General features: G+C 36.3%; 2 protein-coding genes and 1 long non-coding RNA gene across 6 annotated transcripts; 2 read left to right on the top strand and 1 right to left on the bottom strand.

The window, feature by feature from the left end:
- Positions 1–19767: 19767 nt before the first annotated feature.
- LOC149002666 (vascular-related unknown protein 4-like) lies at positions 19768–20559 on the top strand. The gene is made up of 3 exons (XM_089136260.1): positions 19768–20130; positions 20237–20302; positions 20434–20559. Exons 1-3 carry the CDS (start codon positions 19768–19770, stop codon positions 20557–20559), a joined length of 555 nt encoding a protein of 184 aa, XP_088992386.1.
- Positions 20560–33670: 13111 nt separating this feature from the next.
- Positions 33671–36108, top strand: LOC149002667 (uncharacterized). Of its 4 annotated transcripts, XR_016170299.1 has the most exons (6): positions 33671–33956; positions 34239–34333; positions 34470–34535; positions 35389–35587; positions 35818–35890; positions 35991–36108. It is a non-coding gene; the product is annotated as an uncharacterized LOC149002667 (long non-coding RNA). The 4 variants fall into 4 exon arrangements; XR_016170298.1 differs by having other exon boundaries at positions 35389–35890; XR_016170297.1 differs by lacking the exon at positions 35991–36108 and having other exon boundaries at positions 34648–35912.
- Positions 36109–50889: 14781 nt separating this feature from the next.
- On the bottom strand, positions 50890–52088 carry LOC149002668 (early nodulin-like protein 9). Its single transcript, XM_089137773.1, has 2 exons — positions 51780–52088; positions 50890–51579 (listed from the first exon to the last, which is right to left on the bottom strand). Exons 1-2 carry the CDS (start codon positions 51988–51990, stop codon positions 51116–51118), a joined length of 675 nt encoding a protein of 224 aa, XP_088993899.1. The 5' UTR covers positions 51991–52088; the 3' UTR covers positions 50890–51115.
- Between the last annotated feature and the right edge of the window lie 20001 nt (positions 52089–72089).

Consider the following 72089-nt stretch of genomic DNA (forward strand, 5'->3'; position numbering starts at 1 on the left):
GATTGGAATACATACAGAATCTTCCAGGTATGCTACACATAACAACAGCTCCATTACATCCACAACAACTTATTATTATTATTATTATTTTTAGACAGGAAAGGAAGAAAAACATTTCAATAAATTGATTCAATCACTACATCCTGTCAACCAGTTGTTTTGAGGACTTAAACCAAAGTGATAAGAATTTTTTTGGCAGAATACGCATCTAGGATCAAACACTGTTGTTGCTACACGATCTGTGGAGGGTGTTTGGAGAGAGGAGTTACTGGGTACTTAGAAAGTGAAACTACAAACCAAATTCGATGTGAGAGTAAATTGATTGGTTTCAAAATTTGTTTACTAATTAGCCGATGAAAAGAGATAACAAAGATAATTAGAACAAAAAATCTAAAATCCAAGAGAAAATCTGGTTTTAAAATCCAAAAATTCCATGAAGATTCTTCAAAAATTCCAAATATTCGAACAGAAAATCTACTCCTAAACCTGAAGTTCCAAGAGAACTCAACCACATTGTCGTCTTAGATAGATTTTGCGTGATGAACGAGCTTCTTCAAGTTCACGACTCCAGGTCAAACTTCTTCAAGTTCACAACTCAATATCGAGCTCCTTCAAGTTCACGATTCCAAATCTAGCTTCTTCTTCTTCAAGTTCATGACTCCAGATTAAGCTTCTAGATCGCGACAGATTTCTAATTAGAGATAGAACTCTCCTCTCTTTCTTCCAGATGTAACTTCTTCTTCTTCATTCTCTCTGCTCTTCTTCTTCATTGGTTCTCACTATGTTTAATAAAGATTTTTGCAGGGCACTAAGGGGACTAAGTGAGAGATTGAGAGTTGGGACGTGGGAGAGCAAAGTGAAGAAAAGCAACAACTTATACTACGGAAATAATTAATTGTCGTATAAGAAAAGTGGGAGGGACAAGTGACTTGGCTATGTTTTTTCGTGATAGCAACTAATACCACGGAAGCTATCTAACAGTAGTATAAGAACTATCAGGGTGGGAAGATGACTATTTGTGACGGTAGTAAGATATTGTGGCATCTAGTCTTAGAAATAAAATTAGCATCAATGGGCCTATTTGCTACGCACCATGGCTTCCGTAGCATATAGCCTGCCTAAACTATTCGGGGAAGACCAAGACTATTTGCAATGGAATCTAGTTTCCATAGCATATATGATACCTAATTTTACATGGTATTAAGAGGCCTATTTGCCACGGAGACTTGTGACTGTGGGATTTATGTCATTTTTTGCGATGAGAATTTTGTTCTCATTGCATATAACCTAGTTAAAACAACCAACACCTATTCCATCTCAAATACCCATTTTTGTTGTAGTGAATTGTAATTTATGGACTAATTATATCGGCTTAGTGGGCCTTTGGGCCTCCATATGGACCTTTTGCATACTTCCTTTCCTTTTCATTTCTATGTGAAGCATAGCAATATGTATAACTGGGAGGCAAGGTCTTTGAATTGGATTTTCTTGGTAAGAATGTGGATTTGCAACCAACGGGGGTTGGTCCAAGTGGTAAGCAGCTTGGTCCACTTAAGTAAGGTTCCGGTATTGAAATCTTGTGGATGCAAAAAATCCCCGCTGGGAGACTCACCCACCACAGCCAGGTGTACGACCCGGGTCGAACACCGGATTAGTCAGGGCAAAGCCTTAGAAACCGGGGTTGGCAACCAAGAAAAAAAAGAAAAAAAAAAAAAAAAAAGAATGCTGATTTGCTAACTATATCTGGCAAATGATCAGAAATAGTGTTTAGTCTAAGCAATCTAATCCAAAGCCGGCAAGTTTGGTACGACAGATTTCCTTCTGGGTGTAGCAGATTGACAACTTTAACTCTTTAAAGGGTTTGGTAATAATTCCATTGATATAATTAGTGGGGATCAGTTCTATTCCACACTGCTAGATTGGAAAGAGCCAACCCAAACCTCTTTAATTGTGTTATATATGAAGGACTTTCCAAGAGCACCCGTAAGACTGCAATTACAAATGTATCAGAAATGTATCAGAATTGAAATGTACCATTGCTTTTTTCTTTTTAGTATTTAAATGCCTCAAATTGTGCAACATGAATTAATAGCATGTTTTCACTCCCAAAGATGAGCAAGTCCCTAACCATAAAGTTTGTACCCTAAAATGATTCCACAAGTGCCTTCAGGATGTAATATTGCACATAAAGGCTATTGTGTATGTATGCATATGGGATCTTTAGGGCTTGTTCAGAAGCAGGATCTTTTTATTTTGGAGCTTTATATTATGGAACACGAGAGATGTTGGGTCAAGGGTTGCAAGTTTCCTTGTTGATCTCAAACTTGCTAGCTTTGGAGAAATCGCTGCTGGATCTGGTTCACGCGTGGCAATACTATGTGGTTCTGTATCTTTTGTAGTCTCAAGTTCTTTAGGGGAAATGTTCAGCGCCACCCGATGAGGTACCCTAAATATAATGTTAGCCCTCGATCGAGTTACCCAATTTATTAGTTAGATTCCCTATTACTAACATGATTTGTCTTAGATTAATTTATCTATTTTCAATATTACTACCCCACATTATAAGGGAAGAATATGGAAAAGGAGAGGAAAACGAAAAAAAATATTTATATGAAAGCAAAAATCATGAGGATGAAAGAATAGTGGTTATAGACAGCAGAGGAAGACAAAGACAAGTTGAGCATACAGTCTTTTGTTCAAGGGTATTTTTGTCTTTTTGAAAAGCTTAACTTGCTTACATAAACACTTAAATATTAATTTCTACTATATTTTTCTCTTACAGGGGTGTCTAATTGATAAATTGGGTTAGTTAGGTAGTAGCATTAATTTTAGGGGATTACTCATCAGGGAGTAACACTTAAAATTTCTCATTATTTGAATTATGATGTGGCTTGTGTTTGATATTGTTCCTAAGTTTGGGATACTAAGTTAATCTTGGCAATCTAGCACTTCGTTCTTCTACACACAAGTAGCTCTTATGTAGTTTTTTGCACTTTAATTTTTTAATCTTTTGGCATAAAAGGAAAAAAAAAATAATGGTGTTATATTTTGTTAGCTTTTCTTTGTTTCTTGGAGAAAAACTTTACCGATAAATATATTTTTTAATTTATAATATTACTAAAATGTAATTAATTTATTAGAATTAAAAGTACCAAAAAAATAAAACTGAAAAACTTGTGGTCTTAATTTTCACACATGCATTTACAAAAGGCCATCCATCTTAAACTACACTCGTTTTAGCTAAAATTTTGAAATTGAAAACTAAATATTTATCCTATATAAAAATAAATAAATAATGAAGTTGACCAATAAAACAGGAGCTAGGTAGCATAATATCCTGTTATCACTTGCTCACATTTAAATATTACAAATCCATAATTCACCAACTACCTTGAAGGCTTGAACACGAGCATAAATACCTAACTGTCATGGTTCATTCACCTGTTATTAGATTCTACTACAATATTATTGAGGAAACTTCCATATAATCCCAGTTATAATCCTGATTAGATTGTGAGACCCCACCACAAAACAAACCTAATGAGGAAACGTGTTAGATTGGATCCCACAAACAATTACACAATGAGAAGCTCCTATAGTGGCCTCAACTCATACCCATTCTTATGTAATTGACAATTAAATTCTTAATTAGGAGAAGATAGTGATATTTTTCCTTAAAGTAATCATGATGACGTTGTTAATGACGAAAATTTCATGTAAAACATGATTAGGTTTAAAGAAAAGGAATACTTGATGACACGAAAGACTTTGTTTAATGATGATATCACAGAAGGTAGAAGAAAAGAGTTGTAAAGTCAATTCATATTAGAATAGTTATTAGTGAAAGATTAGCTAGATGGATTTCTCAAATACTTAATTTAATCTTAAAATGGAGACTCATAGATTACAAATGGAGAATGACAGTTTGGATTTAGTAGTTGCTAGGTACATGAAGGAACAACATAGATAGTGGAGATGAACGTCTTGTTAAGGTTGTTATCTCTCTCTATGCCTGCAAGAATGGAGAGTGGAGACAAAGAAGAGAAGATTCAATTGTTAATGAAAGTAATGTGAAACGCAAAAATAATTAAATCCATGGCCGGCATATCTCTGTGAGGTTACCAACTTACAAATACATGAAGTGTTGTTCTTTGAGTAAGTTCCCACGTTCTTAATAGGTTGAAATTTTTCGATGGTTGACATAAATAAAATGAATGGAGTCCACCATGAAGTAGTGAGCAAGTTTAGATTGTTGGAGAATGATACTGGAATTCGATTCAGAATCTTCTATTTTTCAGGGTGGAGGATAATATTATCTTCACGTTCTTGCATCACACATTAAGAGGAGGGCCTACCTATAAAATAAACCGCAACCTAATATATGGTGGCAGGTGGTTAAACTAGGGTTAATTTGGACCCTTAGAATTTAGATATTGGAGAGTTGAAAATCAATAAAGAGAATTGTGAATGTCCTTTTGATACAGTTGTGACAACCTTCATGAATAAGACCAATGAGGATCTTGAGTTCAGACCTCTGTCCTTCTACATTTTCTCTTCTCCCCCTTTCTGGCGCGGTTTCCATTCCCTTAGCTTGTGAGCCTCAGTCCTTTTGATTGGTTTGATGATGAAAAAAAAATACACTAACTTTTAAACCCTTTGGGGACCTTTCTCTTTTTTTCTTTTTTTTTTTTGAGGGGAGGGGAAAGTGAGAAAAATGGAAGACTTATCGAACGATGGGCCAATTTCATATCACATGGTAGAAATTATGGTTTATTGTTCCCTTTGATACCAACAATCAATATTTGTTTTACTATCTATCTATCTATCTATCTATCTATCTATCTATATATATATATATATATATATATAAATTTGGAAGAAAAAAATGGCTAGAATCAATTGATATGGAAATTTTATTGTCAGTTTTTATTTTTATATTTAGTGGCAGAATTTGAAAAGGTTTCCCTCTTTTGATTTTTCGAAGGTAAGAGAAAACTGACCATGACAACCAAATTAAACTAAGGACTAATTGAATGAAACATAGTAAGCCAAAACACCAAATTGAAATAATCAACTAGGTGAAAGTTCACATTGTGGTGGACCAGAAAAACATATGCGATATCATCATAAATAAAAAATTCAAAATCAGAGTTCATGGTCTTCCCTGAGCTTTCCCAGTTCCCATCTCATATCTCCTAAGGAAACAAAAATACAAAAGTCTATAATTAATCCTAATTTCTTTTTGAGATTTTTTTTTTTTTTTTTTGGTCCACTTAAGTTGGGCCCAAACTCTTATTTGACCTTAAGGGTCAATACTTCAATTTTTCTAATTCGGTGAACTTAGAAATATTAGAAAAATTCAAGGCTAGATTTTTTCTCTTAATTTTGACTTTGAAATTACCATTTGGCCTATGGATAAGGGGGTAAAAGAAAATATAATTTTTTTTATTTTACAAAACTTCATTTAAAATTTTCAAATTTACAAAAGTATTCCATGTCCGCTTGATTCACCTGACTAATTTCATGTTGCTTGGGTTAAGAGATTTCGATTACTAATGAAGGTAAATTATACCGAACTAGGTCCACCTTCGGTTAGGTTACGAACTCCGGTTCAGAATAGCTCAACCACAATTAGGTCAAGAAACCCAGTCAGGGTCGAGAGTTCAAATCAATAACTAATACAAGGATGAAGGGACTTTGCAGTTATGATGATAAATATGATCTCAAAGATTGCGGGATATGTAATCGAGTTATAAGCGGTAATTACCATTATACGAAGTGGATGACCATGTTAAGAAAGGTAACTGCCACCAACTCTGAAAAAATGATAAAAACCCTAAGATCGAACAGCCACCAAGAGAAGATGTCAAACGAATCCAACAGTCAGGAATGAAAGATAAATCCTATATAAACTATGGGTTTACGCACAGTTGAGGTATTTGAATCATTTTCCCTCCATTATTATTCGATTTAAGATCTGCAACTAGCCAGAGTTCTGTGGTTTTCCACTTTCTTACTTAGCCTTCCTAGGTGGCCTCCCGACCACACGATCGGGCCACGTCTTACAATTTTTTGCAGGCCAATTTCAAGGAATTTGAAGGCTTCAAAAAGATCTACTACGCTGAGGAAACGCTTGGCAGCATCTGTGGGAAATGCTTCAAAAAGCTATGGTAGGTACAAGATCTACTGCGCTGAGGAATCATCATATTCCTCCCCCTCTGGGAGGAAATCACCCTGATGGAAATCGTGTTCCTAACAGAGAAATTCACGAAGACCAAGGACTGCCCAGAGGTGAACGCCTGAACAACCCGAATAAACTCTAGGAACATATGAACTAAATGCAAATCCAATTTTTGAAGACGTAGCAAATGCTTCGGACGATGGCCAGGTGCTTAGGAGCTCCTAGACATCCTAATCTCCATGATTAGGAGGAAGCTCAATTGTGAGCACAAAGGGCTGGGATACGACTCTCCCCAGTTTGAGGGCATTCCCCTTAGAGAAATAGACAACAAACCGAAGGCCAGAACTTTAGGCTGGAAAGGAATTAGGATCCACAAGGAGTTCAAGAAGGTCGACTGGGATAAAAAAGAACTGAGGAATTGCCTAGAAGGGATGAGCATAACATTCAAGATCAAGCGCAAGGGATTCAAATTGGGACTCTCACTAGCTTTTCCTTATTGGTTTGATCTAATGCTACTATTCGGCGAAGAACTAAGTCTCCAGGAAGATATTGCCTCACTCTTACCCTAGCATTGTAGTAAGTCGCAATTTGCCTTTGATATTCTAATAGGTGATATTGTGCTTTGTCTGTTACTTCATCAATAAGGTCCAAATTGCTCTTCATGCCTTCAATGTTTGCTTCTTTGTCAAACTCTTCTTCTTTGAGAGATCTGACTTGGACCTCAATTGGTATTCGTGCTTCAACCCCATAGGCAAGTTTGAATGATGACTCTCCAGTGACCGTCCTTGGGGTTGTTCTGTACGACCACAAGACACTTGGGAGTTCATCGACCAACCTTCCTTTGAGTTGGTCGAGTCTCTTTTTTAATCCATCAAGCATAGTCCAATTATTGAATTCGACTTGGCCTTTGCTCTGAGGGTATACTACCGGATAAATGATGCTCAATCCCTTGGTCTTTGGAGAATCTTTTGAACTCTAGGTTCTCAAACTACTTCTCGTGGTTGGACACGATTATCTTTGGGACTCCATAGTTGTATATGATGCTGTGAGTGATAAACCTTTTCATCTAGTTGGTATTGATTGAATCAAGAGGTTCTGCATCTACCCATTTTGTAAAGTAGTTGACTGCAACCACCAGATACTCTCTACCTTCTGAAGCTTTTGGAAACTTTCCTACCAAGTCTATCCCCTATCTTGCAAAAAGAATGGGTGATAGGACTAATGTTAGTGGCACAACAGGTGAGGTACATTGGTATGGACCTAACATTTGTCGCATCTCTAAACATAACTTCTTATGTCTTCTTGTATAGTGGGCCAATAATACCCTTGCCTTAATACTTTATCCGCAAGCGCTCGAGCACCTATGTGTGCTCCACAAATCCGCTCATGTATCTCCCTCAGGACTTTGATAGCTTTTGGAGATCCTAGGCATCAAAGCAGTGGTCAAGTTATTGATTTCTTGTATAGTCGGCCTTCTCTAATAGTGTACCGAGCAGCTCTTTGTTGAATTGCTTGGGCGTCTTTTTGATCTTTTGGAAGTTGATTATGCTCTAAATAGGTATTGATCGGATCCATCTAGCTTTGCTCGATCTGTATCTGCATGTGGTCAACCATGCAGATGCTTAGACTCACCAGTTCTTCTATATAAATCATTGGCTTTGTGACATCTAGATCTTTTTTGGCTAAGCGAGAGAGTGCATCTACCTAGTCGGTCTCTACTCTGGGTACTTGCTTGACTAGTAAGTCTGTGAAATGTTGTCTACATTGGTCGACCAAGCTTAGATACTTGCCCATCCTCTTTTCTTTTGCTTCATACACCCTGTTTACTTGGTTCACAATTAACTATGAATCACTTTTAATCTCCAAGTTTTGTATCCCTAGAGCTATTGCTAATCTGAGACCGGCCAGTAACTCCTCGTACTTTGCTTCATTATTAGATGTTCTGAATTTGAAACGGTGTGCATACTTTATTTCAAACCCACCTGGACTTTGAAGAAGCAATCTTGCTCTGCTTCCTTGTGCATTACTAGACCCATCAACAGATAGAACCCATTTCCTTACTTGTTCGACGAGTAATTCGTGCTCTACTTGCTCATCCATGGAATGTTGGGTATCGACAATAAAGTCCGCTAGGGCCTCACCTTTAATGGTTGGCTGGGGACGAAACTCAATTTGATGCTAGCTAAGTTTGGTAGCCCAAGTAACAATTCGTCCTACCAAGTCTAATCAATGCAGTATCTTCTTCAAAGGAAAGTTACTTAGCACAAGAATAGGGTGCGACTGAAAGTATTGGGTCGGAGTTCTGTGCAGTAGTCACCAAAGCCAACGCTTGTTTGTCCACTTAAGGATACCTAGTTTTAGCATCAATCAACACATGACTTATGTAACAAATTGGATTCTGAATGTTACCTTCCTCCTGAATGTGTACGTCACTGACTGCAATTGATGATGTAGCCAAACATAGAAGTAATTCCTTCTTAGGGGTGGGAGCTATAAGAGGTGGATGTGACAATTTCTCTTTCAGTTCATTGAAAGCGTTTTCGAGTTCTACATTCCAAAATTTTGTCTTTTGGTTAGACACATTCTTTGGAGCCATGAAAAATGGTAAACACCTTTCTCCTGACTAAGCAATGAACCTATTCAATGCTGCTACCCGACCTGTGAAACACTGCACTTCTCTAGTATTTCCTGGTGGCTTTATATCCAAAATTGCTTTAATCTTCTCTGGATTGGCTTCAATTCCCCTTTGGGACACCATAAAGCCCAAGAACTTTTTTGGATAACACTCCAAAGGCAAACTTTTTAGGATTGAGTTTCATTCTATATGTGCGGAGTACGTCGAACACTTCTACCAGGTCGGTGAGGTGGTTGGCCTTCGTGGTGCTTTTCACAAGCATATCGTCGACATATACCTCCATGTTTCTTCCTACTAATTGGCAAAAATCTTGTTTATTGCTTTCTAGTATGTTGCTCTTACATTTTTCAGTTCAAATGGCACACTTTATAGTAGTAATTGTCTCTGTCAATCATGAAGGCTATATGTTTTTCATCATCTTGGTGCATCAGAATCTAATTATACCTAGAGTAGGCATCTATGAAACTAAGAATTTCTGTCCAACAGTTGCATCTATAAGGAGGTCAATCCTAGGAAGCGGGTAACAATCTTTGGGACATGCTTTGTGAGGTCGGTGTAGTCCATGCACATTCACCATTTTCTATTTGCTTTCTTGACCATTACCACATTAGCCAACCAAGTTGGGTGGTCAATACGTCTTATGAAACCTGACTGCTTCAATATTTGAACTTTTGTTCGGATTGCCTTATGTTTCTCAACAAAGAATTTTCTTCTTTTTTGGACAACCAGAATCATTTGAGGATAAATACATAATCTGTGTTTGGCTACTCATCTGTCTATGCAGAGAATATCATCTGCCGACAAGGTGAGGATATTCGAGTTTTCTTCTAGAAACTAAATCAATCTGGCTTTGAAATCTGTTTCTTGTTCAGCACCAATCATTGTTCCCTGATCTGGCTCTTTGGGATTGAGATAAATTCTTTATAGTTTCTCCTAGCTCAACTCTTTGCATTGCTTCTTCGTCTCAATCATCTATAATTTCAATAGCCATGGTCACACTAGTTTTTCTCTTTTCTTCATGTAGTTTACATAACTCTGTTGACTACACTTCTTGTTGGCACTGCATTCTCTAATACCATCCATTCTTGATCAGAAATTTCATTTTCATGTGCAGTGTGAATACTATTGCTTCTGGAATACAAAGGATTGGTCGTCCTAATATGATATTGTAGACCAATAGGTCACGAACAACCATAAAATTTGATTGAACAATCTTGTTGCAAGAATGGTCGCCAACTCGAAGGTCGAACTTGATTGTCCCCTCTGCTCGAGTAGAGGATCTCGTGAATTCATATAGCTAAGCTTCACATGGGATAAGCATCTTTTCACTTAATTTCAGTTTTCGAAAGCATCTAAGGATAAGATGTCCCCCGACAAACCAAGTGTCAACTAGTACCTTGCAGACTTTAGTTTAGGCCAAAACAACTTTAATCACCAAGGCATCATGATGGGGGAGTCTTTCTGTTATGCATATCTTTATAAGAAAAAGTGATCGGCTTTGATGCTACCCTCTCATCTGAGTTCTCAAGTTTGGAATTACCTATGTAATGAGCTATTCTTTTTGCCTACTAGATCGACTTCTCTATTGGACCACCAAGCACTATATCTATTGGGGATTGTTTTCTTCGATTGTCGTCCCAATTCCTTGGTCGACCTCTGCTAGGGCTTCTATGCCTTTCTCTACTAGTCGACCTAGCTCTTTTCCTGTCTCCATTGGTAAATGGTTGAAGAGTTCTTTGCTTTGTTTGACATACTTTTTCAATTGCCTTGAGAGATTAATTTCTCAATCTCTACCTTTAACTGCCTGCAATTGTCAGTCCAATGACCATCATCTTTGTGGAACTCACAGTAATTGCTTCTATCACGGTCTTCTAGTCGACATTGAAGCTTGTTCGGCCATTTAAGTAGGCCTTGGCCTTTGACTTGATCAAGATCTTTGTTCTACTAGTATTCAGAGGAGTGTACATTCCCTCAGACTGTTTTGTTGGCTCTGATCAATCACCTTTGCTTGGATTTATGGTTGAATTCCTATTTTGCTGGATTTTATCCTTATTTGCTTTAATTTCTTTGGTCGGAACTTTCTTCCGGAACTCAATGATTTTTGATATCTCGGCCTGCTTATGGCATCGTTCGAAAAAAAATCTACATATGTCTCGGGCATGTCTAACAAGAGATGTTTGAGTAGTCCTTCATGACTGAGCCCTTGATAAAGTGAGTGAAAGGCCATCTCCTCATCTAAATTCTCAATCTGAATGGTTTGGTTGTTATACCTTTGAAGATAGCTTCTGACTGACTCTGTACGATCTTATTTGATTGAGAACAAAGTGTCCTTTATTTTCTTTGTTCTTACTCGCTCTGAAAACGTGACAAAAAAACCCATCTAAGATGGTCGAAATTCTTGGTTGACCCATTCTTGAATCCTAGAAACCATTCGGATGTGGCTCCAATCAATGAAGCGAGAAAGATTCTGCACATGGCTACTTCACTATGTTTGTATGAGAGCATAAAAGATTTATAATGTGGTGTCTTGGGCATGTTGTCCCGTCGAACATAGTGAAGGTCGAACACTTGAAATTCTTTGGCATCTCAGCTTCTGAAATTGCTCGGACAAAAGGATCTTCTTACATAACAGAATATAGAACATCCTTGCCCAAATCCTTTAGCTTTTTCAACTTCTCATGAAGTTCCTTGAACCACTTATTTACATAATCAGAGTCTATAGCTGGATCTTCATTATTGTCCCCTACTTGTAGGTTGTCGGTTGGATGAGAACTACTTCCTCGATCTTCATAATTGTCACCTAGAGGAGGGTCCTTAGATGATGCCTCATGTGATGGTCAAGATTTCCCACCGACCTTTTCTTTTCCTTTCTCTCTATTTCTATGATATAGTCGTGATGAGTGGTCAGGTAGAGGTGCTCGTACCTCCTTTTTCTTTGATGTTTGACCATCTCTGGTTTCGTTAAGGTTAATAGGATTAACTTGTTGGCTGGTTCTTGGTGTAGTTACTATTTTATGGATGCTTGCCCTAACTAGTTTGTTCAAGTCTAAGATTTGCTTCTGCAATTCATGGAATTGACTGATTGTCACAAACTGGTTGGAAAGATCTACTAGAGCTTCATTTCGAGTTCCTTTTTCTCTTCCAGGTGCATCCTCTTTATTAATCACTTGTCCACTTTCACTAGAATCATCTCCAACTAAACTCCTGATCTAGTATGCATGATGGCTCTTTGATCAGTTTACCATAGACAGCTCCAATCGTTGCTACAAAATCCTGCTCGACCGCATGAACAAGTGTACCTACAAGAACATGCTTGATCGGGTTGGTCGAGTAACTCCTCCGACGATCAAGTTAGCAAAAAGCAAAGTTTTGGGATTAGAAAGCTCAGTGTAGTCCTTGATGCTAGAGAGGATGACTCAAGAATACTTACCCGTTAATGAGGAAGGTGTGGGTATTTATAGATCTTAGGAGAGGTTACCTTAACTATGCGCAGTAATGGAGTTCGAATGGAACTCTATAATTGTTGCAAACTTCCAGGGGAGAGGAATCTTATCCGCCAAGAGAGTATTACTTGCATTGTAGTTGTGGAGTTCGATCTAGACTCTAAGAGCAATTCGAACTATCCAACTTGATCGGAACCCTTATCCCTATCTTTAAGAAGGTTGGTTATGATTCATTTTGTATACATCGCTTAGCGCGTACGTTTCATATGTTATTTTGTTTACGAACCACTCAATGTATGGTTGGTTCACATGTCTTTAGGTCAGTCATGGTCAGACCATCCAACCAACAGTGGTTGAACCATCAAATATAGGTAGGTCAGAAAACCATTCACATCACAAGGTATCTTCTCGAAGACACATACACAAACTACACCTATCATGATCTAGCAAATGCATCTTCATCTTCCTTGTGTTGGTGAGAAGCTAGTCATGCCTCGCCAACCAAAGACATGTATTGATTCTTGGAGACACCTTAATTGGCCAAATGGCTCTCCATTAAAGCTCACTGTGTACTTGTGTAATGCTCTCATACACAAGAGCAATTGAGAATTGGCCATCTAAACTATCCTTCCAAACATATTCTTCCCTACTAGCATCGATGGAGGGCGGGGGGAAGCTCTCAAACCCAACAAAAATCTGATAAGCCAACGAGTCCCCAAGCCCATGAATTTTGCATCTACAATCCATTCAGATAAATTCATAGACCTTCTTGCAGTGATCACCCTTTGGAATAGGTTGGGTGTGACCTCCACAAGAGTAAACTCAGAGTTAAACCACTTATCAATCCAAAAGCTAGCATCTCTCCCAGTGCCCAAAGGGATGAAACTATATTTAAGACTAATGCGTCCAAAAATTGATCAACCCTAGGATTCCTGCAAAACAATGTCAGACGTGGGCCGACTCGGCAGTTGGGAATCCACTTCCGAAGGCTAAGTCAATAAGAGCACCACCACAGACCTATAATGAGGTGTAGAGCTTAATTGAAAGATGAGAATGGAGGGAAATGATTCAGCTACCTTCCCTTCGTGTTATGTTTTGATTTATATAGGATTTACCTCTTACCGTCAATCATTGGATTAATCCATAAGTCTCATCATTAGTCGTCCGATCGTAGGATTTTCCTCTCTCAATATGAGTTAGTTGCAGTTTCCATATAGAGCACGATCGTCTATCTCAAGTTTAACGGGATTACGTATCCTTCTATAACCGTCGGGTTCCTTCGTGCGTACGATACCTCTGGATTCACTTCTTAAACAAGTCCGACCGGTATGATTGAACCGACCATGGTTCAATCGGATTAATTGTTATTTTTTACTCATCAAAGACCAAAGGGATAGTGTTGCATATAACTTTCCAGAAGTAGCAAATTGATGCTACTCACCATGATATTAGCCTTTTGTGTACCCATCCCATACGTCGCCGAGAGGACAATGGTCCATTGGTTGCTGTGATTTAAGAAACTCTAAAAAATCTTCATAAAAAAAGGCTTCATTACTCTTAAAGTGGCTACAAAGGGCGAAGTTTGTCCCATTTCACCATGTACTTGCTCTTTTTTGAAGCATAACCCCCCCCCCACCCCCACCATCCCCACCTCCAAGAGGATACCCTAAGGGATGGCAGCCAACTGCATATGATACCGAGGTATAGCCATTATTTCCAACTTTTTTCATAGCATGCCCTGCTAGAGAAAGGGAGTTAGACTTCCACTGCAATAGTCTATCCTTAAATTTGTCAACAATGAAACTATGGGTCTTCTTTGTGACTCAGCCAGACCCAATAGGAACCCTTAGATATTTCTCCAAGTCATTACAAACTGAAAACCACTAGTATAGGTGATCTCACCCTTAGAAGTCATGGCCACATTCTTAGAAAACAAAATTTTCATTTTCTCCACACTAACCTTGTTTACAAAAGCTCCAAAAAATTATACAGGCAAGAACGAATAGCACACATTTGATCTACACTAGCTTCCACAAATAAAGGCACATTGTATTGCGGAACCTTGCTTAAACTTCCACAAATAAAGGCACATTGTATTGCGGAACCTTGCTTAAACTTCCACAAATAAAGGCATTGTATTGCGGAACCTTGCTTAAACTTCCACAAATAAAGGCACATTGTATCCCCCACCTTATATAGAACTAACAGTTTTGTAAGGACATACTATTGAGGAGCATTCTTTCTCTCCTCTCCTCCGTCCCACCCCCAAAAGGAAAAAATTACATTTCTAAACTAATTTTCTTGTCTAACTATGAAATGGCTACGATACTAACTTACTCGCTAGCCAACCTAACTTTACAAGCCTAAAGAGGACTGTAAAGGATTTGAATTTGAATTGAGTTTGAATTTGAATTTGAATTTGAATTCAAAGACTTATCCTTTACAAGGACAATGCTGATTATTTATTTAGTTCTCAAAAGATTAAATTACTATGAAATAATAGTTTCCAAGTGCCTCAGCGAAACGGGAAAACATCCTCTATTGTGCACAACAATGCACATATATATATCAAATGATTGGCTGAGAAAACAAAGTAAAAACAAGACTATTAAAGATTTTTTTAAATTTAAAGTTAAGCTTTTAATCTCAGCCAATCATTTGATACAATAATGCACTCCTATGCATAGCAGAGAGATATGCATCGGAGAAGATTTTTTTGCTCAGCGTAAATGTGTATTTTTAATTTTTTTTAAGAAAAAAAACAAAATATTTATCCTTCCAAATCAACCTGTGTGCATTTTTGCAGTTTTTATTTATTTATGAAGCCATTGTCATAACATGAATGCCACAATGTACTAAGGGCCTGTTTGGTTACATGAATCCAGAGACTTCAAATCTCTGGATTCATGAATCTGAGAATTATACCCGTTTGGTTGTAAAAATCTCTAGATTCATGAAATCTAGAGATTCACTTTTTACACTAAAAACGTGAATCCATAGATTTCTGGGTAAGCGGTGAAATCCAGAGATTTCAAAAAAGCTATACATTTGTACATTCACAAAAATCACGTTGATCAAATAGTTTTTTATGATGAATCCACAAATTTCATTCCACAACCAAACATTTAATTTTATAAATTATGACTCCATAGATTTGAAATCTCTAGATATTTGAAATCTCTAGACTCATATTACCAAACAGGCCCTAAGACAGTCTGAAATAGATTAGATTGTATCCACACAAAATTTCTTCGTGACTTAGCTTAAGACGTAGCTTAAGACGTCACTGCCAAGCAACATTCCTAAATAAGGAATAATTTTCCCATCTTATGTGCATTTTCCATTGCTCCAAATCAATTATGAAACTTCCATAGCACTAACATGGCTACCATGAAGGACTTACACGGTTCCAAACTTATTTAAATTAACGATAACTAAAAATTTCTGTCTGTCTGAGCAAGAGGGGACACTACTAAGCTGTGTTCTTGCTCTCTTCGATAAAATACTGTACATTCTTAGCTCATGTAACAAATACGAACTACTTATAATGCTAAAATGGATGCCACAATACATTAAAATTCTTTCTAACAAATTGGATTGACATTATCTAAAATTTTATATCTAATAAAAAAGAATTAAATTATCTTGCTTGTGGACAGGAGCCTAGCATACTTGATATCAATTTAACATTCCCAATATTTGGCTTGTTTCTTACGCGTAAATATAAACAATTGAAGGGTTTATTATAAAAGTAACAGGATTAAAGAAAAGGATAAAATAATTCTATCAAATCCACCCAAATGAAGACAAGAGTTTATTTCAGTTATATTTTTACTCATGTTATACTATTAGATATAAGAATAATATCAATATTATCATTTATTTCCCTTCTATTTCTTAATATTAGGAATCAGATCATAAGATTATTCTCTTGATATGATAGTTTAGTTGTCATCTTGATGTTGACATTAGTGATAACTCATTATTTGTATTAACTTTCATATTTTTATTCAGTAAAAGTTTATATTAGAAAAGAAAGATAATGCAAAAATATAAAAACCCAAGCATATCCTGAAGAGGAAAATAACAAAGCCTGCCATAAGGTTTACTTCGGCATTGATCATCAACACTGACCCAAAGATAGTATAAAAAATGACGAATAAGTTTAGATGTCCATCTCCACGAGGCCACATTTAAGGACTTGAAGCCATCGTCATTGGGTGTTCTAGATTACATTTTTTTTCTGAGATTCAGGCGAGAATAATATTTATTAATATGGAAAATAATACATAGGATTCTCATGCGGTAAAACTGCTTCTCCTGTGCTTTTTCTTGAACGAAGGAATGAAACAATGCAGGATAAAACGAAGAGATGTCTAAGTCGACCTCTGGTGAGTGGTGGAACTCCAATATATCAGCAACACGGTGCAACAAATGACAAGCACCAAACCACACCACCAGGAAGACTATGTTTTCCACCAGTTCCAGCGCATAGCAGTTCTGGATTAAATTTGGTTGAGAAAGAATTGGGGTATAGAATAGACACTAGAGATCCTGATAGAAACTGCTTTTCTTGGCTACTACAACCACTATAGGATTAACCTTTCTATAACAGTGAGATATTTTCTAATTGATTCTAGAGAATATATCTATCAAATTGGCCTAGAAACTGTTAACTACCAGGGAAAAGACTGGACACATCCATACCAATTTAGTGATGCACGAATTTTCCAACCTAAAAGGAAAAAAAGGTAAGAAAATAGAAAGAAAAGCAAAAGAGAGAACTTATAGGGTGTGATAATTTTATTGACGAAACTTGAGGCTTACAAAGAAGAATTTGGATCCTCTCCTTGGATAGGTTTTCCCAGTAACTCTTCAATCAGTTATAGATTTAGCTACCATGATTTTTCTCCAATTTTGTGGAACTGAGGTTCACTTAAGTCAGTTTACGTGCACCTTGACAATATCTTTAGGGGGTTACAATATAATTTAAATATAACGTGAAGCTTAACCTCTAGAGGATTCAAACTCTTGACCTCTTACTTGGCTGGTTTTTTACCAACTGAGCAACCTCTCTAGATTAGAATATTTTAACTCAATAACTAGGATAAATCAAATGAATATTCCTAGATTAAAATATTACATGTGATTAAAACCGATAATTTTTTTTGCACTCTCTAGGAGACCCCTCTAAGGAGGGGAGCCAAATACTATTGAAGGACCCTACCTTTCACTCAAAAGAATATATACATATACCATCAAAGAGAATTGAATTCTGAACTCTTCACTTAGAGGTGTTAGTCATTAACAATGAATCAAACCTTCGGTCAAAAAAATAAATAAAAAAATTCCCTTCCCTACCTTGGACAGTGCCATCAAAATAGGTAAATGTCACCTACAACATAACTAACTCATACATATAGGTTAAAGAACCAGCCCAAACCGACATACCCATTGCATCATTACTCCTCTTATAGAATAAGATGGAGCAGCCCACCAATTTACTTGTGAAGAATGTTACTTTGCAAATTAGTAGGTAATTTGCAATCAAATTAGTCTCTATTATAATAATATTAATAAAATAATTAATATCTATTAACACTTAATTACATTTTTTCGTAAAAAGATCAATTATATTTAAAACAAAAAAAAATTACAATATATATACCATGTTAGGGAACCATAGTCATACAACTTGCAACAGCAGTTGCCCCCAATATACCTAATCTCATCATTTAATTACTAAAAGTTGCATAACAAACTATTATTTTACGGTACCATCCTCATTATCTTCCTCATGCACAAACCTTTATGTATAATGAGATCCGTCTCCTTCCTCCCATAAGAGTAGTAGATAAAAGGATATAACACCCTTCCCATTGCATTGAAATCACCTTCAATCCTTTAGGTGTCTTACGTTTTTCTCTTCTTATAAGCACTTCCAAGCCTTAGGAAAACCAAGATACCCAGCAAAGAAAGCCAATTCCACGCCATAGAGGAAAACCCGTAGAACTCAGCATAAGAGCTTCATCATGACGCCAATGTATGACGAGAAGCAAACAATCTAAGCACCTAATGACAGTAGATCAGTGGGTGAGCAGCCATCAATCGTTGTTATATTGTTTTTAATAATATATTATATTTTTATTTTGATTTATCGACAAATATATAAAGGTTGCGTTTGTTATTTGAAGGGACATGGTACCCACCATGTACCATCAAATTAAACTCCATTTTAGAACTAGGTAGAAAATATAACATGATCAGCTTTGCTACCAACCCATTAAATAACTATATCAGATATGGTTCTAATTTTTTTTTTTTTTGGGGGGGGAGGGGGAGGGGGTGGGTTAGGATTGGGGAGAATCAGGCACAAGGCAAAATTTCTATATGTCAAGCTAAATACGATCATTTCATATCTGACGGAGGCTTTCTATTGGTACAAAGATACCAGATGATGTTCACGAATAAGAATCATATTACATTTATTAAAGACTTGGGGCAGATTGGATTCGATTTGGCCAGTTAGAATTTAAGATCAGAGACAAAAATTTTAAGCCCCCAAATTGAGATAAGGGTAAGAGAGGCTTTGCTAATAATATGTTTGGTTATATGATCTACAAATTTAAAATATGTTGAATCATGAATCCAATTTTTAATTAACCATGGTTACTTTAGTTAAATGATTCATCATAATCAGCAATCCCACTGAATTATGAATTTTGCCTAAGAATTGAATTTAATCAGGTTTCATGGTTTGAGGTTGAAATCATGATTGACTTCTCCAAATTGATGAACTACCATTCTATAGATTTTGATTTTGCAGATTTCAAATCGAAATCAACAAAAACATCAATGGAATTAAGTAATCAAATGGACTATAAGAGCATTCATAGTAAAAATGTTTTGAAAAGCCTGACCCAACCAGCCCTAATTGCAACCCTACCCATTGTTAAACAGTACTCTATTACATTCTATTCACCAAATGTAAATGGATAAGTGACAACAATATCATTTGAATCTAAAGGACTGTTAGCCAACTTAGAGGGGTTTCCCTTACCCTATGAAACCATAGATGGAGAGAAAAACTCACCTCTATTTGTCACTCAATGAGATTTAGCCAAATAAATAAAATAAAAACTCATGTGAAAGGAAAACGAAGAAAATTCAATAAGCAAATAAGAACTTCTGAAATTCATTTTTCCGGGAGACTGGGTCAAAATATCCTACTTATATGTCTCGTTTCTTTCCTCTTGCACGTTCTCATTCTCTAATCTAGCTTCCCTTGTCTCTGCCTTTTGTTTGTAGCTAATGCTTAAATTTTCTAACTCAATTTGGCCCACGCTAAAAAATTTAATGGTTTCTTTTCCCAATTTTCTTTTAATTCCTTCTTTTTATATGAGTTTTGATCTGTTCTATATATAGCTCCTCTTCCCTCTCCCCAAGCTACTAAAACTCTTTCATTCTTTCCTTCTTCTTCATCTTCCCTTGTCTACATCGTTTGATCAATGGAGGACTCATCAATGATGTCTTCGATTAACAAAGCCATATCTTATAAAGAAGAAATCGATTGCCCAGAAGAGAGTGGTTGGACAGAATACTTTGAAGACTTCATGAATGATAATGGAGACAATACTTCTTCATGTTCTTCTGATTATGGGACCTCTTCGTTGGTTTCTGATGCTGCTTCTTGTGCTGCATGGAAATTCTCTGATCATCATCAACATGATATTAAAAATCGCTACTCTTCAATAATGGGTCCACAGAAGACCTGTAAGAAATTGAATTTCCAGAAGAGAAGAGCCAAAAAAGTTCTCCTGGATGATGATGATTTAGAAGACACTGCAAGTTCTCCTTGCAATAGTCCCAAGGTACCGAAAACTTTTACTTTTTTCTCTTCTCCAGAATCTTTCAATATAAATGAAAATATTTCTGGATCAGTTTTTTAAATGGAAGTCCACAAATCTCTGTCAACAGGTTGGCGAGCTAAGTCCATTCCATATTAGCAGAAGAAAGAGAGAAGACTGGATAGACATTTCTCTGGTGAGTTTCAGTTTCCTTCTGTAGATCATTTAGAGATTCTTGTCTGCAACCTCTAGCTTGTCTTTGTTTCTGATTGGAAACCAGGTTGCTGATCAATTCCTCGTGTTTCTTATTTTTTGTTTTAACAAAAGGGAAGTCAAAAGACTGATGAGAGGAATGAATCGCGTTTCATTGCTACAGAAGCTTTCAGTATAGAACTGAAGAGAAGGGGGCTTTGTTTGGCTCCCATGTCTTTGCTGATGAACCATCTTGGATAAATTCATCGAACACAATCAAAATATAAACCTATAACCGTCTCTCTCTCTCCCTCTGTCATATGCATAAGTTGTATATCTACTTTCATGTACGTGTGAAGTGCAAGGAGTATAGCTGTATGGAGAATCTATGTATACCCCTATGCATACCTTGTAAATCTTTCTTCCATGCATGAAACTGTAAGAACAATTCAAAGTCTTGTGTTTTCTCAATACGTTGAAGATCATTTCAATGAAAGAAAGATGAGAAAAATACAAGCTCTTGGGTTAAGAAAACGTTTACTTATTTATACCTTTGTTAATGGTAGAATGATTTTCTTTTTTCTTGACGGAAAACACTGAAGATACATTTCATACAGGACATTATAAGGTTGATAAAAGGAAATTAAACCCAGATGTGCTGCTTTTATCCAAAAGAATGAGGATCTCTTAGAATGTGATAGAGACCCCTCCCCTTCAAAAAGTTTTTTGGGTTGCTCCTTCCAATGGATTAAGAGCTCAATATTGATGGGTGTTTGCTAGGGAATCTTGGATATGTTGTTGCAGGCAATATGTTCGGAGATGAAAATGCCAATGTAATAGGGCCCTTCCATTTATATTTGGGTGTGAGATCAAATTTTGAAGCTGAAATGGAAACCTTAATGTCAGAGGTGGAATGGGTGAAGTGACTATAGATCAAGAAGGGGTTCACATCCTCTACAATTCTCACTTCTTGCAATTCCCTGTAATTCCTATCTAGGATTGTGACACATGACAGTTAATTATCCAATGGTCATGATTGGAACACAATTAGGAATTGAAACAAATAAATCCCTAATTTTTCTCCCAATTTTGTCTCTCCTCTTTTCTCGAAGCTTAATTTTAGGGATTTATTAAGTTCAATTCATAATTGGGTTATAATCATGACCCTACGATAATTAACTGTCACTCACAATCCTATATAGGAATTCTAGGGAATTGTAGGAGGTGAGAATTGTAGAGGCCATTAAGAAGATACAGGTTGAGTGTGATTCGGCAGCTACTATAGAAAAAAGCCTTTCCTAAGTGGATCCAGCAGCCTTAGAGAGGTCTTAGTGCATACTTTCTATCTTCAATTTGGAAAGTCTATCATTGCTATAGGGAGACAAACCCAATTGCAGACTATTTAGCAAAACTGGCAGCCAAGCAAAAAAGTTTAGATATGAAACCACCTGACCAGCATTGGTGATAGATGATCTTGCTTGGATGCCACTAGTCTACCAAGATATCGCTTTTGAGGTTTGATCAAGGTAAAATATTTTTTTTCTAAATCTTTTACGCCGTGTTTTGCTATTTCAAGGAACCAATGGAGTTGGGTGTATTGGGGCTGACTGTTGTTGCGGATTGACTAACTGCTTTAATGTATGTAGAGTAACTTTTTTTTGCTTAATATAAATGACCTTTTGGCGAACAAAATTGATTTTAAACTATGAGTTAAAATGTTCTTGTTAAAACGAAGTAAGGTTGGACGCCTTCAGCAAATTAATGCCTGTAGCACCTTGGAAAAGAACCTGCAAGATGGGCCGGCCGGCCATCTTCACCACCTTCCAGTGCACTCCTGATGAGGAACAGAAGAAAAGTCCATGGTTCCCAGCCATAATTATTAAAGAAATTAAGAAAACTAGAAACGCGCGCATCAGGCGATCTATGGCATGCTAGGTCAAAGGAATTACAAGCAGACCAAGCGGTCACTTTGAAAGGCTTCTCCATGTGCAAACAGACATCATGGCCAAGCAGTAAAGCAAGTGTATGGCCTTGAATTCATCTACAGTATTAAAATGCAGCAGTCTTAAAGAATTCTCTGGGCATTCGGTAAAGTCCATTTTTTTGGGTTTGAAAAAAGTCCATCTTGAATTCCTAATATTTGTTGACTCTTTCTAGGTCATTGTTTTAGTCCTCTCGTGTGTTGATTCTTCTTCTTTTTTTGAAAATAATTGAAGAGGATGATATTTTTTTTTTATTAGGACAAATGATCAATCATCATATTATTTTTAAGGAAATAAAACTAATCCCTTAGTCTATTTATTTATTCACTGAAAATAACTATTTCCTTTTGAGATCTAAAGTTCATCCTGGCCAGCTTATGCACACCTCAACTACATCCTTAAGGTATCTTTTTTATATCATAATAATGTATATGATATGGGAGATATACATTCGGCTGGGAGGAATCCAACTGTAACCAACCGGTTTAATGGTCAGGACATAACTCGGTCACACGTGATTAATATGGAACACTCCATTCACGCTAAGACAAAGAAGACAACAACTACACAAATGGAAGGTCCACCCTAGAGGCAAGTCAGGCGAACGGTTATCGGGAACCTGTCGGTTCTAAACAAGGTAACTGATGCCCTATTTAATGAGACTCACTCCTTCAGTAAGACATGAACATTTTGTTAGTAAATCCCTATACAACACTCGCACAAGACCTTAATCTGATCACCGACTAACTTAGCCATGGGAGACAGCTACCCGGCATCCTAGCCGGCCGGCGTCTAACCTCTTTTGCAGGTTTTATCATCTTCTTACTCGGGAAGAAAACCGGGAGTCCGTTCGACTAAGTTGGATCCATGATCGGATCTGAGACGCAATAGTATAAAAGTAAAACATCAAATCAGTTATAGAAAATCTTTTACTAGACCAAAATATCCTTCTCCCAAAATAACATACTTTTTTTTCGTTGAACAAACCCTGTTAAGCCACCCTCGTGTAATATTCAGGAATCATGCTATCAACGAAACGTCCCACCTATTCTTAACAGGTTCTCTCAAGAGTTATGACTCCTTAACTAATAACCCTTACCTCAAACCTTATGTCTCTTCATACACCCCCTACCCTCTTATTTCTCACCTATGAATACTATTGACAACCAAAAGATTCTTACTCTATTTCATCCCACCCCAAAAACCAGCCCAATATTTTATTTCAAAAAACAACTTTAACAAAGGAATAATAAAACATAATTCCTAAACAATTACCATGCCCATCAATCAACGTGATTAACACATAAACATTTAAAAACGTAAAAGCCATAAAAGAAAAAAGGATAATTTAACTTTGACTCTGTATCTGTTCTCCTCCTCAGAGAAAACAGTTATATATTTCAATATTTCAAGAAATAACAAAAACCATGTGCTTATGCATGTGAAATTTTGCTCGTATAACAAAAAGAACACTACCTTGTAACCCAGGGATTGACTTAGTTGGCAAAGACCAATCTTATAATATAAGGTTAAAAATCCAAATCCCCTAGAGGTCAGGTGCTAACTTTGCATTTATAAAATAATTATCCCCCTTATATAAAAGCTACAAGTCTCAAAAAGAACACTACAACTACCTTAGATGTGTATAAATGCTGCATCTACTGTCACATGGTGCGACAATCACATCAGATAGCGGGTGCAAATTTGGCCTCGACCACCCAAACCTGCCCCAATCCACCTTTAACCCTCATAAAGTTTGGGCTGGTTTTTTAAACCTTAAGACGGGTTGGGGTTCAAGGTTTTTCCAAGTTAGGGTTGAGGACTTGGCCTAGCCTAAACTAACATTGGTTCTAACCATGGTTCCTTGTGTTGGCGATGGGGCGAAAAATCGACGTGTCGCTGGGGGGAGACACGATACCCCCTAGCGACACCGAATTAATATTAAGTCAGCGATATATCACCGACTTCTGGCGATAAATACGGAAAGTCAGGCGAAATTCGCCCGACTCGATTTTTGTTGAATTTCTCTCTTCTCTCACTTCTCCAGAGCTTCTCTCTCTCATTTTTCGCACTTTTCACCATATTTTGGTCCGATCTTTGACATCTACGAGTACATCTTGCTTCCTTATTGCCGGATATCACGTTGTTTCTGTCAATCAGGAGCCGTTTCTCACAGATCTAGGAGTTCTTTCATCAAACAGGTAACCATTCTTCTCTATGTATTTGTACAATGAATTGTAGACTTTATATGATTTGGTTTTTATGAGTTTTTAGATTTTTAGTTTCGGGGCTTTCGTCCGCATACAGTAGGACATGAGTTGATTAAGAACATTAGTTTAAATGATGTTTTAGGTCAAAATAACACTCCCAAGGTGTTTATTGGCATCAAATTAGGCTACACGTCAAATTTCAAGTCAAAATGACCTGAAATACCCTTCGAAACAGGGGTTCGATTTTCATCGAACCCCAACCAAAAGTTGCCTGACTTTTGGCGACATGTCGCTAGGGCCCGACATGTCGAACCTTGGTTCTAACCCAAGCTAATTAACGATTTATGGTAAATGAGGTGGCTAATGCAACTTCCTGATCCAGAACTTCTATACTTAGTATCGTCAATTAGGTTGTTGACATAGGTTGTCATGTTGATTTCATCATTTGGTTTGGTGAACATTTGGATATTACCTTTTATATTTAAGGTTTCAGAAAACTTGAATTTTTGAGATATTATCATTTCATTATTCTCTTTAATGCAATGTTAGTTAAGGTCAGTCAAGGACAACACAGTTAATCAAGGCCAATCAGAGCCAACTCAATCCACCCGATCAAGGTCAATCAGCGTGGGCCTGGGTTGGGTTTGGAAAAATCGTGCCTTATTTTACCCGTAACATCAAGTTTGCTCAAAATACAACCAAGCCGATAGAGATGCTAGAATCTAGTTAACCTAGTGGATCATTTTGCACAACTTTATATTTTAACCAAAACAATCCACTAGGACAACTACAAATGGTTCAATCATAACAAGCAGTTCAGTTAAATCCATAGCAGAATCTAATAGCTTAGAGTATCCAATTCATGTTCATCACAAAACATGCAATGTCGTTGTAAGTGCAGTATGCAGCTAAATGAACCAACACATCAAATCCCAGATTCAGCAGTTAAATATCACAGGGGACGGTCGCCCTGATCGACTATAAAAAGCGGCGGTCGATTATTTCAATTGACCGCCTTATGAGACGGCAGGTCTGTAGTGGCGAATTCGTGATTTATATGACAGCTAGCCTCATTGGGGTCATTTCTTCCCCCCACCAACCCTAAGTACTCTGGAGAAAAACTTTCCCCATGTGCCTATGAGTGATTTCATGGTGTCTACTAGCCTCAAACATGTCATCCACGCGTCCTTGCACTTTTCTCAGGTAATCTTCCCCTCAAAATCTTCATTTTCTCTTCATTTTCTTAGTTTCATCCTAGATTGAACCCCAATTTTTCTATTTCATTTTTCTTTATTAAAAACCTAATCCCTCCTATAAAAACCTAGTTTCTAACCTTTATTTAATGACTCATCATGCTCCTAATCATTCATCTCACATTTCCCATGCATTATCTATTCTCTCTTCTTTCTTTTCCCATTTTGCTCAGGTTCTTTGCTAAGGTTCTCTAGATGACTGCCCGTGGATGTAGATTTTGCACCTGTTAGAGGTCATGGGTGTGGACGAGGTGATGCTCATCAACCCATCAAACCTCATCACTTCATGTCAGAAAAAGCACCGGAGCTCTATCACTCGCTTCCCGCATTCCCATTGAGTATAGGTGTCTTATTTGTGGAGGATGTCGTAGCATTTGAGATAGCGAAGAGGTTTGATGCACTTGAGCGGAGTTGTATGCTCCACCAAATGAGCCTACTTACGCTAGAAAAGTTAGGTACTTCTACAACGACTTGACATTCTATGAGGAGCCTGTGGATGACAATGACAAGAGTTTGATCATCGAGAGCAGGGTGAAGAACTCCAACATTCACTTCTCCACACAAGCACTGGCTCACATCCTAGCGGTACCCTATGTCCATAGTGAGAGGAGATGGATTCCCCTAGGTAGCGAGTCAGATGATGTCATTCACTGGGATAAAAGGTAGCTCATCTTCTTAGTCCCGTGCAATGACATGCACATGGGGGTCAAATTAGATGTCCTTTGTGACTATCGCCCTCTACACCAGATTCCGCATAGACTTGGCATTAGAATTCCATGATCTATAGGGTAGAGAACCCAAGGAGCAAAATATATATATATATGGTGAGTCTGGGTAGTCTCCAGTGCAGTCTGGGGCTCAGATGAATCGTCTAGCTCAAACTCAGATGGTGGCTGGTCCTCTCCCTGGTCATCCTCATCCTCGTTCTCCTCTTTGTTATCAGTAAGCTTTGGTGAATGTGCTCCTCCTTGGAGGCCCATCTGTGCAATCAATTAGCGTCCAATCGCTTCCCCAATGCCAATAGTACAGTGAGCTCCTCCTCTCCCTCCAAGTCGATGTCAAATGAGTGGAAGATGCAGGCCAGAAGTTGTCTGTAGGTGATCAGCACCTACACAATCAAGGGACACACTTTTGGGTGAGCTACTGAGTAACGTCAAGCAAATGGAGCATTGACAGTTCGAGATAAGCGAGCAGCTAGCGGAGTGCGTCAACATCCAATGTCTACTACGCATCACCATAGGCACACCCCATGCAAACACACAAACTATCGTACACCGCGTAGTCATCAGCCATGCATGGCCACCTCATGTGCTTCTGTCGTGTCATAGAACTTTGGGTTGTTGTCCAATCATAACCTGCAAAATAATCTGAAGAACATAAGATAACCATAGGAGTAAGTTCCGAAGGACTACGTAAGGCAAATAGTCCACATATACAAGGGTGATAAGTATCCTTGATAAGATGAAGGCTTATGAATGTAGCTAAGATGCTAACCATGCCAGTCTTTGTCTAGGCAATACACAATAAGTCATACACCAACCTACTCCAAGAAGTCTCAAAAACCCCTCACGGCCTCCAATAGACTTTTGGGTATCATATAGTAACCAGTCCAAATCACAACCATGTATGGGTTATAGGCCTACACTCTCTCACTGTAACCATTGGTATAAGAACTGGTGCATGTGAGGGATAAGTTTAGCCCAATGCAAGATCATCTACGTCTCATGCTACATGTGGTCTACATACCTTCCCTCATACCTAGTACCCTTTTGGTCCAATATTTTTACCCACTTATGTATATTAATCATCACGGAATGCCTATCAACTAGTGGATTAACACCTCGTAACCCTATGGTCATACACATATGCTAAGGCGGATGTCTCTCGTGTCTCCTCATGGGATGCCTACCGAATGTTGGACGCCCATGAGCCCACATAAGCAACCCCACCATGAATGATAAGACCAATAGGTCTATATCTCCTTAAGGAGTGGCTACCGACTGTTGGATGCCCGTCAGCCCCTACTGCTGTCACGGGTCACTCGACTTTAATACCCATGCTGAATGGGTGGTAACATGAAATGAGGGCAACCTAACCATGCATCTAGACCTCCTACTATGTTTAGACAACATATATATGTAGTACTAGAAGCACCAAGGGAAATGGTCTAACCCACAACCCCAGATGTAAGGTAATAGGCATACAAGCTCATGCATTCCCAAAGTCAAAATCATACATTCCATAGCACTATACCATTATAGAAAACAACGAACAATAGTAATAAGTTTCCAATAGTTCCCACATATTAATCATGCTTAAACAGTACGTTTTAAATAGTACATTTCAACATGCAATAACATCATCAGTATATCACAAATATCAAAGGCATATCAAACCACCCAAGCACAAGTGCATTTTTCTCTTTATTTGACCAATGTCCAAAACCTTTTATAGATTTTATTTCACCCACACTAGTGCTCCAACTGATCACAGTAAGTCCTAAGAACATGTTCATATAATTGCATTTAGGGTTTAGAGTCAACTTAGCCAAATCAAACTTCAAAACCAAGATAGCAAGGGGGCTGGTTGATCAAACTGTTGGTCGCCAATCAACCGCTCTAACCAACCTCTAGGTGCCCATGAATAGAATCAAAATCCAAAATTCACACATTCGATCCCTGGTCCTCGGAGGATTTTGGGTTGATTTTAGGTAAAAACTGTGAAGTCCCCTAGAATTCTAACTCGATAAACCTTCATTTCAGGTCCATGAACCTTAAGTACTAGTAAAAAAACAGTTGTGGGCCATCAAAGTTTGAGGTCGTGGCTGGAATTTGAACCCATGGACATGGATAGTGAAAGAGATGACCACTCCACCATTTTGGATGTCAAAAGGAGAGAGAAAGTCCATTTGGATAGGTTAAATAGGCATTTTTCCACACACAAAAACCAAGGCAAGAAGACTTCTATGACAAGGTAAACCATACCATTGAGTCAAGCATGATTAGAGGTTTCTATCCTCCGAAGCCCACTAGAAACCGCTTTTGGATGAAGAAGATATAGGGGTGGTTGACCGCGGTGATTGATCAAATTGATTGACCGCCCCTACCAAAAAAATGGTATTTTAGGATTTTTAGCTTATTAAACCCTATTTTATTGTTATTTTGACTCATGAACGAATTGTTTATGTTCTTTAGAGGCTAAAAGCTTGGGAGGAGAGAAAGGAGTGGTGTTGGGTTAAATCATTGAGGATTGAGATGTGCCAAAGTGCAGATTGCGGAAATAATTGTTGGATGTAAGGAAACCCTTTTTCTTCACTTTCTTTGAAGTATTTAAGTTGGTGGTTGGCCTTGATGGTGGAAACTGTTGGTAGGTGAGCTATTGAATGTTTTTGATGAGTTGTTGAAGCCTTATAGCATATTTCCTAGCCCTTTTGTGTGTTTGAGGGTTTCATTTAACCCATTTGAGAGCGATCGACCCTCTCTGAGATGTTTGCAAGCAACTCTTCATTAATTAAATTGGGGCTTTTGAGTTGGAGGTTTGTTTGAATGTTTAGAAAATGTTTTGGGGGACATTGTTGTTGTTCTATTGAAGTCCCCAAGAGATTGGATTTTGGATTTGAGCAAGGGAGACCAATTTCTGTTTGGAGCCCAAGAGGCGATCAACCAGGGCAGTCGACCAATCCTAGTAAGATTAACTAACCGGCCCTCCCCGAGTTTGATCAGGTGACAATGTGTGATGTTCGATATTTGCCCAGTTTTGTTCCAAATTTTAATTAACCTATTCTATATAATTTTTCTAGGTTTTGGGTGATCCTTCGGCTTTCTTTTGCTCACATTTTTGGTTCTCTTGAAGAGTACTAACACCATGTCAGTTGAGGGAGACAATCTTATATGATCATGTGTTTAAATTCATATTCTATTCATGTATATTATGCTTGTGTGTAATTGTGCGACTTTGCTATAGGGCATGCACGCATGAGTTGCAACATGAGTTTATATTTTATTTATTATCTTGTTATTTACTTTTAATTACAATTATGATGATGATGATATGATGGGAATAGGAGAATGATGCATACATGTATATTCTACCTGAAGTTGTGGGTTTGCTTATTGTTCCCCGGTACCCTGCATTCCATTTTGATTCTTTATATGGGTACCATCTATGTGTCTAGATGCAAGGCTAGAAACTCTTATCATGCCATCATCCTTTTGGTAGAGTTATTGAAGCCAAGTGACCTGTGACAGTGGTGTTGGGTGCCGTCGTCCAATAGTATATTGTAGTAGGTGAGGGGACACAACAAACCACGTGTCGTTAATGGTAGGGTTGCATATGGTTGAGGGAGGCATAGTCCGAGTTTGTTGGATCCATAAGATAAGACCTGGCCCATTGTATATAGATAACCATAGGGTTAAGGGGGGTGTAGTCTGTGCTGGTTGGTGCCATAAGATAGGTGAGGATATCGAATCGAGTTGGTTGGTGCCATAGGAAGGATATCAAATCCTAGTATGTCATCATTACGTAGATAACTCGTTGCGTTGGGCTAGAGAGTTTTCGTGACATGCGCCAGATCTCATATCAATGGTCGTAGTGAGAGAGTGTGGCCCTATTCCTAGCCATGGTCGATGATTGGATTGTTATTCTCATACCTTGATCATGACGCCCAATTCAGTTGAAGCCTTTGGAGTCTATGTGAGACTTCCCAAAGGAGACTGGTGCTATGCCTTAAAGCGTGTCCACCTACAAAGACTAGCATAGTTACACTCATAAGAGTATATTCATACTTACATTTCATAACACATACATAAGTTTAATGCTTGGTATATGATATTGGTGTCTCTGAGTTCATTGGAACTCATCTCGTGTGGAAATATTCTTTTTAGACTCTTATACAGGCCATGAGGACACCATCAAGTACTCAGTGCCACCAGAGCCTTGCGATCCACCGGCGATTGAGGAGATTGAGACCCATGGCGACGTGTATCCATGCTTGGACTATTCATGCGGTGTTTAATTGTTTTAATCGCCGTGTGGTTTTCTTCAAAGATATCGTAGAGTTTGATTAGGATTGTATAATGATGAATAGAGAGATTGAGGGCTTACCTTTCCAAGCCTTTTGATGAACAATTTAGAGTTCCTTTATTACAATTATGATTTTAAATATTTATCTCTAAGAATACTTGAGATTAACTTGGATAACTATAATAATTTATATAATACCTTTAACTGTTTGCTCCTTTGATTATGTTATGGTGTATTGTATGGTTATGGATTGGCCGCGAACCCTAGATACTGTAATTATGGATCACCTCCACGGGTATGCAGGTAAGTTCAATACTAGCTGGGTGGGGTGTGACATGAACTACGTCTTTGGATCACTATTCAAACACTCCAATCAAGAAACAATGCTAAAAGCTAATTTAATTATCAAATCTAGAAGTAGAGAGTCCTTTGCTGAAAGAATATGCTGTCAGAATGGATACACATTCTATTCCTCATGTGTGATTTGATTGGGATTAATGGAAAACAAAGGTTTCCCAATTTAATCATACTTCCAGCAAGGTGTTCCCACAACTAAATCCCCAAAATCGACAATGGATTATTGAAGTAAAAGAGAAGGGAATCAGTTATTTACCTTCAAGATCTAAAAACTGATGAAGACATATGATTTCCTCTATGGAAAATGCATGCCTTCCTTTGCTTTGTCACGTGCTCTCTGACATCCCCTAGGTCTCATAGTCGTCTTAGACTATAAAAAAAATGTAGTTAGGGTTTTAAAACCTTAAATAGGGGTGTTGGAAGCAAAAATCCAAAAACTACCCATACAGAACTGACCAACTAGCTAGGGGGCAGCGAATTGGCCAATCAACCACCTTGAACAACCACCCCTAGTACTTTTCAGTACTAAGGTAGTTTCTCAACCCAGTTGATCCCACTTGCTTGTACAGGTCTAGGGATCATTATAAAGGCTCTTACCTAGACTATGGCACCTCTCGACTATGTCACTGGGGGAGGGAAAAACCATGCCCCCAACATTTTTTGTGTTGGTTTGGGTTCTTTTTTTTTTTGTTGGGGGGGGGGGGGCCGCCCCTCCCTTTCCTCATTTAGTTTTGGGTGGGTGTTGTGGTTGTTGGGGGGGGGGGGGGGGGCCCCCCCCCTTTGTGTGTTTTTGGTTGTTGGGTTTGGTTTGTGTTTTTTGGGTTTTGGGTTAAGAGAGGAGAGAGGAAAAAAAAGAGAATATAAACACTACAACAAAAACCCCTTATAGCTACACATAATTAGCTACAATTTTTTTAATCGAAGCTATTAGTCCCTTCTAACTACAGTTTTTCCATGTGCAGTAATATAAAACAGTTATTGCTGCAGTCCGTAGCACCTGTGGTAATAAATATATGTATAGATGTACTTGTAAAAGTGTAACTAAAAATTGTAGTAATATGAACAACTTTTTACTACAATATCCAAAACCACAGTAATATATTACTTCTAAGCTGCAAAAGTATAATTATAGTTATGTAGTGCAGTAATTTAAAATACTTTTAACTACAAAACTCAAAACCATAGTAATAAAAAAATATTGTAACTACGGAAACAAAACTACAACTAAAAATTGTAGTAATATGAACAACTTTTTACTACAGTATTCAAAACCACATTAATATATTACTTCTAACTACAAAAGTATAACTACAGTTATGTATTGCAGTAATTTAAAATATTTTTAACTACGATACTCAAAACCATAGTAACAAAAAAACAATGTAACTACGGAAACAAAACTACAACTAAAAATTATAGTAATATATGAAACTTATTACTATGGAATTAAAAGTGTAACAATATCAATTTTTTAGCTACTAAAACATAACTACCTTTTGGAATTCTAGTAATATAGTTTATATAATAGCTGCAGTATTTAAAATTGTGGTAACAATTCTTTTTAGCTGCGGAAATAGAACTGCGGTTAAAAGTTATAGTAAATACATTCCCTTTAATTAGAAAAATATAACTACAATTATGTATTGTAGTAATTTAAGATATTTAAGAATATAGTATTCAAAAAAAAAAAAAAAAAAAAACGTTATAACTACGACAACAACACTGAAGTTAAGAATTGTAGTAATATGAGAAACTTATTGTTGTGATAATTAACAATGTAGCGACATCGATATTTTAATGACTAGGATAAAACTACATGTCCAACAGTGGAACCCAAGCCCGACCGGACCCTACCAAGGTCAAGTATTTTGTAACCCTAACTCGACCTTCAGGTCGAATTTGCTTGGGCTTAGGGGGATTAGGGCCGGGCTGGTCAAGCAGGCTTTCTTGACACCCCTACATTTCAAACATGGAAAGAGGGTTACAGTAAAAACTTCAAAATTTTTAGAAGCGGACCTTTGCCATTTGCTCCTGGTTAGGAAAATTTCTTTGAAGGAGATGAAGGGTTTTACTCTATTAACATTCATTATAATCCATCTTTCAATGGAACAAACCTTGAAGATTCAGTGTTTTACGGTCAAGGGATTCCCAGTAAGGTCAGTCATTTTTTGTTATTTTTTCCCCATATTTTCAGTCTTTATGTTGGATTCTTCAGCAACTTCATCTTCTCATTCTTCACTATTCGAAGGTTATTCATTTTATAGGATTTCTAATAGGGGTGAAGAATCGAACTCGATGTAGGGTTTTCAGAATTTTTAACCATTCGGGTTTTTTCATATGAGGCAAGTATGGATTAAATGGGTATTTCCTGGAGGCTTTTATACTTAAAAATTATCAATTTTGATATCAACCATTAAATTGGTATTTTACATGTGTTGCCATTTAGTGCTGCTGTGCACAGCTGACAAATTATTATTATTTTTTTTTTCTAAAGAGACTTCAAAAGTAAAAAATTCCGTAGACAACATTTTGCCTTCCCGCGCGCTAATAGTTTTCGCGTTCCCGCTAAAGGTCCTCTCTCCCACTCCTCCGCTATACACTCGATCGTCTCTCACTACTAAAGCTCAGAAATCCTATTATCATACCTATTGGGAAGTTAGGGCTTGGCCTTCCATTGATTGTTTCTGTCATATACTAGTGAGGGAAGACAAACAACACAAGCTGCTGCGGAACTCTTTCACGGCTCATCAGAGGTAACTCTCCATTTTTTTGTTTGTTGAAACGGTAGAAGTGGAAGAAAAAGAAGAGAGCTTGAAGAACGAAGGGGTTTTTGGGTTAGTATTTTTCGTTTTCAATCTCATTCTTCAATATTCGAATGATTTTTTTTTCAATCTCATTCTTCGAAGGGGTTTTTTCTTCTTCAATCGAAGGGATTTTTTTTTATTATATTTTTTATATCATCCTTGCTTCATCCATCTTCTTCAATCGAAGGGTTGGTTTTTCATGGTTTCCTGGTATCGCAACAATTTATGAAAAGCAGAAGAAATCCAGAGGCGCATCACCACCTCGAAGGGTTTTTTCCTCTTCAATCGAAGTTTTTTTTTTGTCCTTTTCAGTCTCATTCTCAATATCATTCTTCAACTCGAGGGCTGTGAAGGTTTAAGAAGACTCTGCTAGCTGCCTGTTGCAAATCCCTACGTGAATGAAAGAGGTTAGTGAATAGAAATGGCAATTTTAGACAAACTAGGTAGAATAATCCAGAATATTCTCTGTTCGTTTTTTTCTTTCTGAACTGAAGAATCAACACGACTCTGATTTGTTGTTTGCTGTTCGATCGCACGAGTCAGAATCTCAAAGCTTCTTCCATTTGCAGTAGATAGTATTGATCTCCTACCAATTCCAAATTTTGCAAGGTGAGTAGTACAAATCTGTAAGGCTTCTTTTACCTGTTCTTACCTTTATTTTATCGTGTTTGAATGCTTTTTCATTCCTCTCTTTACTATTATTTATTTCTTTTTACTTTAGGGTTGTGTGTAGTTCTTAGCAGAAAATAACACATATGAACATAATGCACTTGAGAGGATACTAAAGAACTCAAGGAAACTTGTTTAATCCATTGGATATATAGATGCATCTTCAATTGATAGTTCTGTGCTAGATCTTTTGCAGTGGTACGTATAACCTTCTCAAATGATTATACTTTAGAAGCTCTCAATGGTTACCACTAATTTAAATTTGGTGGAACCCATGTTTCTGAAAGTCTTTGAGTCCCAATGGCTTCTACTGCTAGATGACTCTGTTTACCAACTCTGATTGGTCATATATCTTGTTGGATTGTCAGTTCTCTATGGTATTAAATCCCTGATTTCAAATCTGATTTTGTATTTAAGGATTGGATTATCGTTTTGAACACACCCACCCACAGTTCTAAAACCTTATCTTTGTGTTATTTCCTGGAATCCTCTTCTTAGTTGAATTTCTACTTCTACTCTGTTTTAGAATCAATTTGATATTCTGTTTCAGTGTAGTATTCTTATATTATTTTTGATATTTGTTGGTGTTAAATCTATAATTTGATTGCTAGTTTGACCTCCATGAGATTTGCCATTGGTATAATTCGTGTATGAAATTCTATTTTTAAAATTCCTATCCTGTTAGGAAACCCTTATGCCTTTGGATCACATCATTGGGTAAGACTCATCTTTTGAATAGAGCTACTGTTAGCAATCCTTTCAATTCTTGACTAGAGTTTCATTACACTCACAGGAGTTTCAGAGAGCCAGCAACCGTCTCCAGCATCTCCAGCCCCTCTCTGATGGTTTTCTCTCTGGCCGAAGGTGAGTCACCTTCTCATTTCTCCCTGCGATGCCTCCTTTCCCCCCCCCTTTCTCAGGTGTTAAAGAAAGATAAATATAGACGCATTCAAGGATTAGGATTGGGAGCTAGGCTTGCCTCTAAGGAAAAGGTAAGAGAAGATGACCATGAACAAGTTACTTTCCTGAAAAATAAAGTTAATATGTTAGAAGCTTAAGTTAGTTGTTAAACAATCAAATCTAGGTTGTTAGATGGAAGATTTTTCATCTGAAGAACAGGTAATGTTATTAAAATTTAATCAATCTCTAAAGCTTATTTTATTCCTAGAACTCTATGATTCTTATTGATATTCATTTTGCAAATATTGTATCCTTGTGATAGGGGCTTAATCACTTTAATAGTCATGAAATAAGTCACTCTTTTAGGAGCAATGATGCATCTTGTTCTCATGAAGGTAATATGATATTCTAAATTATGGGGGGGGGGGTTTTTATAATTTTTTTACAATATTGATTAATTGTTATTTTTTTAAAATTTTTTTATATTGATTGCAGGATAATTTATTAAGAAGTCGATTCAATCACTACAGAGTTCCACATATCATAGAGCAGAGAGACTTGGATCGATTAGTTGATTCTTGTGTGTGTGTTTTTTTTAAGTATACTTTGAGCTTTAGCACAGACTCTTTCTAGATTTGCAGTTATTCTAGTTTGAGTTAGTTGGATGACAACTAACTTCTTTTTTTTATCTTTAAATTTTTAATTGATTTGTATGGATTTCAAATGACAATGAATTCAATAAATATAAATATTGTTTCCATATATTTGTTGCAAAGAAATGTATATCTGTTGATTCGTGTTTATATATGTTATAGTATTTATAAAGAATTTGTAGTTATAAATTTTATAAAACAATCCACACTAATATCGGTACCAATAGATGATCTGTGGATACATTTGCAAAATAAAATCTATCACTACATTTTCATTGTGGATGAAATACCTACAAATATTCCACACCTATAGCATTGCAGGAGAAGTTAATATACTGAAGCTATAGATTGGCCACGGAAATGTAAGTTGCTACAATGTGTATACCAAAATGTGAGATGCAAAAACATCCGCTGCTAAAAGATATAGCCACGGAAATATTTGGCACTACAATATGCGTAGTTAGAAGTTAGCCGCGGAATATCCACAGTTATATTTTCGTAGCTATAGGATAGCCGCGGTAAAATCTGCAATTATATTTTTTGTAGCTACATGATATATAACCATGGAATTATCTGTCACCACAATATGTGTAGGTAGAAGTTAGATGCGGAAACATCCATGGTTATATTTTTCGTAGCTATAGGATAGCCACGGAAACATCCGCAATAATATTTTCCGCAGCTAGATGATATATAACTACAAAAATATCCGTCGCTTCAATATGTATAGCTAGAAGTTGGATGTGGAAACATCTGTAACTAACAATCCGTAGCTATAGATATAGCTACAGAAAGATCCGTAACTAAAAAACCATAGCTATGGATAACCTTATACATGCAGTATTTTATGTGTAGCTACTGCGTTTGCGACGGAGCCTGTTGCGACAGATAGTAAACCGCATGTAATCCGTAGCTATAGGCTATTACTACGGATTTCTTTACATTTTACTACGGAAAAGTCTGCGGCTATATGCCCTTTTTGTTGTAGTGATACCACATCCAATATCCTATCTTTTTTTTTTATTTTTAAAAAAAAAAAACCAAAAAAAAAAATTTTTTTTTTTCAAAAAAAAAATTTTCAAGATGCCTTGCAGCCCTTGCCGTCTCCGCATTATACTCCATGGGATTTTCACGCTATTCACTCTATTCACTGCCAACACCACAACCACCAAAGCTGTTTCAATCCATAGCTTTATGATATTATGGGCTCTAGCAACTGCTATCCCCTTGACCAAGTCTTCGGACTCCACCTCAACACTAGAACGCCTCCTAAATAGCGATAGAAATTATCAATAACCACACCATCACTATTTTTTATAACACCACCAACCCCTTCATGTCTAGGGTCCCCAAGAGAAGACCCTATTGCGTTCGTACTCTCAAGTGCATGAGGTCGCCCAAATGATATAGAGTAAGAGGGATATCGTGCCCACGAGGATCCAAAAGAGAAAATCACGTACTAACTTTAAAAACACCTGTAATTATCTAGCTAAACGAATTAACAAGAATTAAATAACTATCAAAATATGAATGAAATAACGAAACTGCTATCAGAAATCAAACTCAATGAATGAAATTACTAAGGATTTGATTTCACCAAATATAATATAGATTATTGATTAATTCTCCCCTTTCTCATATAACCAATTTAATCTCCACTTGTCAATGAGATTTCCAAAGTTAGATTGTCTCATCTATTATGCCTAAGGATCCCTAACATATTAAATCCCCTACCAATTATGCTTAGAGCATCAATTTAATAAATCACATTAAGCACAAGAAACTCATAAACAAATCGAATGAACCATCTAACCTATTATGCTTTAGATGTAATTTTTCATTCTTCTATCCTAGGTCTAGCATGCATTCCTCATTGTTATATGATCGAAAACACACCACGAGATTCATGAATATTGGCTAGACATTCAGACATTAAGAACAAAGTTGATGAAAACAAGAGGGAGAATTTGTGAAAGGAAAATAAAACCAATAATTATCTCATGTAAATATCCATCTAACCCTAGTAAAAGAAACTTAGAACATTACAGAAGAAGAATAAGAAATAGTTAAAGAAAACACCACTTTAGGGTTGAAGAAGAGACTTTAGCAACTCCAAAATTTGTCCCAAAGCAGCTACCACTCCAAATTCATCCTCTACACTCTTCCAAAGCACAAAAAATGTTTTCCCTAGACTCTCGTCCCTTCTTATAAGCTAGTGTCAATTTGATACAGTTCTAGTTTCCTAATCTGACTCAATCAAGGAAGTGTTTTGTGTATAAACAGGACTGACTTCGATAGCTCAAATGCATAAACCCACCATTGGATTTGAAGAGTAAAAAGTTATGAAGCTCTTTTCCACAAATCAGCTTGATCGGACACCAAATGACCATCCGATGAAAAACTTGATCGAAACTAGATAGAGACACTCAAAAACGAGAATTTTCCCTCTTTCTTCTCCGAGTAGGATCTTTCTTCTTCTTCTTCTCTTTTTATTTTATTTTATTATTATTATTATTTTATTTTTTTTGGAGGAAGCTTCTAGAGTGTGGCACTCTCTAACTTGATGAAAAAGACTTTCATTTTTTAAGTGGAATAAAATCCAGCTTGGTTCGTTAAGATTCTCTTCGCAAATTTTTCAATAATAATAGCCTTGTAGATTTGGTTGATTTCCTACAAGCACAAGTGATAAATCTTAATAATTAGGATTTGCTAGGAAATATATAAAATCACCAAAATCATAGAAATAAAAGGAAATGGTGCACTATATTAGTTTTCATACAATATTATGGTGAATTGATATAAAATGATTATAAACACATGCAAATGTAGCCAATTCTTTATCCAAAATAATATGTATGAATTGAGTTTATCAAATCCATCTATATTCAACTTGCACCACCCATCAAGGGGCAACAACCACCGAACCTCAGGGGTTCCCTTCTATGTTTTACCTGAACATGAATGCCTATCCGATGAATTATTGAAGCTCTTGCTACTTCAAAGTGTCTAATTTACATGAGCAAAACTGCAAACCTACTATGATTTGGTCAAAAACTATGAATTCATCAAGCAAATGAGTCTGAGCAGTATCACAGAAAATTTCACAATAAAGTAGGGTGGGCAAACAACTTTTAGCTAGAAAGTCTGCCGAAACATTAGAAGATCTACTATTCAACTAATAAAATAGAGTTGAAAGATGATCTAATACTAAGAATGTCATGAATGATGATACGAGAAGCCCAATCCACTGAAGCTGGAGAATGATTTAGGGAGGCAATAGCCTGAAAACAATCCGAGAGAATCATGGCCAACTGGAGGCCATCTCTAATGGCTTCGGCCTCCGCCATTTGAGCAGAAAAACCAGGTGCATAGGAACATCTTGCTGCAACAAATTGGGATCCAACGTCCCACGACCACATTGATCAGAACCTTCACTCCAAGCAGCATTTGTAAATATTAAGAAAACAATATTTGCTTGATCATGCTAAATCGACAGAAGAGGGACGGGATCTTGTATATTAGCAGTAGGGAATTGCTTGAATGTCTGGATCCTAATGATTTTAACAATATTAGATTAAGATTTACAATTTGAGGAGTTAGTCTCTTGGAATGCTTTCAATTTTCATCATTAGCTTCCCATGTCTTTCACCAAAAATAAAAAATTTATAGTACAATTATTATTTTTTTTTCCTCTCCTTGCTCAAATCAAGGGCTCTAGAACTGATAACCTTTAACTTGTATTTATGCGTTTGTATACACATGAGGGTTTTCTTTGCGTTGGTATACACATATGGGTTTTCCTCCCTTGCCTGCTATATGCTTCTTATAAGCCGGCTTCCAACCATTTCAAAATTAAAGAAAGTTCTCATAAGCTTATTAATCTGATCTCCATATCTTTGGCAAGTCCACTTGAGTATCTCTCCATCGAATTATAAATACTAATAAAACTATTTAAAGGAATAAGAAGGAAGGTAGGAAGACTGGACATGGGACGGCCTAGGTTCAACTAATCATTAGCAAAAGTCAAATGATTGGTATAATACTTAAAATCAACTCCAAGTCAATTCAATGTCTATAGTCTCAAACGTAGTCTTCTTCCATCAAGCTAAACATTTTTGCCACTCCTGGTCTTCACGTCTATTTCTCAGCTAATTTTGCTATAATATTCTAACATAACCTATCAATGACAATGCCAAATTAATTTGGATTGTCTATTGCTATGGGTAGATGATTATGCTTCTTTAGTTCTTTTACATTTTTCAATCTCAATTTTAATTATCACCTCTAAGCATTGATAAAATGGATCAAAAGTGGATCTTTCTCTTAATGTATGGTAAAGAAGTGTGAGAAAAAAAATATAATCTCTACTACAGTTTGAACTTATGTGAAATTGAAGATTTTTTTTCGCTAAAAAAAATCATTATATTAAGCGAAGAAGAAAAAGAAACAATACATCAATTAGTACCTTATGAGGAACCAACCTCGCTCTCCCGCAACAACTGTTGCCCCCAATACACACACCCTTCCTCACTGGTCCCTACTCACATTAGAAAATTACTAACTCATCACAAACGAAATATAGGACATCTAGAGGCATCCAAATCAAGTTCTTTCTTTTTTTTTTTTTTTTTTTTTTTTTTTTTTTTGTCAAATCCAAATCAAATTCATTAAGGAGTGAACCTGACCAAGGAATGTTAATATCAGAAGTTCTTGTTCTAGCTGCCGAATTTGTCAAAAAATCTGCCACTATATTAATTTCACGATAACAATGTGAAATCTTCCAGTCTATAGCCATCAAATATTCTTGTAAATCTCTCCATAGATGAAAGATATACCAATGCATTTTCTTCTGCTGTATTAAAGTCACCATAGCTTTAGAATCACTTTCTACCCAAAGCTTCAGTAATTTGTAAATATCTTGCCCAATGCAATCCATGAATGAAAATTTTCAATTCACTCTCAAAGTTGGTTTCAACATCTAAAAAAACACTGAAATTGAAAACCACCACAACAACTTCATTTCGAAAGACTCCTCCACCGCCAGCTCCTCCTGGATTGCCCAAAGAAGACCCATCAATATTTAGTTTTACCCATCCTGCAGCAAGAGGACACCAATAAATTTCTTGTGGAGGAGCAGCACCAATGACCAAAAAGTTAAGGCCCAATCTTCTTGCATAAAAAAAAATGGTAGGAGTTACTTTTCTCCCATCCATTTTAAAGTCAAATTGTATTAAATCTGAAAAAATTAACATTCTGAAATTAAAATTTTCAAACAGGATTTGATTGCGGACCATCCAAAAGAAGTATAAAAGCAAACAACATCCATTAATCCAAGCAATCCGCAAAGGAAACTATGAAGCCTGTTGTTTCCAAGCCTTGAACAACTCTACAATCGAATCTTTTACTGTCCAACTATAACCAAACTTTGCTACAAAAGCTTCTCTACATCCACGTGAGAATGAACAGTGAAGAAAGAGATGTCCTATATCCTCTAAAGCTTTACCACAATGGTTATAACGAGAGGCCAACATAATCCCTTTTCCGAGTCAACAAGGCATCAACAAGTAGCCTATCATGAAAAAGTCTCCAACAGAAAACGTGTTGTCTAGGCTGCAAAGAAGTCTTCCAGATACTCTTTGCCCATTCCAGTTGTTCCCCTTTTATATGATAGAGATCCCGTGCCGATCGAAAACAAAATTCTCCCCCCACTGAACCTTGCCAATGACAAACATCAACAAAACCAGCATAAGGAACAGGAAATAACATAATAAGAGAGACTACCTCTTGAAATTTGGCATTGTCCATTGACGAAAACCTCCACTCCCCTTGCTGTAAAAAATCTATAACAGTCAATTTCGAATGACCCTCTAGATCCAGAGGAATACCAACATAGTCTACAATTGTAAAATCCCCCAACCACCTGTCAAACCAGAAACTTATGTGATGACCATCACCAGCTGACCACCGTTCATGAGCCCGAACAAAACTCTAAACCTTCCTCAATCCCAACATCAAAGATGACTGCTGTCCAAAAAACTTTAAATTTCCCCTTTTGTCCACCATTTTCCCTTTCAAAAAGTGAGCAAAACCAGAGTGTTTGTATTTAATTATCCAAGCCAACTTGCATAAGGATGCAAAATTGACATTAAATTGAAAAATTAATTAAGCACATTTAGACATAATTTGTTTTTTCTAATTTTCATCAAAATACAATATTTTGATTTTTGTCAGTAAAAAGGTTTTTAAGAACCAAATAAGGATGCAATTTTGCTCTATTGGTTTTTTCCCCCTTAGTAAATGATCAAATTTATTAATAAGAAAAGAAAGGGATAAGGCTAATCTTCGAAGGTTACATATCAAAGCATAAAACCTCCCAAAAACTACAAAATCAATACCCATCTAAAGCCCAGAACCTTAAATAGGGCTTGGATTGACCTAAATCTGCCTTTCCCATCTTAAGCCCAAAAACCTCAAAATAGGCTTGGATTGAGCTACTTTGATTTAGGGATGTCTTTGTTTCTTCGTCTTGGGTGATGTGGGAGTGATGAAGTAGAAGTCGGCTATATGATCTGAAAAGAAAACTATCAACATTCCAAAACACAAGCTTGGTGTCCAAAAATGACCAAAACATTCTCATCAATGAAAGGCATATAACCTCAGTGGAATGGCCTTTTTATTATCTAACAAGTCTATTTTGATCAATGACCCCAAATTGTTCGGCTCATTATGATTTTTTGAGATTATAGTTCTCATCATTACAGTCATTTTAATGAAAAACAAAGGTTCAATCCAAAATTATCCTTACCAAAAAAGTCTATTTTGATCAATGACCAAAATATTTTCATCGTTCATAACTAATATGAATAGTCATTTCTTGGATTTAGATGTTAATTATTTTGAAAGGTAAAAGTGGTATGCGTAATTTTTTAAGGTTGATGAGCGAAAATGAACACACATTACCTCAGAGAAAATGAAAAACAACAAAAAAGACCTTATAGGATTTATTTTGAAAGGTAAAAGTGGTTTAAAGGCTTGTTGCACATGCTAAGTGTAACCGTGATTCCTACGAAAGTGAGTTAGGATTTATTTTGTTGCACTAGTTTCTTACCTGCATTTGTATTTTTCTTTAATTTTTGCTTGAGGACAAGCTTAGTCTAAGTGTGGGGGAATCTGATGAGCACATTTATGTGTGAAATCTTAGGGCATAAAGCATGCATTTTACACACTTAGAGTGAAGCTACCTTGGGTTTTATTTTGTTTTTGCAGATTTGAGGACTATTCAATATTTAAGCAAAATTTTTGGAGTTTTGGGTATGAATCATGTAATTTTACACGTCAAGAGGTCCATTCAAATTCTCAAATGCGAAAATGGGCCTGATCTGGAGCATGATGGGCTAGAGATGTGATTATGGGCCAACTCCGAAATACTTAAGATATAAAGAAGGCAAATTTGATCTACGGCTGAGATTATAAATTATCAATCAAATCTACAGAGATATTATTGAGAGAGTCCAAATGGAGAAAAGAGTCCTTGCATACCTCAATATCTTATTTCCTATTTGTGATTTGATTAAATAAAGAAAAAGATTATATTCAGATAAGGAAGAAAAAAAAATCCCATTTTTGAATGTCTCTGTTCAATTTTGATCAAGCCCTTCATCAAATGGTCATCCGGTATCAGATCGAGCTAAATTTTGGAGGAGCGCTTCACGACTTCTTGATGGTCAAATCCAATGGTAGAATTATGCATTTGATATTTCTAAGTCAGTCCAATTAGTACGTCAAAACCCTAATTGGTTGAGTCAGATAGGAACCCTGAGTTTGATTCAAATTCTGTCAAGATTCATATCCCATGTAAACTCTATAAAAGGAGAGCATATTCCATCAAGGGAGGATGTGTATTAGAGCTTAGTAGAAGCACTCTTTCTTCTCTCTTTAGTTTATTTAGGCTTTGTTTAGTTTTCTTTGCTTGCATTTGTGAGATTTAAATTTCTAGATTGAATGTTTAGGTTTAATTTTTCTATGTAATGCAATTCAAGTTCAAGTTTCAAGTTTTAAGATTCGTTTTTCTCTGAGTCTAGCAATTGCAGATCCAGATCATTCTAAATCTAGATCTGGTTGTTAGGGTTGGTTGAGATTTGAATCGTTTGTTCAATTCGCAAGTAAGTAACCTTCTTCAATAATCTTCTCTCATCACTCTATTCCCGCTTCTTTCTACCCCTCCATATTCTTAATTTAGGATTTACTTTCAGCATTTATTTATTGTTCTCCCTTCCCCTGGGTCCTTGATCAGAGATACCTACAGTCTTGCCTCTCTTTGGTTAAGGTTTCCCTTTCCTTTTATTGCTTTAATTATTTCTTTTCTGCAATTTCTTTTTCTCTAATATCGGTTCCCCTGATCAGTGGACTGTAAGTTATGGCAAAGGGTCCATGGTCAAAGTCATTATAATTATACCCGCCTTCACTAGATCCAGAGCTGACACTCAGATCACTTCCCTTTTATTTTTATTTATTTATTATTCGCATTTTTTCTGCCTTTATTAATTATGCGTTGATTATGTTTGCTTTAATTTTCGTTTCAATTCGATCACATTATATGTATGGATTAGGACCGTTCATTTAGTTTAATTAAGTAATTAACAAATTTTAATCATTGCACTCTCGCATTATCATTAAGAAGTTAATTCTAAAGTGGCATATCTCCTTGAGATCGACCCGTTAGCTATACGATACCGTGTGCTTGCGGTTACTTTTAATTTCACAAACACTAGATTTGAAAATTTTCCGCACATTCGCCCGTGAAAATTTTAATATTTTAGTAGATTCACCCTATTCACTGCATCCTTGTCATTTTCCCATGCATTTTAGCTTAGATCTACATTTCATTCACTCCATCTATCAATTTTTCAAGAAAATCACTATTCATCATCTTTATTATTTCTCCTTTATTGTTCTCTTAAATTTTAGATGGCTCACTATGGCGGTAGATGTGCTCCCATGGGTGGCCGCAGTGCTAGTCGAGGCCTCAGGTGCGGGGTACAACGTCTTGACTTGTTCGGCACAATAGAGGCAGAGTTCCTCTACAACCACTTGCATTTGAAATCGATTCAAACCTCTCAAAGACACCCGCGAGCAAACTTTAAGAGCCCAAATTGGGAGTTTTCGTTTGAGAACCAATTGGGAAGTTTGAAAGGTAGTTTGGGGACCCTAATGTTGTCAAATTAAAGACCCCAAAGTCTCATTGCAAGTTAACTTTGAATTGGGGACGAAATTGAGCTCAATGGCAAAAGCCCTAGACTGGGCAGTCAACTGGCTCTGTGTGGCTCAACCCCCCACTCCCTATTTTGGGTGCATGTTTTACCCCTCTTTGACCCTATTTGATCCCCGATTGTTGCTTATTTAATTTTTGTTGTTTCTAGGGTTATTTTGGGTCAATTGCACTCTCTTTTGTGGAATTCTTTGGAACTTGGAAATTAATTGTAGCTGGAAAGGTAAGGAAAATAGTTAACCATATCTTGTATGATTGATGGTGTTATTTAAATCTTCATCATTTGATATCTTGTATTCTATTATGAATTGTATGTGACTTTGCACGAACGGAAGGTAATGTTTTATATTTGCTTCTATTTTCAAATTTCATGAATTGTTATATTAGAATGGTGTGGATGTGTGGAGTTGATTTTGGGACCTTGTCCTTTTGTATTTATATGCCAACTAGGTCTATGGGTTCACCCATTACCCTAGCAATCCTATATATTTATGAACTTAGACCTAACTACATAAGTGATAGGTGTCTAGATTTGTTGGCTGGGTAACCCCATGAGTACTACTACTCTTCCGGTAGGGGTATTGAAGTCAGTTAACCCTCAATGTTAATGGTTGGGTCCTATTAGTATCAAGCATGCCCACTGCCATCATGAGATGGTAGGGTTACATATGTATAGAGTTTGGGTTCATGTCACTTTCAGTGCAATGTGCGATTTCTACAGAGAAGCCACAAGAGTGTCCGCCTATATATATGTGAATGACCATAGGATTGAGAAATGGATTCCAATAGATGCCTCTCGTTGAGGATCCCATAAGGATATTGGACTAACAGATGCCTCCCATTGAGGAATGATGTCCGTACCATATGTAGTACAAGACCGTATGACCATATGGGCCTAGAGTTGTCCTTGAGACGTGCCAGTTCTCATGCCAAATGGTGATGTGAGAGAGTGGTGACCTATATCCCTAGCCATGGATTGATATGATTTGACCCAATAACCATGGAGAACCCAATAGACGTCTCTTGTTGAGGGAGAGTGATTAAGACTGCCCAAAGGAGACTAGTATATAGCTTAATGCATGTCTACCATAGAGACCTTATGATAGAGTTAGAAGCATGATTTCAAATTCATTTTATTATTCATCTCATTATTACAAATCATATATGTTTGATGTAGGAAATTGTGAATAGATGCATGATATGTAGTTTAGTTGACCTCACTAAGTTTTGTTGAACACACTCCCTTTTACGTGTATGCTCTATTAGATCTTGCTACAGGTTATGAGGACTCCATTCAAATGGAAGATCTGTCGTCAGCAAAACATTTTGAGGAAGTGACTTGCAAGGAGGTGGACTCACATGGAGCTTTGTGTCCATGCCCGAATTGCTCCTATGGATCTTGGTACTAGTGGAGATCCTACGATATCTTTGGAGACGATAGTGTCCCTCATAGCCCTACGTTTTATCTTCACCTTTATTTATATAGAGAGTGAAGATGCCGTCTTCTATTGAAGAATCTAGAATTCCGCTGCAAACAACTCCTTCCTCTAAACTATGATGCTCAACTTTAGATTATGTTTTTAACTTTAAGTTAATGGATAACTATAACTAAATTATCACCTAGAATTCTGTTGCAAACGACTCCTTCCTTTAACTCTGATGCTCAACTTTAGATTATGTTTTTAACTTTAAGTTAATGGATAACTGTAACCTCATTTGATAATTTAGTTTCTATAACTTTAAATATTTATCTTTGATTTATTCTTATTTTTTGATTATGCTATGTCATATGATAATATGGATTTGACACTAAACCTTAGTCTTGTTGTGTATCACTCCCACGGGGATTCAGGTATGACCGAATCTAGCTAGGTGAGGTGTGAAACACCCACATTCTCCTAACATGGCCTAGGTCATTTTTAAAACATGCATGGTTTTAATGCAAATGAGTGCAATTACATTTGTATATGCAAGGAGGTGTCCTAGGCCCTGATTTATTGGGTCTTCTTACTTGAGCTTGAGTTGATATTCATTGGTGTTCTTGAGTCTTCTTGTACTCCATTCTTCATGCTCATCTTGACTTCGACTTCATGTCCATCTTGACTTGGTCTTGGCCCTTGACTTGAGTTTGGGCATCCGACATTGAGTTGGATTTGGTCCACTTGCTCTCATATTGAACTAAATATACACATCTTAATATAACCATTAGTAATTCATCTTTGTTATAATCAAAACTAATGGAGACCCATGTGGCAATGCTGACATGGCATTTTCCAACACGTGTCATGCTAGTTTAGGTGATGGAAGTCAAGAAAAAAGCATCCCTAGAGGGGATGTAGGCCATCAGTAAGTTGTGGCTGATACATAGAGAGAAAGGTAGTTGCAAAGTAGACATCAACAATGGTCTTCCTAACGGTGATTTGCACAAGCCAAGACAGGGGAGAGATTGTTTGTTTAGGGTTTGGATATAATTGTAACTGGAACAAGTTTTGGGTCAATTACCAGTTCAGGAGTAAACTTGTAATTTTATGGGGATTAGGATTTTGGGTTTCCATATAGTTATGCCTCTATAGCACAACCTAGGTAACAAAGCAAGGAAAGGGTAGCACTTTGTAAGGTGTGAGAGTGGTGTAAATAGGTTTTCAAGAAATAGTGGAATCTCTTTTTTCTCTTGGGTGTACGTAGACAATTTTGCTGAACCATGGTAAATTCTTTGATATTGTAAGTATGGTTTTGTTTATATTATTCTTCATGATTGTGCATCCATCCATAATGCTAAGGTCGTCACTTTGGGAGGCCCTTGATAACCTAGTGAAGGAATCAAGGAGAGGAACAAACAAAGTTAGAATGAAACCCTTTATCTCTGGGAGGAAATTCCAATTGACCACATTTGTAGATACACTCTTATACTTTATCAGTATGATTTTTAGTTGGTGATCAATCTTATTTTAATATTTGATCTTTAGCATACAGAATGCAGTTCTTGTTTTATGTGTTCTATAGATCGACCAGTTATCAGTATTTTAGGTTTTGAGTTGTGTTCTTTGATTTGATGAGTGTCACATCAGTATTTTTAGTCTTGCAAATATTCCATTTTTAATAGTTTATTGTGTCATACATTTACAAATTTTTTTGTTATGATTTTGTATTGAAATGAACATGCCATTGGTATATTAGTTGCATATATCATATCGGAGCATGCCATAGTCATTATTGCGTTGTTGTCCCCTTGTGTGAAGCATTGGTGTCTTTAACGAGATGGATGTTGGGATTATGTAATAGCACAAACCATGTATGGGGACCATCCATTGAATTTGAGGCACATGGTTGAGGGTAGATGCATATGAAGCATTTTGTCTTAGATTTGGTGGATGTTAGGGTTATGTAATGGCACAAGCCAGGAAACAACGTGGAACATTAGTTGAATTTGAGGAACTTGGTTTAAGCAATATATTTTGATTAAGAGGAATTTTAGAGTTGTGTAACAAGACAAACTATATAACGTCATGGAACATACATTGAATTTGAAACAAATGATTTAGGGGAGATGGATGTTGAGCTATGTAATATGCCCTGGCCATGTAACAACATAGAACATCTCATGGTCCCTAGACTGGTAGGACAGTTGGTTCACTCATGATTTATCAGTGGAATTGAATCAAATTTGTATCGTTGAGCATGTTATGGTCATTTTGTCACATGCATTAAAATTATTTGGGCAAATTGCACTGGCACACAAAAATGGAGGCATTAAAGCATTGACACCCCACTTTATGTTTGAAAAACACATAGGTCCTCTTCTGCTACAATAATTAATTATATTATCGCAAAGACTATTATACCCTTCCATGAAATCTTATTCTCATTTACCCAAAAAAAAAATTCTTATGCCTATAAAGGTTATTTGATGAAGACATTGTTGTTGGATTTTTTTTTTCCTTAGATTTTTGTAAAGACATTTTTGGAACTAAAGAAAAAATAAACAGTGGGTTAACTGTTACACTAACAAAATGGACTAATATGTTTAATGAATTGGGGATGTCTGGGTGTTTCAAACATAAAGTGGGGTGTCAATGCTTTAAAACCTCTATTTTGGGGGTGCTAGTGCAATTTGCTCAGATTATTTTGTATAAAAATTATTTATGTGATTGTATAGAATAGCCTTGTTGATTTATATATGATTTTGCTTGCCTAATTTCTTCTCAAAACTTTTCACTTACTTCTATGGTTGATAAATTCAACTAAGGGGATGGTGGATATATGGAGGAGGAAGGAAAAAAAATATTTATTTTATTCCTTAGTGTAGTTTCACTTGGGAATGTTATTGATTGCAATCCTTTTGGAGATTGATAGTGTGAATTTTTGAGAATCATGGACTATTATGGAAATGTTTTTTGTTTTTTAACTTTTTGAGTTTAATTAAATTCTATTGCAATTAGTTATATTTTACTGGTGTGATTTCACAAAACTACATAACTAACCAATAAGCCCCTCAACTAGAGGTGCCCAATGGTTCATTTGGGGCAGTTTAGGTTTGACCTTAACAGTTTCGGTTGAAAAACACCAAATCCAAACACAAACCATTCGCAAAATTGCAGTTTCGGTTCTTCTCTTGTTTTATGCAGTTTGGGTTCGGGTGACTAACAGTTTAGGTCAATAGTTGACGCAGTTTTGAAACCATTAAAACCTATTATCAAACCAATATAGCCCATTTCAAATTAAGATCCATATGAGTCTTGAGTCTTACCTCTTGGGCTTAAGGTCCAAACAAAGACTCTTATTTATGAAAATATAAATTAGGATCAATAAAAGTGGGTAATACAACCCTAATCCATCCTACATATAAGTTCTACTAGCATATCTACTCAGTTAAAGGTCACTTGAGTAGGGAGTCTCTCTACTTGGGGTCAGCCTTAGATTGCTGAGTAGCCATCTAAAACACTAGAAACACAAGTGAATTCCAAAGATAGAGCTCAACAATCATGTTTTGTTACTCACTTTTTAATCATTACTTATTTAATTAGCTTAGTTAGCAAATACGATAATGGTTAACAAGCTTGAGTAGATAAACCCTATGGCATATATAAGAATAAAAGCTTTTGTTTATCTCTTCTTTTTATAACGGGTTTTAACGTGTTAGGAATTTAGTTTTGTTAGCGAACAGGTCACAAATTGGTTGGCCCAAACCAGCTCGAAACCATTTGCCTTTCGATCCCTCAATTGGTAGCCCCCCTTTGGTTTGGGTTGGCTAGTGCTATAACGGGCCAGTACAATTCGATCTTAACGGTCTGGTCTACAAATTAACACCCCTACCCTCAATAGTTTTCGATTCACTACCTAAGTATCGAATCTTATTATATGGCGCTTTGTGCCTGACACGGTACATTTCGAGCCAAACAAAATAATTTATCAGAGTCCAATTCAATCTTTATGCAGCCATTCACTTCACTTCTAGAAAGAGAGAAAGGGAAAGATATCCAGACATGATTTCACACAAACAGAACAATTATTAGTTTAGTTTATTCGTTATACATTTGATGTAGAAACCAAATACTATATGTTGTCTATCCAAATCTTATTTTCCAACCACACCAAAAAAAAATACTGAAAAACCAAGGAAGCCACTTGGAAATCCGTGGCAGAAAAATTAACAGAAACTTGTTAAGGAGATGATGGAATCAAGAAACCACTCAAACGAATTACAGGACTGAGAACAAAGAAGAAACAGCAAAAGCTGCAACAGATGCAATTGCATTCACGAACATCGAAGAAGATCCACTGGCAGTGGGACTAGGAGACTCCACACTAGGAGTGGAGGGAGCAATCTCTCCAACGGGAGCAGGAGCTGGGGCATTCTCAATAACACCTGAAGGTGAAGGAGGAGATGCTGGGCTTGTCTGGTTTGAAGGAGGAGATGCTGGGCTCGTCTGGTTTGTGGTAGAAGATTGGTTGCTTCGATCTGCCATCACCACGACCACCAACTTTTCATTCTTCTGGCAATTTTCTGGATTTCCACTTATGAAGTAGTAAGGACCATTCTTTTCAAGCTTGATTGAAGTGTGGCCGTCTTTATGTGTTTCAATGGGTGATGTTGAGCTGCAGTTGTCATAGTCAGCCTTGTTTACTTGAAGCACTGAGTCATTGTCAGCTGGGTAAACGAACACTGCAATAAACAATTGATGTAACAACCACAGTTAATTGATAAATGCTTTCAAAAAAACAATAAACATTTCTGAGTTTACTGTTCGCTAAATATCTATTCGCTAAGGAAATAAAGTTGCACCTTCACCACCATTGATTAGTTTCACATATAGAAATTAGTGTTGCATCAGAAAAACCAACAAAATCAATCGTTCAACTTACATAAAGAGTCTCCAATTTGGAACCGCTTCGATTCTGCCCATTGATTGTAGGTGTTTGCTGTTGCATCAGCTGGAACAGTCCAACCATTGTCACCTCCAACCTTGAAATCGGTTGCATCAGCGCTTTGCATCGCCAGTAGAAGAGTGCTAAAGAGCCAGAAAGCATGAAATGCTTCTCTATGGTGTTTGAGTCTTAGAATGGTGTTGGCCATGGCAAGAGAACAGTAGATCTTTAGCTAATGGAGTGGAGACTTACAGCCGAAGACCTATTGTGCTACTTGGTTCAAAGGAGAAGATTTGACAGGAAAGGTAACATGGTTAGTGGGATTTTATAGAACCTCTGCACACCCAGGAGCTTTACAATCTGTGGCAGTGAAGCTTTTGCTTCTTTAGTTATTCCTCTTTGCTGTCTGGATATCTTAGCTTCTAGTCCAAAGCATAAGCTGCTTTATTCTCAGAGCCTCATGGTTCAGGAGCACTTTTGCATTTACTTGGCAACCTTCTGAATGGGGTTATGCTTTGCTTGAGCAAATTAAGAATATCCATGCCTTGTTCACCAGGTTAGAAATTTTATCAATGCTGGCCAATGAGGTAAGCAGACAAGCACTTTTTTCCTTTGCATGATGACCCAACTTAGAGATTGTTTATTAGAGATAACAATATTCTCTCACTTTAATTCGGATAAAAATATAACTTTAAGTTGTTACATCAGGTTCACAATGTTCCACCATTTTGAATTCAAAACTTTAAACTGCAAATTATATCAGCACTTTACTACAAACAAGACAGTGAATTCACACAAAAGGCGCTTTTGGACCCCACTGTATGAAGCCTGCAATTGATCTCTGGAGGTACATTAATTCTAGGTCCCATTCCAAAACTACCAGGTGTTTCTACTTTTGAAAAACGCCAGAACCAAAAATAAAAACAATTTTAACGTTCTTGAAAGCAAGAACATTTTTATAGGCATTTAATAAAACTTGCTTCTGAAAATAAAAACATAATCAGTTGATTTTAGCAAAATTCTTGTGTTTGAAATGCCAAATTCAATAAATATCATTTTTAAAAACTTTCTTCACTTAAACCTAGTCCACTCTTAACTTTTACTTCGAGAAACAGACGCAGCAACAAATCACCTGAAACAAAGCAGTTTCATTAGACGGGTTTTACACTTTTTATTTTCTCAAAACAATAAACACCAGTTTAATTATCAAATGGATCCTTGGCCGATTATCCAGGGAATCGCACTGAAACTTCCCCAAAATTTAGTACTTGCAACTTGATTGGATGGACATCTACCGATACAAATGATCAATTCTTCAGAAATCTTTTCATTTTGGAAATTGTTTCATTATTTGTCATTGGCGCAATCCTTTTGCAACTTGCCTAAAAAACCTTCTCACCCTTTTCAACATTCTTTTCTTTTATTTATTTATTGTTATTCTCTTTTCCCTGTTCTCAGGGGAATTCCAAAGTTGATATCATCATTAGATTCCTATTATTACCTCGCATACCAAGGATTCAATATATCTTTCCATTGAACTGCGTGGTAACCCAGCATAATTTGTGGAGTTCAAAGTTCAAACATGCTCGGGTCAAATCGTTTCTCATTCTCACAGGCTCACTCTCTTGAGCCCAGCCTTCTGGAGGCAGCTAATGTGATTAAAGGGCACCGCATTTGTTTGTAGGGCTTGTAACACACAAGGGTCCAAAACCTCACCATACTAAGAAGGTTGACTTCCAGGAAAACTTTTTGCCCCTTCTGATAAAGAGAAATAGATGCAGAATATAGGGTTTAGTGTCTTCAATTGGGCAATAAAATGATAAATCTCTTGCTTTAGCAGTCCAATTTGCCTCCCAGGTTTAACTGAAGATGGAGAGATCCTTTTTTTCATTTCAGCATAGCTGGGAATTTTTGGCTCACTGAATCATTATCAACCTGCCATTAGCAATACTAGGAGCATTAGGGAACAATGACAGTCATGGGCAATCAGGGCCCATGCCCAACCCTTAGAGCCAATCCTTTCCAAAGTAACAAATATATTTTGCCGACTTCTCTTGTCTTCGTTGTTCCATCAAATAAAGACTATTATTCACCTTTGAGACTTGATACAATTATGAATACAGCCAAGCGTGATTGGCACACAATTCCGGATTTCCAAGGACTGCTAGGGGTGCACCAGACACCACGGGGTGTGACTTCCAATTATCTTTCTGTTAATGAAGTAAACAGACTGGTGTAGGTTAGCTGAGCTGAATGATGATGAGCATGAGTTTCAAGTATGAATGTATAGTGCTGCTTGGTGCAATGTGGATGTCTGTGGACGAAGTAAGAAATGGAGCAACCATACAAGGTGAAGCTACAAAGAGAGAGGAATAGTAGTATATCAGTGCTCGTCTCCCAAAATTTACTGATAACTGCAGAATGTGGCAGGTTACCAAGAAGCGTTATAACACATAACCACTCTGTTCTTGATAGCCATTAGAAGTATCGGCCACTCGAGTTTGGATATGAAATTCAGCTTCCAGATTTTGCTCCATTGAAAAGCTAACCTCTCCTCCTATCTTGTCTAGATAATGTAGAGAGTTCCCTATCTTCGGATAAATTATAGGTGTAGTAAGACCAACTGAAACAATCTCTTGTTAAAACATGGAGGTCAAAATGAAGATTATTCCATTGCACAGACGAGTTACCAATAACAATGCTGAAACCAATTTCAAGTTAAGATTTCAGGCTCTGGGATCCAGGGGTCAGACTAAATGTCAATACCACTACTTGTGCCTACCACCCAACATTGACTATCTTTTGAGCTACAGCATGGCCCATACAAAACTTTGCCTGATCCACAATGCAATCCTCACATGTTTGGACTGGAAGAGGAAAATAAATTTTTTTAATATGGATCCCAATCATAATATCATAAAAGTACTTGGCCTGGGATCACATCCAGGGTGGTCTCCAGAGGGTTTTGGCAGTTTCCAAGTAAACATGTTTCTTGAAACCCGTATTTTAGATCTTCTAGAGCACAAATATGTGGGAGAGAACCAGAACAGATACAAATAACAATCTGAATCACCAACCAAAAGAGGGAACTTTATGTAGAAGTTATGCAGTCAAGAACCATTTTGAGATACCAACAAAATAACTCAGTGATATCTTAACTGACTGACTAGCTCATAAATAAAACCAACCAAGAAAAGAATTGGTGATTCTACATTCACTATTCAGTTTGCTACAGCCATTATTGTTATTCCCAGATTGACACTGAGAGGAGGGGTGAATCAGTGTCTTCAAAAATTCACCACAATGTGGTTGGGTCTACCGACAGGTGTACCACCACTCTGCAATCAAGGCACTCCAATATGTGCAACAAAGAAAAATAAACAAAAACGCAATGCACCAGAGTTTACGTGGTTCGGCCAAATTGCCTACATCCACGGAATAATACCCAACATAGGGTTTCGTATATTACTCAATACACTCTTAGATATTTTGACTGCTACAACAGTCCAGGAACACCAATCCCTGCTTTAGTCTAAAATGCAATTCAGACAAGGGCACCAACCCCAACCCCCTAGACAAGCTCCAACTTGCTAGATCACATTATTTTGATCGCTACAACAGTCCAGGAACACCAATCCCTGTTATAGTCTAAAATGCAATTCAGACAAAGGCACCAACCCCAACCCCCTAGACAAGCTCCAACTTGCTAGGTCACAATGTAAACCAATAATTCAAGTTCCCCAAATTACATTCATGAGATAGATTCTTCATCACTAAACATAACCTCGAAAATAATAGACAATCACTTGTGAATACGGGTTACCTCAACTTGTGTAAGATGCATGGTAACAATACTTGTTTCTCTTTTTCTCCAACTCTTTTTTTTTTTTTTTCTCTTTTCAATCTTTTTCAGTTTTCTCTCTTTAAAATAGCCATACCACCATGTTCCCTTCTTTTCTTCTGCTGCTTCTCTTTTCTTCTCTTTCACTTTCTTTCTTGTTCAGCAAAACAAAAGACTTCTTATTCCCATGCTTCAGATCTCCATAGCCAACCAACGTCTTCTGGTTCGACCTCCACGCTATTCCCAAGCTCCTCAAAACGTCCACACTTTTGCTGGAGTTTGCTCTCCTTTTATAGATTAATTTAACTCAGAGTTTGAATCAAACTCAGAGTTCTTATCTGACTTAAACAAGGAGTGTTTTAACGTACAAATCGGACTAACTTCGAGATCTCCAATGAACAATCCCACCGTTGGATTTGAAGATCAAGAAGTCGTGAAGCTCTCCTCCAAAAATCGGCTCAATCGGACACTGGATGACCATCCGATGAAGAGGTTGATCAAAACTGGACTCAGAGTTTGAATCAAACTCAGAGTTCCTATCTGACTTAAACAAGGAGTGTTTTGACGTACCAATAGGACTAACTTAGAGATCTCCAATGAACAATCCCACCGTTGGATTTGAAGATCAAGAAGTCGTGAAGCTCTCCTCCAAAAATCGGTTCAATCGGACACTGTATGACCATCCGATGAAAGGGTTGATCAACGCTGGACAGAGACCCTCAAAAACGGGATTCTTGAGTTTTCTTTATTTGAATTGGATTCTTTCTCTCAAATCTAATTTCCATATCAAAGCCCACTTAAGTTGCCAACAATGACAACACCTTCATTTTAGGCCAATGGAACAACCCATTATAAATCAGAAGAATTTTTCCAACCAAGTGAATCCGGGGGGGGGGGGGGGGGGCCCGTGTGGGGGTTTAGGTGTGATGTGTGATTTTATTGTTGTGTCCTTGTACTTTTGTGTGGGGTGGGGGGGGGGGGGGGGCGGCTGTAAGGGTAGGGGGGGGGGGGGGGAGGAGGAAAAAAAAAAGAACTACCTTTTTTTTTGTGATGTTATTTTGAATTGTAATGTCAGTGAGGGTAGGTTGTGTATGTTGGGTAGTATGATTTAATTTTATTTTTTTTTGTGTTTGGGGTTGGTGTGGGGGGGGAATTCTTTGTTGTAGCTTTAAGATCTGTAAAACAAGATTTAAGACATTATGAAACCATTAGTAATATGATGGCCAAGGAGATAAGGCAACTCAAGGTGTATTGGAAGCGATTTATAAATTGAGCACGATCTGTAGGAGTTGGGTCAGGTCTCTTAGTTGAGTTTATCAATCAGTCACAGCATATCCTTAGTTTTAGGAGTGTTTGTTAGTCAGTTGAAGCAGATGTATTCCTTTAACTTTAGGAGAGCTCTTTGTAGTGAGTTATGCCATCTAACCATTCCATAAGTGGCATATTTTTATTGCTTGTTGAGTTTTGTATTTGAGTGAGAAAAAAGAGAAGGAACAAAGTGCTACAACGTCGGTTCTGCTTCTCTCAATTTCTCAATACGTTTTGCTCTGTTTTTTATATCTTTTGAGGTTCTTTACTATTTTCAGTCACTCATTTCTCTAACATTGGTAGCATCAGAGCCAGGTTAGCAAGTTTTGGCTTCTGATTCATCGCTCCCAATGGAGCATTGGGGCAGCAGTCCATGATACCAGTCTTCAAGAGAGAAAACTATGATTTCTGGAGGATTAAAATGTGAACCCTCTTCAAATCATAGGAACTGTGGGAAATTGTTGAATTGGGTATTTTGAAAATGAAGTAGATGAAGCCAAACTAAGGGGAATAATAATAATAATAATAATAATAATAATAATAATAATAATAATAATAATAATAATAATAATAATAATAATAATAATAATAATAATAATAATAATAATAATAATAATAATAATAATAATAATAATAATAATAATAATAATAATAATAATAATAATAATAATAATAATAATAATAATAATAATAATAATAATAATAATAATAATAATAATAATAATAATAATAATAATAATAATAATAATAATAATAATAATAATAATAATAATAATAATAATAATAATAATAATAATAATAATAATAATAATAATAATAATAATAATAATAATAATAATAATAATAATAATAATAATAATAATAATAATAATAATAATAATAATAATAATAATAATAATAATAATAATAATAATAATAATAATAATAATAATAATAATAATAATAATAATAATAATAATAATAATAATAATAATAATAATAATAATAATAATAATAATAATAATAATAATAATAATAATAATAATAATAATAATAATAATAATAATAATAATAATAATAATAATAATAATAATAATAATAATAATAATAATAATAATAATAATAATAATAATAATAATAATAATAATAATAATAATAATAATAATAATAATAATAATAATAATAATAATAATAATAATAATAATAATAATAATAATAATAATAATAATAATAATAATAATAATAATAATAATAATAATAATAATAATAATAATAATAATAATAATAATAATAATAATAATAATAATAATAATAATAATAATAATAATAATAATAATAATAATAATAATAATAATAATAATAATAATAATAATAATAATAATAATAATAATAATAATAATAATAATAATAATAATAATAATAATAATAATAATAATAATAATAATAATAATAATAATAATAATAATAATAATAATAATAATAATAATAATAATAATAATAATAATAATAATAATAATAATAATAATAATAATAATAATAATAATAATAATAATAATAATAATAATAATAATAATAATAATAATAATAATAATAATAATAATAATAATAATAATAATAATAATAATAATAATAATAATAATAATAATAATAATAATAATAATAATAATAATAATAATAATAATAATAATAATAATAATAATAATAATAATAATAATAATAATAATAATAATAATAATAATAATAATAATAATAATAATAATAATAATAATAATAATAATAATAATAATAATAATAATAATAATAATAATAATAATAATAATAATAATAATAATAATAATAATAATAATAATAATAATAATAATAATAATAATAATAATAATAATAATAATAATAATAATAATAATAATAATAATAATAATAATAATAATAATAATAATAATAATAATAATAATAATAATAATAATAATAATAATAATAATAATAATAATAATAATAATAATAATAATAATAATAATAATAATAATAATAATAATAATAATAATAATAATAATAATAATAATAATAATAATAATAATAATAATAATAATAATAATAATAATAATAATAATAATAATAATAATAATAATAATAATAATTGCCAAAAAGCTTTGTTTTTTTATCCAACAAAGTCTGCATGAATTAATCTTCTCCGAATCTCTTGATGCTATGATAGCAACACTGCACATAGAAGGGATTCAAAACGCTGCAGATGCAAAATGGTGGCAGGATTATCTCTCAAGAGCCAAAGTCATTATGAATCACAAGTTAAGTTATTTGGCGAGCAGATGCTAGATGCAACAGTGGTGGCAAAAATTCTAAGGAGCTTGACACAGAGGTTTGACCATGTTGTAGTAGCAATAGAAGAATCTAAAAATTTGTCAAAGCTATCTTTTGAAGCACTTATGGGGTCCATATTGGCTCATTAGGACAAGATTAATAAATCTATAGAAAAAGGAGAGGTGAAGGCCTTTCAAGCTAGGACCACCACAGTTTCACAAAACAATAGAAGCTCATTTGCAAGGGGAAGAGGAAGAAACAACAATCGAGGCAAAGGAAGGGGTTGGCCAGCAAACAATAGAAGATGCTTTAGTTGTAACAAAATTAGTCACTTGGCCAGGGACTGCAAGGAAAAGAAAATTTCAAGTGGATTTTGCAAAAGAAGCTGAACCAAAAGAGGAGGAAGCTTATTTGTTTATGGCTATTGAGGTCAATAGTAGGGATGAGAGCAGCTTTTGGTTCATAGATAGTGAATGTTCTGTCACATATCAGACGACAAAGATATGTTTCATGAAATAGATAAGTCTCATAAGACTCAATAACTGGGAAATGACAGGAATATCAAAGTAGAAGGAAGAGGTACCATTGCAGTCAAAACAAATCAAGGCAAACTCAAACTCATTACTAATGTGTTGTATGCAATAGAGCTTGCACATAATCTGTTGAGTGTGGGGCAACTTGTTTCTGGAGGATACTCAAATCTTATTTGAAGATAATATGTGCCAAATTAAGGAAAAGAAGACTAGAGTGCTTATCACTAAGGTGTTGATGACATAGAACTATATGTTCCTTATAGAGATGAAGAACGTAGAAGAACATTTACTCATTAGCAAGGAAGATCAAGCCTCAAGGGTTTGGCACTTGAGGAATGGTCACTTAAATCTTCCAGACCTCAAGTTGTTGAAGGACAAGGAAATGGTGGAAGGACTCCCACAGATTGACACCAAGAGATCAATATGTGAGGGTGTGTGTATGGAAAGCAAACCATAAGATCATTTCCAAGAGGACAAGCATGCAGACCTGAGGCATCACTCGAACTTGTACATGCTAATGTATGTGGTCCCATGAAGACATAAAGCCTAGGTGGAAGTAAGTAATTCCTACTGTTTGTAGATGACTATAGTAGGATGAGTTGGGTTTATTATTTGAATCAGAAGTCTGAGGTCTTTGAACACTTTAAAAAATTTAAAACCATGACTAAAGTGGAGAGTAGCAAGAAGTTGAAAGTCATATGTACAGATAGAGGGGTATAATTTACCCCAACTGCTTTCAATAGCTTTTGTGAGTCTCAAGGAGTCCAAAGAGAACTCACTGCACCATATACACTAAGCAGAATGGTGTTGTAGAGAGGAAACACAGGACAGTTGTAGAAATGACAAGGAGTATGATTTAGGCTAAGCAATTGAAAGATGTAATTTGGGCTAAGGCTATCACAACCACAGTGTACTAAGTCAATATAACACCGACAATTGCAATTCATAATCAAACTCCTTATTAGTCATGGTATGGCATCAAACCTTCAATCTGTCACTTAAAAATATTTTGGTGCATTGCATACTCCCTTCTACATTCACAAAACAAACATAAGCTTGATGACAAGTCTTTTAAATGCATATTTGTGGGTTATTCATCTCAATCAAAAGCCTATAGGCTATATAACCTAGTGAGTACGAAGATAATCATTAGCAAAGATGTGATCTTCAATAAAGAATAAAAATGGAATTGGAAAGGAGAAAACAACGGCGTCTCAGATAACTTGGATGTGGAAGAAGAAAGAACAGCAGGGACAGAAAGTAGTTCAAGTTCCGAGTCATCACCTTCAACTCCTTCCACACTAGCAAGCTCAAGTGAAAGATCTGAACGGTCCATTAGGCGTTCAGAAGGACAACCATGTGAGTCTCAAGACAACAGTTGAGAAAGCACTCCACCAAGGAAGATGAGGTCCCTTACAGATGTATGTGCAAGGTGTACATTTGCTTGATTTGCAGTAGATCCCCCCAAATTTGAAGAAGCAAATAAAAAGGAGTGGAGGAAGGCTAAGGCTAATGAAATTAAAGCAATTAAGAAGAAAAAGACCTGGGAGTTAGTTGATCTACTAGAAGGAAAGCATGTAATAGGACTGAAATGAATTTAAAAGACCAAGTTTCATGCAGATAAGGGTATGCAAAAGCATAAGGCCAGACTTGTAGCAAAGGGTTATAGTCAAGTAGTCGGCATTGATGTGGATGAAACATTCTCTCTAGTGGCAAGGTTTGAGACTATTAGAATTGTTCTCTTAGTTGCTGCACAAATGAGATGGGAGGTCTCTCAGTTTGATGTAAAATCTGCCTTCTTGAATGGGGTTTTAATAGAAGAAGTGTTTGTTGAGCAGCCAAAAGGATTTGGCTTTCCTAGAGAATAAGGCAAAAGTCTACAAGCTAAGGAAGGCCTTGTATGGGCTAAAGCATGCCACAAGAGCCTGGTATAGGAAGATAAATGCATACTTTATACAATGTGGGTTTGTAAGAAGTGAAATTGAGCATACATTGTATGTAAAATACACTGCAGCAAAGGAATGCATTGTGGTTTGTTTATATGTAGATGATATGATTTACATGGGATCTACTTATTCACTTATATCATATTTTAAGTAGAAATTGATGATGGAGTTTGAAATGACAGATCTTGGGAAGCTTAGCTACTTTTTAGGATTGGAAGTAAGGTAGACAGAAGATGGAATATTTCTTTCACAGAAGAAATATGCAGAGGAATTACTCAAAAAAATAGGAATGACCAAGTACAAGGTAGCTAGAACTCCAATAAACATGAATGAAAAGCTAAAAGATAATGATGGAACTGGCTATGCAAATGGCAAACAGTTCATAAATCTTGTAGTTGCATTGATGTATCTCACTCACAATAGGCCTGATCTTGCTCATTCAATGGGAATGGTGTCAAGACACATGCATCAGCCTAGCAAACAACATTTTGGAGCAGTCAAAAGAATTCTAAGGTATTTAGCTGGGACAACATATTATGGCATTTGGTATGCACAAAAGGAAGATTTCAGGTTGATGGACTTCTCAGATAGTGATTGGGCAGGGTCTTTGGATGATAGGAAGAGTACATCATGCAATTGTTTTTGGCTTCGATCAGGGGGGGGTGACCTCGGGTTCTAGGAAACAAAAGTGTGCTGCATTCTTTTCTTGCAAGGCATAATATGTGGCACTAGCTTCAGTAGCATGCCAGTCAATGTGGATCAAGAAGTTGATGAGCTTGGAAAAATCACAAAAGGAAGCAACTGTAGTTTATTGTGACAGCATGTCAGCAGTGGCTCTAGCAAAAAATCCTGTTCAGCACAAGCAGAGTAAGCATATTGAGATTAAATATCACTATGTTCGTGAATTGGTTAGCACATAAGGGGTTAAGTTGGAGTATTACAGCACTGATGAGCAACTGACAAACATATTCACCAAGTCCTTGTTAGCAATGAGGCATTGTCATCTTAGGAGCAGGCTTGGCATGTCCAATTATGAATCAAGGGGGAGTATTGAAGTGATTCAAAAATTGGGCACAACCTATAGGAATTGGGTCAGGTATCTTAGTTGAGTTTGTTAGTCAATTGTGTTCCTTAGTTTTAGGAGTGTTTGTTAGTCAGTTGAAACAGATGTATTCCTTAATCTTAGAAGAGTTTTTCGTAGTGAGCTATGCCATCTAACTGTTCCATAGTGGCCTATTTTATTGCTTGTTGAGTTTTGTATTTGAGTGAGAAAAAAAGAGAAAGAACAAAGTGCTACAACGTGTAGCACTTTGTTCTTCTTCTCTCAATTTCTCAATACGTTCTGGTTTGTTTTTCATATCTTTTGAGGTTCTTTACCATTTTCAGTCACTCATTTCTCTAGCAAGGTGGTCCAGGTCCTTCTTAAGTGCTTAGGCCATTAGGCAGCACCTAATGATGCCTAGACGATCTACATCACGTACTAGCATAATTTTTTAAATACATCGATTATGTAACTTACACGATCAATTATTCAACATGAAGCCGCAACAAATAATCAAAAATCTAACATTAAGTGCCATCAATTTAATCAATATTTAACTGCAAGATCATCAAATTCAACATAGAAATAGAAGACAGCCGAACTAAAGATGCAAGCTTTCGGAAGTCTGAAACAATCAAAAGATATATTGGTTTATATGTTCTTGGACTTGGTCATTTTCAGCATAGAATGAAAACCCACAAGATCACGTTCCCTTTTCGTGGGAGTGTGACGAGATAGGTAGTACTACAAAAAAAGCCACTACTCAATCAAGCTAGTCTAAAACCCAAACTGAGATTTTGTACCAACAGAGGACTATCCAGACCATGTAACAAAGAGGCATCCTAACTCAATCAAGTCATGATTCTCAATCTCACCAAGACAGCCATTTCACCCCTTAGTACAGCTGGGAGCTGGATTTACCAGATTTTGATTATTTTTTCATCATGACATAGGCACTCTTTTGGTTTGATATATTAACTTTCAACATGAGTATTGATGGATGAGATTGTTTAAGCATTAATCAATTTATATGTAGGGCGTATAAGGCTTTTATCCAGCGTGAAGTTTCCAATTTGGGGTCTCAAATGGAATAATTATAATTTAAAGCTTGTTTTCTTGAGTGCACTGCTATGTTCCAAAGGCCTGAAATAGGCAGGACAGCAAGTTTTAGCCCCAAAGTATACCCGTATATCAAGGAGATGGATCATCGAATTCAAAACACATTACAATATCCCATTGAGATCTCAACCCAACTCACTGTTTTGAAGGGATGACATTGCCCTCGAGCACGAATTTATGATTTTCAGGTATACCTAGTCTCACGTTTGATTTATAATGTTCCAAAAAAATACAACCTATCAGTAAGTAATTAAATTGCTCTTAATTCTAGAGTTGTCACTCCTCTGCTGAAATCACCTTGGTTTTCAAGCTCCCAATCACTATGGGCCACCCGTCCACATTGACAAATGATAACTATGTTCCCGCAATTTTTCTGAACTTCTCCCTCCAGGTTCACACAAGGATGTAGAAGACATCACCACTGTTGCTCTCTCTATCTCCTTCTCTAAGATCAAGGGAAAATAGCCCCATTTAACACAAAAAACAGAGATATGAAATAAGAACAAAGAAACTTAAGGTCCGAAATAAAACACATCCCAAAACTATGATCAGTTGTTGTTGGATTGAAGCTTGTAAGTAGTCAATAAATGCTGAAAATTTCCCTCTTCCAACGGTTGGATTGGAAGCAATGGAGATGGACTCAAACTTGAAAATCTAAATTTAGTAGTTATGGAGGAATTCAAGTGATGGAGAGGATGGAAGATAGATGTTTTAATCAATTAAACTCAGTAACCAACCTGTTCTAGATGGAGGAACAACAGGCTTTAGCAGTAGCCTGGGAATGAAACAACCTCAGTTGGATGGTCTCAACAGCAGCAACGTAGGAACAAATTGGTCCATTGAATCTGGTTCTGTTCTGCCCAAGTTTATATCACCTCTATTTGATGTTTGCTTGAAGTTTAACCGTTACTTCTTTAGCAAACTTGACAACTCCTCCCTTCATCTCCAATGCCTTTTAAAATTGCATTCAGCATTGTTGGCATTCATATTATGTTCATGTGTGACTTGTTTACCTCACGAGTTCATCGAAATTCACCCCATTTTGGTAAATATTTTAAAATTGGTTGCAGGTTAAGATGGCTCCACTGAACATGACTTCTCTGCTCTAGCGAAGGCATATGAGACGTTAGTGATTGATGACTACGGTCTACGAGAAACATGTGAGTTCTAGCAGATGTATGGAGTGCTTATATGGCGCTCAGTAGAGATACCATATGCTCCTTTTGGGGCAATCGAGGATTTTGATCAGTTCACCTACTCTGCTAGTCAACGGATTGAGGATGACCACTGCCTATTGAAAAAAAAATTATTTGACTTCTAAATACATGATTTACCAAGTGGTTGATAAAATGACTGAAGAAGAAGTTGACCAAATGGATGACGAAGTAGCTGATTAGATGATTGAAGAAGAGTTTGCCACCAATGAGATCCTTAACAGCCTTAAGTCTTAAGTCTTGTTTACCAAAAAAAAAAAAAAATAAGAAAAAGCCTTCAAGTCTTTGCTCAATCTATGGCTTGTCTTTAGGCACTCATTGCTTGGGGAATATGAAAGGTGTGCATCAAGCAGCACGTCCCTACTCTGTCCATAAAGCATATAGAATGTCAGGTCTGAGAAGGCACGATCCAACATTTGCTTGATTTACCAACTGACTGGGTCCACGTGGACCCACCATAATTGCTACTCAGGCATATGATGACTATTAATCTTATCCGTTCTTTCAATCAAATCCTAACCATCCATTTGAATTTTTGAATTGCTTTTTAGTAATTAAAAATAGAATGAACGGACTAGTTTTTCTCTTTACTTTTCTTGCCATTGCCATTGTGTCTTCTACAACTGAAGTGTCCATTCCTTGTCCGTGATGCTATTTTCGCTTGTTTACCAATCTTGCCCATGAGTCTGGAGATTTCAAATATCTAGATATTTCAAATTTATAGATTTCAAATTTATGAAGTCATAATTTATAAAATTAAATGTTTGGTTGTGGAATGAAATCTGTGGATTCATCCTAAAAAACTATTTGATCGACGTGATTTTTGTGAACGTGCAAATGTATAACTTTTTTGAAATCTCTGAATTTCACCACTTACTCATAAATCTACAGATTCACGTTTTTAGTGTAAAAAGGTGAATCCCTAGATTTCATGAATCTAGAGATTTTTACAACCAAACAGGTATAATTATCAGATTCATGAATCCAGAGACTTTGAAATCTCTGGATTCATGTAACCAAACAGGCCCTTTAGAGTGTAGTAAGTTCTTTTTTCCCAATATGCCATGTGTCGTTCCCAAAGGGGAGATCCAAGACACGCTGGACGATCTAACAACCACAAAACACCGGTTCCACTATAAATACCCCTCGTCCACTACCATATCTTGTAATGTGCATTTTACTCCTTCAGCATTTACTGTTATCATTTTCTAGCTTTCTAAGCCCTCGATATCGGGGTGGTGTTAATCCCAAATTTGACATAAACTTCGGAGGTGATTGATCAGCCTCAAAATTGACCTAAACTCACTCTTTCTCTTGTGAATAGGCTCTTAAACCAACCAGATGGAGCGACCACAGTTCACACAATTGGGTTAGATTTGGACGCAACAACATGCAATCATAAAGTGAGTGAGAAATCTCTGCTAGTAAATTTTGTCATTGTTAAACAACTAAAACAATTGCAAACAAGATCTATCAGAGCCATTCAAAAGTCAATTTTCCAGTTCAGTGGCCCTCTAAAGCATGCACACTTGGACCAAGCATAGTCTAAAAGGAGATGCTTTACATCCTCATTCGCTTCATCACAAGGCAAACTAGATTTTCTTTCCTTTTCAATTGAGGAAAACGGTTCAGGTGGGGCTTCCATGTCTTAGACGGAGGACCCGTGTTATCATAGGTTAGACGGAGGACCCGTGTTATCATAGGTGAAAGCAACCCATTTTGTGGTGTAGAATTGTCCCTTGACCTTTCTCTCTCCTCTTAAGTGTTTGTAATGCATTGAACCTGTATCAAGACAAATGAGCCTATGAAATGATAAGTTGAGATCCCCTATATTTAGAGGACAGCCACCTTTAAGAGCGGCCAAGATAGGATACCTTGTAATTGTACAGTGATGGGATAGAAGATAGTGTTATACATTACCCTAAAGAGAATTGCTTTTAGAATTAAAAGTAACCGCAAGCGCACGGTATTGTGTAGCTAACGGGTCGATCTCAAAGAGATATGCCACTTAGAATTCAACTTCTTAATAGTAATGCAAGAGTGGAATGATTCAATTTTTGTTAACTAATTAACTAAACTAAAGGATCATAATCTATACATCTAATGCAATCGAATTGAAACGAAAAATAAATTAAACACAATCAATGCATAAATAAAAGACAGGAAAAAAAATGCGAACAATAAAAATAAAAAGAAAAGGGAAGTGATCCGAGTGTCAGCTCTGGATCGAGGGAAGGGGAGTAATAATAATGATTTTGACCGTGGACCCTTTGCCGTAGCTTACAGTTCACCGATCGGGGGAACGGATATTAAAGAAAAAAACAGTGCAGAAAATAAATAACAAAGCAATAAAATGAAAGGGAAGCCTTAACCAAAGAGAGGCATGACTGTAAGCATCTCTGATCAAGGATCCAGGGGAAAGGAGAACAATAAATAATTGTTGAAAGTAAATAGCAGAAATTAAATAACAGAAAATAAATTGCAAAAAGTAAAATGGAAACCTTAACCAAAAAGAGGCACGACTGTAGGCATCTCTGATCAAGGATCCAGGGGATGGGAGAACAATAAGTAAATGCTGAAAATAAATTAAAATTAAGAATATGGAGGGGTAAATAGAAGCGGGAATGGAGGGAGGGGTAGATAGAAGCGGGAATGGAGGGAGGAGAGAAGATTAATAAAAAAGGTTATTTACTTGCTTGAACAAACGATTCGAATCTCAACCAACCCTAACAACCAGATCTAGATCTAAAATGATCTAAATCTGCAATTGCTAGACCCAGAGAAAAACGAATCTAAAAACTTGAAACTTGAACTTAAATTGCATTACATAAAAAATTAAACCTAAACATTCAATCTATAAATTAAAATCTCACAAATGCAAGCAAAGAAAACTAAAGAAAGCCTAAATAAACTGAAGAGAGAAGAAAGAGTGCTTCTACTAAGCTCTAAGACACATTCTCCTTTGATGAAGTATGCTCTCTTTTTATAAAGTTTACATGAGATATGAGGCACGGCTGAATTTGAATAAAACTCAGGGTTTCTATCTGACTCAGCCAATTAGGGTTTTGACGTGCTAATCGCGCTGACTTAGAGAGATGAGATGCATAATTCCACCGTTGGATTTGAGGTTTAAGTAGTCGTGAAGCTCTCCACCAAAAATTAGCACGATCGGACATCGGATGACCGTTCAATGAAGGGTTTGATTGAAACTGGACAGAGGCATTCAAAAAGGGGATTTTTCCTCTTTTTCTTTCTGAATATAATTATTTTTCCTCTTTTTCTTTCTTTGACCAAGTCCCAAATAGGAAATAAGATATTAAGGTGTACAAGGACTCTTTTTCTCCATTAGGATTCTTTCAATAATATCTCTGTAGATTTGATTAATAATTCCTAATCTCAGCTGTAGATCAAATTTGCCTTCTTTATCTCTTCAATATTTTGGAGTTGGCCCATAATCACACATCTCTAGCCCATCATGCTCTAGATAAGGCCCATTTTTGCATTTTAGAATTTGAATGGACTTCTTGATGCGTAAAATTGCATGATTCAAACCCAAAACTCCAAATATTTGCTTAATTCTTGAAAAGTCCTAAAATCTGCAAAAAAACATAAAATCCAAGGTAATTAACTCCACTCTAAATGTATAAAATGCATGCTTTATGCTCTAAGATTTCACACATAAACTCATCAAAAAACAAATCAATTAAGTGAAATAACCACCACTCCCCCATAATTAAATATTAATCATTTGGAGTTGTGAAATTAATTTCTTTAAGGGCAATTTTCATTTGGACTGCTGAAGTTTGATCCAAGTTAGTTTTTTCCAAAAAAATGACATTTTGCATTTGCCACCCCCATGGTATCAACTAATTAAGGGCACATTGATTTTTCAGTGACCAAAATATGTGTATTTATTTTCAATTTCCTTCCCCCCCCCCCCCCTTTTCTTTTGTGATCATACGACTACCCTTCATATTAGCATCACATATACAAATTTCAATCCGACGATTCCAATAAAAAAAACTGAGGCAATAAAATTGGATAGAGAGAAATATGGGCAATCATCTCATACATTTTGACTCTTTGTAGCCATGGTTTTCTTCTTAATTAGTCATATGTCCTTTTCTTTTGAAGGAACAAATGGAAGGCAAAAATGAAATCAGACGAGAAAGCACTTCCATTAAATTTCTTGGTCACATTTGAAAATTTTTCTTGTAGAAAATCATGAGAGGAATTGTGGTGCATGGAATCTTGAGAGGAATTATGACAAAGAAAATTGGTGGTTTCAATGAGTGGTCCGGCAGTCGTGGGCGATTTCCGATGGCTCAATTTAACAAATAAAGATGGGTGAGTCACCCATCTCTATGTTTACGGCTCAACTTTGATAAGCATCTTAAACTGTGACTAAAGGAGTGGACCTATTTATAATTTTTGGACGATTGGAGGGTTTATTGAGTATCATCACAGAGTGAAAAAAGAAAAAGAAGAAAGAAGAAAGAAAGCAAAGAGGAAAGGAAGAGAGAGAGAAATTAAAAATTTATAAGGGTATGGTCATAAAAAACCAATTGTCCTTATTTATTTATTTTAATACTAAAGGGGAGGCAAATACAAAATATTATATTTTTTTAATTAAAAATGACTGAAGACAAACTTCCGAGAATTTAAATGAAAATTACCCATTTCTTAATTATATAAGTCCAACAAATGATGGCATGATTAGAACAACATACGACTAGGATCTGAGATGCTTTTTGGAAGTTTATCTTCCCTTTAAAGTTTTAGAATTCATCAACTCTGAGACAACTTCCTGGCATAGGGACAATTTTGTCCTGGATTAGTGGCCATTGACATCGTTGCCAACATTCTCAGCATCCCCCTCCCCTATAACCTATTGCAGATCATCTCATCTAGAAACCCACTTCAACAGGCAAGTTCACTGTCAATTCGGCTTACAAGTTGGCAACATCATCTCCTTCTCCCCCCTTACCTTTATCCACCTTTAACTGCCTTCAGCTTTGGCATCTCCCCCTCCAACCTAAGATATTCATTTTCTTATGGAAGTCTACTCTATGAAAATTACCTATAGCAGAATTGTTGCTTGCAAGAGGTTGTATTGTCCCATCCCAATGTATTTTTTGTGGTCACCCTACTTTTTTGGCACAACAACTCTTTACTATGTGCCCTTTTACCATCCACCTATGGCACACCCTTCACCTCCGTCGGTGGGATCCCTCACACCCTTTCTGCCCCCAACATCAAGCCCTTGTCACCCAGTCTACTCAATCATCCCCCGACAGACAATAGAACATCCACACCCTTATTGCACTTTGGGGATCGATATTATGATATTGTTACGCACTCACCCCAACCCCCAATGCAACAAGAAGCGATAATTGAGTTCCCCCCCCCCCCCACTACACCGCCTACTACACCCCCTAGCAAAGAACCACTACTTATTAGGTGGAAACCTCCACTATCGGACCAAGTCAAACTCAACGTGGACTCCTCCTCCTTTTCAATTCCAAAACATTTAGGGATTAGCGGTCTAGCACGTGACTTTAATCACCAGGTGGTGTTTGCTTTTGGACAAGGAACAGGCTGCCAAGACTCTCTTATTGCTGAAGCACAAGCTATTCGACGTGGATTCAATCTCGCCCTCGACTTACATATCTCCCATATCCACGTGGAAAGTGAAAATCATTCGCTTGTGCTCTCTTACACATCCAACATCCTGTCGAAGTCGGAAAATCTCTCACCTACTTACAGATATCCTCAGGTTGGTGGCATCCTTATAAATGTTCATTCTCATACATCCCTCGTGAAGCGAACTTTGCAGCCGAGAACTAGCCAAATTAGTGGCCCTCTCTTAGGATTGGTTCGTGTACCACTACTCCCCACCCTTTTTATCTTGGATTCTGCTCTTTAACTATTTGATGTGTAAGATCCCACGTGGTTTTCAATTAAATAAATAAAGTCCTCGTTTCCCACAAAAAATAAAAGAAAAGAAGAAGACTAGGTGATACGCTAGTATCATAATAGAAAATTATTTTTTTCTTTCCTTAAAAATTGTTTATCAGACCCATGAAAGTGCTGGGGAATATAGGTTAACTTGTATATGTTATGACTAGAGAATTCCTTGCTTGTTTACTTCAAAATTCCTCCTTTCCACTCGGTTGCTTTTACATTGAAAGGCATTATGTTCCATAGAGTGTTATTCATAAAGAGAAAACAGTACTACCTTAGAAGAAGAAGAAGGCAACTTTATGCTTTAAATAGAGGGTGTGGTGCCCCCAGATGTTTCAATTGAATCCTAACTCTCGAACCTGAATTCATTTCAATTTGTAATTTGCCATTTTTCTTTCTGTCAAGGAAGGAAGCAGTTGTGAAACCTTGGAGTTGGGAATTTCTAGGTCATATATCCTAAGGTATGAGGCTTAATTTCTCTTTAAAGTTATTGTTTTTCTGTATTCTTCTCTGGACTGATGGTTCATTAGACCTGCTTCAATTTGTTTTAGAAATTTCTGATGTAGATGTCGACCTAGTTGAGACTCTTGAGAAGGTTTTCTTTGCTTTTCCTGATTGTTTTTGGTCGTTTTGTATGTTTTTAGGTCCAAAAAGTTGGAAAACTTAGATAATACAATTAAGGATGTATGAAATCTATTTTTATAACATATGCTTTTATATATTAGAAATGGGGAATTACATAATAGGTGCCGCTGCGACCCTAGTTCAATTCTAACTCTGATTTCCTACTTGAATTCCTTAGTTTTTCACCAACATAAGCTGCCCCTTAGGGTTAACAGTGCATGAAATCTAATTATACCAACTATTAACCATTAAATAAAAAGTAAAAATACCCACCTATTAATCATTGATTTTGATTAAACATGACCTCTCTGAATTTGATCCGAACCCTCAAGGCTGGAACCGGTTGTGAACCAATCCAGTACCCAGAGCACTTGCGGTTTACATCACTTTATTGCTTTACTATTTGTGAACTTCATAAAAC

Source organism: Hakea prostrata, chromosome 10, assembly GCF_041222555.1.
Source record: "Hakea prostrata isolate BN-2017 chromosome 10, UWA_Hpros_2, whole genome shotgun sequence".
In the NCBI taxonomy this organism is placed as follows: domain Eukaryota; kingdom Viridiplantae; phylum Streptophyta; class Magnoliopsida; order Proteales; family Proteaceae; genus Hakea; species Hakea prostrata.

Excerpts from the sequence above, each read along its gene's own strand:
- LOC149002666 (XM_089136260.1), top strand. The coding sequence starts at position 19,768 with ATGGAGGACTCATCAATGATGTCTTCGATTAACAAAGCCATATCTTAT. Across the intron at positions 20,131-20,236 it reads CTCCTTGCAATAGTCCCAAG|GTTGGCGAGCTAAGTCCATT; the intron begins GTACCGAAAACT and ends CTCTGTCAACAG. Across the intron at positions 20,303-20,433 it reads ACTGGATAGACATTTCTCTG|GGAAGTCAAAAGACTGATGA; the intron begins GTGAGTTTCAGT and ends TTTTAACAAAAG.
- LOC149002668 (XM_089137773.1), bottom strand. The coding sequence starts at position 51,990 with ATGGCCAACACCATTCTAAGACTCAAACACCATAGAGAAGCATTTCAT. Across the intron at positions 51,580-51,779 it reads CCAAATTGGAGACTCTTTAT|TGTTCGTTTACCCAGCTGAC; the intron begins GTAAGTTGAACG and ends TGTTTATTGCAG.